Source organism: Camelus ferus, chromosome 7 (assembly GCF_009834535.1).
Source record: "Camelus ferus isolate YT-003-E chromosome 7, BCGSAC_Cfer_1.0, whole genome shotgun sequence".
Taxonomy (NCBI): Eukaryota; Metazoa; Chordata; class Mammalia; order Artiodactyla; family Camelidae; genus Camelus; species Camelus ferus.
In genome coordinates this window covers 72,179,177-72,251,265 of record NC_045702.1, presented here as the reverse complement: position 1 = coordinate 72,251,265, position 72,089 = coordinate 72,179,177, and the positions used below count along the sequence as shown (strand labels likewise).

The 72,089-nt window shown below is 33.9% G+C and overlaps 1 long non-coding RNA gene across 1 annotated transcript; it reads left to right on the top strand.

Moving 5' to 3' along the window:
• Nucleotides 1–15,300: 15,300 nt before the first annotated feature.
• On the top strand, nucleotides 15,301–48,356 carry LOC116665020. The gene is made up of 3 exons (XR_004321601.1): nucleotides 15,301–15,622; nucleotides 17,730–17,875; nucleotides 47,886–48,356. It is a non-coding gene; the product is annotated as an uncharacterized LOC116665020 (long non-coding RNA).
• The last annotated feature ends 23,733 nt before the right edge of the window (nucleotides 48,357–72,089 follow it).

Below are 72,089 nucleotides of genomic sequence, written 5' to 3'. Positions count from 1 at the left end.
ATATTAAGTTTTATAGTCATAATTCCTAGTACATAGTTTTCATGTTCAATTCTTAGCATATACTTTCATATATTTGCTAAGAAAATTAATTTAATATAATAGCTTTATTCTATGACTGAAATCTAAAATAAAAGCAATAGATGTTAAAAGTCATCATCTATCATTAATAAATTTGAAATCCAGAATGGTTTTAAATTAAGAGATTATAAGACCACAGCAGAAAAAAAAAAACAAAACTACTTCAAAGGCACTTTTAGAGAATGGGAGGTGATAAGAGAAAGAAGGGAATTAAATGTATCAGGTATTCTCTTTGTAGTAGGAACTGTTTTGAGAAATTTCTATTTTGACTTTGTGTGTGTGTGTGAGACAGATAACAGCCTGGTACATGGTCAGTATTCCTTCACCTACTGCATATTAATGTAGACACTGAATCTCAAAGTTACAAAGTGTAAGAGCTGAAATTTAGCTTAGGTTGTTTTAATTAAATAGTACCTTATTTTCACTCTGCTATACCTCTCTCTTGACTGTGAAGTAATCAAGACTCTAAAGAGAACATTTTTCTGTCAAAAGTTAAATATTGAGCACATCATTGCAGAAGACTTTGTGTAAAGCATGCTTATCTTCTGGCAAGTAAATACTTGATTAACTCATGGGATAAAGCTCTTTAAACTCACAATTAAAATTTGGAAATAATTTGTGAGGAAGAAATATTGCTCTGGCAAACAAAAGTCCAAAACTTATAACCAAATTTAGGAAGTATAAATATATTAAAGTGTATTTTGAAAGACCTAGAAAAACACGGAAACTTGGATAAAGAAAATTAATTGAAAAGCCAGAAGATACTCTTTGATGACCTAGATATCTGGATATCATAAAGAATATCTAGACTTGTGAACAATCCTAAATCAACAGATTGACATGAGTAAAACACAACTAAATTTGACATTTTATTTCATGAAGCCACAGAAGAAGTTGTGTTTATTAGTCAGTTATTTTTGTGATTTTCATTTGTTTTGAAACTGTATTCAATTGGATCAGTTATGTTTATAGAAAAACATATGATTTTATGAACTAGTTCGATATAGAGCTAATCATTTAATCACAAATGCATTCCCAGATATTTGACAAGCATTTTCTAGATTGCCTGGCCCTCTTCCAGGCTCTAGACACATATTTTAAACAAAATAGACACCCAGATCTCATGGATAGTACATGCTAGTGATGGCAAAGTTATAGGGAGGTAAAATATTGCAGAAATAAACAGAATACTGCATTGTTAGTAAGTTTCATAAAGAAAATAAAGCAACATAAGGGACTAGAGGTGGTCAGAAAATTCCTCTCTTGAAAGGTGGCATTTTAGCAGGGACATGAATTAAATGAGGGAGCAAAACACACTAATATTCTGGGAGTAAGTACTAGAGACTAAGAAAACAGAATGTGCAAAGGCCATCCTCAAAATCTTGACACTTCAAGTCCCTTTTCTTGCTCTAACACTGATATATAATTTAGGAATAAAGGGAGCTAAATATGAAAATGTTAAATAGGTCAGAAATATCTTTTGTTCCCGGTACAGATTCTGGCTCTTCGAAAAAGTTTTGTTTTCTTAATTCAATTTGTGTGTATTTAAGATCTTATTTATATTGAGAAAACAGTCACACTGATAATTAAAATTTCCTCAGAAATTGTTTAATCACTCAACTGTTAGCGCAAATTGAATCAATTTTAAACTAATGGACTGTAGAATTAACAGTAAAATTGTATGATGTTACAGATGACTAAAATCTAGTCTGAATTAATTTACACTGAAAGCTTTACTTAGTTAAAACACAAGCTTTAAATAAGTATCATTTTTTTGTTTATAAGTCTCATTCAAAACAAGTAATGGTCTCTAAATACAATAGAATAAGACATTCTTACAGTCTCATGAGAAATTATATGAATGATTGTTTTCAAATGGTTTCTATCCTCAAAATTCTTTACATTTGTGTCCTTACGTAAAAGTCATATTAATTTCAACTGCTTTGTAATAAATTTATACCACCAAAATCATGTTCTTAGATTATATTCTATGAACATAAACATCACTCTTGCCTTATTAGCCAATTACTTGCAGCTTTTTAGTAATCAATCATATATTTGCCTTTTATTTGTTTCATGGTTAATTGGAGATAACTAATAGATGTGTTTATCTCTCTCCATGTAAATCTTTCTAAGGCATCCATCATGAAGTACATGAAAAATTGTATGTTTTACTTTTGGGATTGTTAATATTCAGTTCAGAAAACTAATACTCGAAAATGTGAATTTGTTAATATTGTATTTTTTGGAATTATTAAAAATAATCAGAATAATAACAGGCAAATTATAATTAATTTACTTTTTTTCTAAATCTGTTATACAAATAATGAATCCTGTCAGCACGATAAGATTTACTATAAAAAGTTTCCATGTTTTATCACATTTATCAGGATATACTTGACAAAAAAAGAAGACACACAAAAATTTTATTTGGTCATTTATTACATTTTAGATTCTATTTTCATTAGCTTTATCAACATTACCTTATCCTACTGAAAGGGAAGAAGAATTAATTTCAAAAAACTGAAAAAGTGGTTTAAAGTTTTTAAATTGTTGAGAATGAGACCAACTTTAGTAACAGATTTTTTTTATGATTCCTTATTTTGTATTAGTTATTTTCTGTTAAAATTAATTTTGAATAAAGAAATGGATGTTTTTTTCAGTACAGCTAATGGGATTTAATATGCCTGTGGAAGAATATTACCTAATGGATAAGGAAAAATTACTACATGCACATACTTCCAATGTGTCACTTAGCGGACTGCATGGTAATGGGTTATCTTCTTATTTATCTTCTTCCCTAAACTTTCGTGGATCTTCCTGAGGTTAGAACAAATGCCTTTTCCTTCCCTGTGCCTCCAAACCCTAGAATAACGCCTAAGACAAAAACACTTTTGAGTCTAATACAGAGTCTAACATTGAGTAAATGCCAGTAACACAGTGATTTTTCTGGGCTGTGTTTGAGTGTCACCTGACTGAATTCTTATCTGACCACACCATTTAAAACAGGAATTCCTCCATAATTCAACCTAGTCATTCCCTTCCCCACACTTTTTTTTTTTACTTTAATGCTTATTACATATTATTTTTGTTTTATATCCAGTATCCTCAGTATAATAATGACTGACACTTATAAGTTCTCAGTAAAGAGTTGTGGAATTAATGAAGAGATAAATGAGGAAGCAGAAGAAAATTCTAGTAGTTTATGAACCATTATTATCGTGTGAGGGATTTTTTTTTAGTGGCTTCTTATTATATTTCTGATATTCTTTTTTTCCCTTGGATCCCAATGTTTCTAACTTTGTAGTTCTACAAGTACTTCTACCCAGAGAGTTCCGGTACTGTTAGTAAAAGGGACTAAAATAGAAAAGTTATTATTTCCAATATAAGATCATCATATTGGACAAGCACAGCTTTATTATTCTCACATATCTCACATCTTCTTAATCCAATCATCTGTTGATGGGCACTTGAATTGCTTCCATGTCTTGCCTATTGTAAATGGTGCTGCTATGGACATTGTGGTGCATTTATCTTTTCAAATTAGTGTTTTTGTTCTTTCCAGGTATATATCCAGGAGTGGAATTGCTGGATCATATGGTAGCTCTATTTTTAGCTTTTTAAGAAACTTCCATACTGCTTCCCATAGTGGTTGCACCAATTTACATTCCCACCAACAGTGTACAAGTGTTCTTTTCCCTGGGCAAGAGGGAAGGAATGAGAGAGAACTCTACTGCTGTTTTTGAACTAACCCTAGATGAACCTTTCACAAAAACTAGGAAATGTGTGTTGATGGGTAAGAGGAGAGGTGAGGAATGAGCTCTGTCACTGCAGAGCTATGAAGGAAGTACACAGGTAACCACCAGGAAATTCTGCCAAAGAGCCTCCAAGTTAGTCAAAAAAAGAGGTAGTTTTGATCACATTCAAATAATGTATGCTGTTCATTTATTTTAATTTAACCAATTAATTTACATTGAAGGCCTACCATGTACTAGAAACTAAGTACTTTATTGCGATAGCATTTCTATTTACAACTAATCTGCTACATGAATTCACTGCATCAAGCTTGTTTGCTAATACAAGCTTAAGCAATTATTCACATTGTTATCTATAACATTATTGTTTCAATCTGATACTTAATATTTTATTCAATTTCTTACATTTAAAAATCTGTCTTCTCAACTGTTATAAAATTTAAGAACAAAATTCATGTATTATCCTTCTTTGTATTCCTCATGGTACTTTGACACAGTAAGCATTCATTAAACCGTTGTCATACTGTGGAGTTATTTTACAATTTCACTAGCTGCTTCCAGTTCTTGTTTTGAACTCCATAGTGGCAGAGTCAGTGGTGGACTCAAGATTCGTAAAGAGTGGGACATAGTAAGAGACACAAGACAAAGAACATTTAAAATATCAGAGAGCTCATTTCAACTGAGGTCTCGGTTTCATCATTTTTAATGCTTTTGTTATTTTTCTTCAAGTTAGAAAATATGTCAGTATTCATATGCAATAAATGCACCTTTTTTCCTTTGACAAAGAGGTACTTTGTTAACCTGAAAAAGATAACTCTTACAAGTGAGATCATGTGTTTATCTCTCTGAGTATCAATGTCCTTTTTATTAAAAAAAATCACTTCCTGGTAATGGCCCAAAAATTATATACCAGTAAGGGCAAGAGTCCTGATGGAAACAAAATCTTTAAGGGAGTCAAAGTTGAAAGACAATTCTCTATGGGTCTCTACCATTTCTGCCCAGTCTTGCAATAAGAGGCTCTGACTACGTTATCAGAGTTGTTTGTATGGCAAACAGTCTTGGGAGAAAGAGGTTGTGTCTGTCTGGGGCGAGTTCAGGCAGGTTTATTGCCTACCATAAAATATTTGAGTTCTTTGAGTCCAGGATTCCTACTGCACGCGTAGCATCCACCTTGGCTACTCCTTATCATCATTTGACTTGAGGGACAAGTTGAATTGACCTAAAAAATGGAGCTTTTGCTTCCTGCTCTGCTGTGAATAATATATTCCTTTTATTCTGACCTACAGTCCCATGTCTTCTACTAGCATCCATGAAAGGGTAAAAGTCTATCTTCTTAGCTTGCAAGTAGGGTAAAATCTTAGATTCTTCATGGTTATTGATAGTCAATACAACCTAATTTAGAGACAGTAAATGTTACAGAATGTGTGTATTATAAGGATAGCTACTTCTCCAGGGTGGGGTTCCTGGTCCATATACTACTAAGCATCGGAGCTACACTGTAGCACCAATTCTCAAGAAGAGGCATTCTCACCCTCCACCAACCATGGAAAGTTTATTAAATTCATTCTCTATCGACTCTTTAAGTCAAAAAATTTGCCCTGTAGACTTTAACATCCACAATATTATCTCTATAAAGTAAAGTTTTAGCATGCTATCTAATGTTAAATACATGAGTACAAAATCCTACTCCAAAAAAAAAAAAACCTCAAAGCGCTCCCACCCATAAATATATAACATTCAATAAATATTCTTTATAACATAATATTCCAAATGGTTCATGTTAGCCAATCTCCCACCATCTGCATTCAAAATTGTACTATAAAACTTGCAGAATGTATGGAGACACACTAAGTATGCATATCCAAAGTTAGAAAACCCTTAAATACATCTGTATGTATATATCTTTATCTATCTAGTCTTTTAAGCATAGTGAACATGTGGACTCATATCCCATTGACTGAGCACTAATGGTAAGAATAATAAAAATCCTAGTTAAAAAACTTTATAAAACAAGTAAATTTGCACCGGAGATATTAAGAGAAAAAGTGACCTTGTGTGATATTCTTGTTGCAGCAGGTGTTGTCTTTGATAAATGATACTTGTAAATCAGGGCTAATGTGGTAGGGTCCCAGTTGACACATAAAATATAAGTGCTTCTGACGAACTTTATAAATGCCAAATATCAGATGCATGCATTGGTTATTAATAACATTCATGGATTGTCTTATTAAAAAGAAAGGTGAAAAGTACATATAATGTAATTGCTAGCCACACAGTGAACTTTCACAAAAAATGTGTCCAAAATGTATCAGCCTTTCAGAATTAAATGGGAAAAATAGTCTTAAAACTTTACATGTAAACTAAAGACATATGGTTCTGTCTATAAAAGCTATTGTGGAAGTTTCCAGACATCTTAAAAAATTTTTTTTTACTGTGACCTATATGACAAGACAAAAATGCCTGTGAAAATGCCATGTTTCTAAGTACCTGAAAAATAATATGTGACATCAAGGTAATAGCTGAGGGTATGTGTTTACCCAATGAGTTCATTAAGCAAACATTGAAAATACATATTGCCTCCTTTTATATCTAATTTTGCCAAAATGTTCTTTTAAAAACCAAGAACAATATTTGATTTCTGATGCAGGCTAACAAATTAATCAGGAATTCAAAAATCTTTCAGAAAGTGGGACTATAGCTTTCTTTCATTTTTACAATAATATATATACCTTAAATATATTATTATGTAAACATAAATTAAACAAATGGTTATTGAGTGACAAGGATTATGTTGGGCACTTGGAATAAATCAGTGAATAAAACAAATAAGCCTACCTTCTTGGGGCTTACAATATAAAATTGGCAAAAAAGATGTTAAGCTTTATTTATAATAGAGAAGACTCATTCTCAACTGTAGTCCAAACATGCTCAAGAAATTACAGCTTTATAAAATGACTTACGTATAAATAAAAAGAATCCTTATACTTAAGTGGTAAATAGTAGTGATTATTTTTCTGGTACACTGAGGATTAATAAATTTACTAAGTGGCCCACTCCCTTATAGATACTTGCCTAGCTGTGTCATAGGCACACATTCAAATGAAGTTGTAGTATTAAAGTTAAAAAAGTGAATAGAAATAGAATTGTCTAGGTCACCTTTAGGCATATGGAATGACCAGTTTGACAGACAGAGTTAACAAGTTCTAGGCTTCTCTCTTTTTCTGGATTTGGAAAGCTTACTTTACTTTAAGTGCTTAGATCTTCATGACCATATTAAAATGCTGACTCTCAATTAGTTTGCTACTTAGGACTAAAAAAAAGTTGTAATTCTTTCTTCCAACAAGATTTTTTTTTAATGGGTGTTTGGAGTTGAAATGTTATGCTTCAAGTAAATTATCTGAAAATTAACAATTTAATAACAGCTTACAGATTCAAGGTGAGTATATTTTATTTAATATAAATATTCTGTGGTGGTGTCTGCTACTTTTAAGCTAAAAAAATAACTTGCAGTTTGGCATGAATGTTCCATGCAAAGGCACTGTACAACCCAAAGAAAGTTGTATGTAAAAAACAATTAGCATATTTTCAATTAAATTACTTAAAATGTTTTATCTCTGAGCTAGATTTTATAGAGCATATTATATAGATAACGTAGTAGATAATACCTGCCGTACACTATTTATTTAAGTATTACTCAGAAATATTCACAGAAGTTAATATAATTCACTACATTATAGAGTCTATAGTGTGAAACATTTAATGAAGGAAACATTATATTGTAAATTATAATACCACCTGTTAACGACTATAATTTTATACTTTTATTAATATTTGCAGTAATAGTCAAATTATAAGCTTTTACCTTTGAATTTTGACTTGAAATTTGAGGCTTCAAAATTCTTCCTTTTTCCATTATATCCAAAAATTGAAAATAGACTTTTCATACAATCTATTTTTATATTGAAACTATAACACTAAAATTATATAATTATATGAATATTATAAGTAAATACTCCAAATTCCTTAAAAGTGTAAACTCCATATGCATTTAAAATTTAATTACAATGTTTACCTATAAATTAAGATCTAAAATTATTAATTAATATTCCTACAGCATAAATTTGCAGCATTGCCCCACCCAAAGTATAGTGGTACCTGTTATTGAAAAGACTGCTACTTTAGAATATTGAAAGAAAGGTATTTGCATTCACCCCCTGTTTCAAATAAATATCAGCATTACTAAAATAATATATTCTGAAATAGAAGCATGTCACCCTAACTGAATAGCTGTCTTACATAAAGTGTCAGGGAAAATTGCTTTACTTTAATACTTATCAGAAGTGCACACACCCCCTATCTTTGACTGGAATTATTAGGAGCAAAATAACTTTGAAATAGCTTGGTTTCTTGTCTTTTGCTAGCTTTTTCTTAGAAGTATAGTGCATTCTATAATGGTTATAAAGAAATAACAATAATTAAAATATTAATGGATGGATGATAATACCTATTTTGCATTATTGTTTTTACATTAGTTTTTATCAAATTGCCTTTATTACATTATGATGAGGACATGAATAAGAGAACAAATACAATAAAATCTCTTTTACAACTTTGTTCAATAAATAAATGTAAGAATAAGGAATCTCTATGTGTCTACGGTTTAGATTAATTTTATTAGATTAATCTAGATTAACTATACAGTAAATACCCATTATACTAGTTTCTATATTTTTGTTTTTAAAGGAAAATTTACGTTCTCTAAAAAAGTAAAAGTTAAAAAAAAATGAGGAGAATGGAGTGGGGAAGGGGGCAGAGATTAGAATGTGCAATAAACAAATAATAAATGAATATTGAATATATGGCTATAATAAGATCATTCTAAAGCTATCAAGGGAATAATACTAGAAAGGAAATATTTACAAATAAAAATGAAGGCTGTTTTTAAAAATAGAAAGTATGAAAGTTAATTACTAATGGTTCAGTGTAAGAAATTAGACAAACCTCAGAAAATAACCCTAAAGAAATTAGAAATATTAAAAGACAAAAGCAGGAATTGTTAACATGGGAAAGAAAGAAATACAAGAGATGATTAGCAAAACTAAAAAGCAAGGTTTTGGAGAAAAATAATAAAACAGACAAGCATCTAGCATGATAGATTTTAAGATAAAAGAGAGACAGAAAATTTTGTATAACTACCTGGGAAAGTAAAGGAGGGGTTTAACTACACATAAAACACAGATTTAAAAAATTTAATATGAACATAATTTAATTTATACCGATAAATTACAGACACACTTAATACTAAAATAGATGAAAATTAAAATTTTATAGAAACATAAAAGTTACCTAAAAAAAGTCTCAAGGAAAAAATATAAATTAGAATATCCCAAAAACCCTGCAGAAATAGCACAACTTAAGTTTCTCTTATCTCCCCAGTGCCTGCAAAAAAAAGGGGGGGGAGACAGAAGTCTGAAGTACAAAAAGCTTCACTAGCCATTCTTCTTATAAATTCAAGGACAAAATTCTCTATTTAATTCAATTTTTCTAGTGAGTAGAGAGGAAAAGTTGCCCAAATCCTTTTATGAGGCTGATAGAACCTTGATTTCAAAACTGGCCAAGGGCATTTTAAGACATTTTCCAATTTGTTCTATTATGAAACACTTAAAAAAAATTGGTTTAAGTGATTCTCCACTATGCTAAAGTCATCAACATATTATGATATATTTCCTTTTACTTTAATAATTTTAGAAGATTTATATTTTTATTTTTTACATTTTGATCTTTAATCTGGAATTTATTTTGGAGGATGATAGGAGGTAAGGATTTATCTTTAAAGTTCTATTTTTTAGCAAATTGATGGGTAATTGTAGCAACATACTCATGTGAAAGACTTGTGAGATTTCATTGATCACAAAAATATGATCCCACAGTAGTGAACCAACACAGGCATACATGTAGCATGTTATACTTGATTGTAAACCTGAATAGAAGGTAAATGTGAAACCTCATCATATGATTTAAGGCACACACACAAAGTCTTTAGCTGCAGGCTTGAGAAAACTAATGGGAGATATAATGGCTTTAATTCAATAATTATTAAGGGTTCTCATGATGAAGAATGAAATGGATGAAGAGTGCAATGCTCAGAAAGGCATGGGCAACTCCAGCTCTCACCCATACCCCTGAAGTCCTGATTGCCCATTGCCAGTCCTGCTGCAGGAGGCTTGAAGGTTAGACTATGCGATCTCACTAACCTCTCTTAATTGGCTGAGTCTTTCATTCTCTGTGAGAATATACTTTCCTTACAGTATAAGTATTCAAATCAATAAAAATTGTCAATAAATTAATTTTCTTAAATATCTTTGTAGATTAAATCATGATTTTTCAAAAAGATTTCTAGTACATTTAATAATACATGAAAATTTTAACTCTGGAAAACTAGAATGCATAGCTGTAAGGAAAAATACATGTGCTTTAAAATTATTTCAGAACACATAAGAACAAACTGTAAGATACAGCACTAGTAATTCTAGTAGACAAATGGTTGTTGAAGCCAAACTGTCACTTAACATGTACAGTTTTCAACATTTAAACCTGGGTAATCAAGTGTTTAAAAAAAATAACAGCATGGGACTATATCCAAAGAGATTCTGTGCATAGTTATAGATAAACTAGAAAGCAGAATAAATAAACTAGTTAAATGCCTTGTTTAATTTAATTTGATGTGCATTCCTGCCCTTCTCCCTTACATAGAATAGTCTTGAAGCTGGCATCTACCCACAGTCAGGATACAGAAGGAGGGATTCTCACTGACAATACTATCTAGACGCCATGTGCTCTACTAATTGTGCTATCAAACTGACATAAAAGAGGAAGACAGTTTGTCCCTCTAGGTTCCATACTTTAGTAGCGTCCTGATTTAATTTTTTCTTGTCAATAAAGGACATCTACTTCCCAATCTTCATATTAAAACTAAGGATGATGGTAAAGCAGCAATGAAACTTCTGTTTATTTGTTTTGATTTTTACTTTTCTAAAATTTGGAAATGTAAAACAAAGTACCTTTTACTTTATGGATAAAAAGTCAATGATTACCTAGTTACAAATATAACAAATACCTAATTGCACTTTTCTGAAATACTTGTTTAACATATAACCTGTTGAGAGTTGAAATAAATCTTTATTATCTATAAAATTTTTGGCAGCTAAAATTAAAAAAGGAAAATAGGTAATGAAAATGAGATAAATGTCACAAAATTATGTTTTATTAAGCATTTTTTAACAGCAGGTAATAAAAATTATTGAATATAATATATATCCCATGTTTATTCTTGAGAGATATAATTCTTCATAGGGAAGTAGTTGCATGATAGAAAAAAAAATAGATGAATAAAATAAAACTATTTAAAAGTCTTAAAATTATTTCATTGGTACATATATAAATGAAAACTAATTTTAAAAGAAGTCAAAATACGCATTTTTCAAAAATAAGAAAAATCTGAACATTTTCTTTGTAATGAAGTAAAGTTTCAGTTTAACATATTCATCAGATGAATATATAATACCAAAGGTATTATGGTTATATGCTGATTTTGCAGTGAATATGCATGAATAGGTACATGCATGTTAAGCAGTCAAAGATGACAAATCACCCAACAGAGCACTGGGCAGGGACACTTGAGAATTCCTTTGTCTATCCACAGTCTTTGGAGTCATTTGCTGTTACACAACACACGAACATTACTAGGGCAATAGACATGAGGTAGTTAGATCCACTCCCTTGAAAACATTATTCCAATATTTTCTCTGAAGGCCTTTTGTCAATCATGGAATATTTTGTGACTGCTTAATCAATTAACTTAAGTATTAGCATAAAAATTATGCTTATGGCATAGTATTGATTACAAACCAAGCAGTTACCCTGTTTTCCCTCTTGAAATATTGTCTCTCCCATTCAATAGGTATATATGTTCTAGGAACTGTGATGGCCTCTTGCCTAATGATAATCTAATTAGGTAAAGATAAATGAATACATCTGTCAAAAGGAAATTATTCTTAAAATGATGAAAAATATCAAATCCACAAAAGACTAAATGTGAATACATAAATATATACATCATTGTATTTATACATAAATACAAACATATGTCACTGAAATGTATAATTTTCCATCTTTTTGTAACTGGAGGCATCAAATTCATGTTTATGTAATAGTACTTTAAAATATTTGTGTCTGTATAAATTATACTCCTAGTGAGCCATTACTGATTATCTTTCTCTATCAATAAATGCCTAAAATTATCATTTCTATTTCTATTGCAAAATTATGAAAATGCACATGCATTTTCAAAAGCAGAAAATAGCAGTGTAAGCGATTCTATGGAAAAGTAAATTTGATCAGAACATTTCAGTGAACATTTTTTTCTTTCAATAAGAAAATTGCTAAAACTTTTAGATATAGCTTCAAATATTTCACTTAAGTAAAATATATCAGCAATCAATTGTCCTTTCTTGACATTTAAAATTTTGGAACATAACATAGGATGTCTTTAATTAATTTTCATTTCTACTTTCAATTAATGATTTTCCATTATAAAATTCAATTTTCCAAAATTTAAGATGTCATTCATTCCACCAGGTTGCCTTTTGGTTGACCCCCAAAAGGAGTTCTAGTGACATTTTAACAGCACTATCTCATTTACCCAATATTGTTTATAATGTAAGAAAGGCTTGCCAGACATAATCATCCCATTTCCAGATTACAAGAAGGTGGAAAGGATATAAACAAGACTGAATTGAAATTAGAGTTTAAAAATACATTAAAAGACATGAATAATAGGTTAAATACAGTACAATTTCCTAGATATCAATGGAGTTTTAAAGAATAAGTTCATATATTGATTAATAACTACACATACGGAAAACTGAAGTTAAGTTCAACATGTCAGCAATGGAATGTGGCTTTCAGAAATGCTAATACTTACTTTTCTTTTTCTACGTAATTTCAACTGGGAAAAGCTATACTGTAGTTGGATGAGAAATGTGTACATGGTTGCCTTTATATTCTTTAAGAATTAGGAAGTGATATAAACTGGTAGTGGAACATGTTGGGTTTGGCTCTATGCCTCCGAAATCTTTTTACAGATTGGAATAGAGAGTGAGGGGAAGTAGAAAGGATACTTACTGAAGAACTGGAGGATCATAAGACAACCTGAGTACCCAGCTGATATTTGAAATTGTGGTATCATAGTGCCCACCAGTATCATTGATGGATGCCGTCTTGTACCCAGTAGTATTTGGCAGCTTGACCCCAGAAAGTTGGTCAACAATTAGATAGATCTGATTAGTGGTGGAGAGTGTTAACCTGGTTAGGGTGAAAGAACAAAGGGACAAGAGTGTCGAGGATGCAGGCAAGAGAACTGCTGAACTAATGGATGGAATATAGGCTGAATTTGATGGTAAAACCAGAAAAGGATATTAGAGTGAGATCTTGAATTATTTGTCTTATTCTAGTTCCTACAATTTTAAAAGGAACATCAGCAAACTCAAGCATATCCAGAAGAGAGAGATGAGAAAAGTGAAGTTGGGGGACAACATAACATAAGAGAAATTGTTCAAAAGACTTAAGTCTATTTAAACAGAAGAGGAGACGTAGGTCATTGTGTTCAATACTAAAGTACTCTAACAATTTTTACAGGAAAAAATATTCACTCTCTCCACTCAGCTTCAGAGGAAACTAATGAGAGCTATTTGATGAAACTACAAATTAGATTTTGGCTTAATATATGTAAGACTTTGCTTACCTACAGAAATATCTACAATTGACATGGAAAGATGGTTTTATGTAAGGCTATCACTAGTGATTTTCAAATAGATGTTCAATGATATTAATATGAATATAATGAAGGAATCTATTCTTCAGACCTAGGGCTAGAGCAAATAATTTTAAAGTCTGACTCTTCAATTCCAAAATCTGTTAACATATGTAAATTCTGGAATATATCTTTCTAATTAATAAAAATTATACTACTACATAAATCTCATTAATTAAAAAATAGTTTAATATATTTATGCAAACACACATATAAAGTTTATCAGAATGTAACGGTATCATTTTCTCTACCTGTGTACGTAAGCTTAGATCTATTGAATAATGTTTACCTCTTGTTCTAGAGCTACACTGTCCAGTGTGGAGCCACTAACCACATGTGTCTATTGAACACCTGAAATGTGACTAGTCTAAACTGAGATATTTGCAGGTGTGAAAACAGAGAAGATGAACTATAGACATACTAGGTTAAAAATATGGTTATATGTCTTATAATTAATTCCATCTTTTTTCTTTTTATCTTTTCAAATGTTAGTAGACGATGACAAACTGTGTGTTTCAGATTGAATTTCTATTGACTGTGCTGCTCTTGAGGAAGGAATAACAGGGTTCAACAATGCAGTTCTTTTTTGCAGGAAAATGATTGTATTACAGACATCGTCCTTTGCATTCCCTTACAGTGATTCCCTTTTCTTCTGCAATGTGCCGAACATTATTCTCAGGACCAGTAAAAAAACAATGATAAAGGCAGAAAAAAAAAATTGCTACCCCAAACAATTTACCTTCTACTGTAAGGGAAAAAAATAAATATATTAATAAGTAAAATACATAATATGTCAGATGATAATGATTGCTACAGGAAAATAAGGCACTAAATCAGGATTGGGGTTGCTGGTGGGGAAAAAGCAAGATAGATCGTGCATTTGGAATTGCAGTTTTCATAAATGGTTTGGGAGGGGCTTCACTGAAAAGGTAATACACATGTAAAGAGAGTAGGAAGTGAATTGTGTCAGGAGGGAGAGTGTGAGGAGAAAAGGAAAGAACAAGGGCAAACTTCCTGATGCCCAACTTGGGTGGAGTATTCAAATAATAGCAACTACTGGGAGGCAGTGTGGCTGGAGCAGAGGGAGGGAGGGAAAAAGTGGTAAAAGACATGGAAGGGTAGGTCATTGTAGGCACCTTCCACTTCCCTGCTCTGCTCTGGGTGAGAAAAGATACAATTCAAGAGTTTTAGTAGAGAAGGAACTTACTTTTTCTTACATTGCAATGTAAAAAGCGACATTTAAAAATGAAATACACAGATTAGAACCTGTCTGTCCTAAACAGTAGAATAAAAATTTAAATTTTAAATGATAATGTAATAAAACCCTTCAAGGCATTAGATGATTGATTTTTTTTCTTCAGCAGTTTACCTAAAATATCAAAAATAACTGATATGTTATATAATAAGTTGTTCAACAGAATTATTCTTATTGGAATTCAGTTACCAGTATTTGAACCATGTATTACTTAACTCAAAAAGAGCTTTCCAAAAACAAAGTGCAGAGCTCAATATCAAGTCATTTTACACTACAAGTTTACTCAGTTTCAACCCTGTTGACATTTGGAGCCAAATAATTCTTTGTTGTGGGATGTTTGCCCCATCCAGTTGTGACAACCAAATGCTTCCTGACCATTAGAACCTTTCCTTAAACTTGAAATTAACCTTCTATTAATTAGGTAATTAAAGCAGTAGCTGACATTTATAGAAACATATTGTACTAGGCATCCTATTATGTGTGTTACAGGCATAGTTGCCTTTATTCACCATAGCCATATAATGAGGGGGTTACTGTCATTCTCTCATGCTACAGATGAAACTGAAGCTCAAAATGGAACTCACTTCCCCAAAGTCTCAAAGCAAGAGATTGGAGGAAAGGGAATGATTTGGAAGTCTGGGTCCTTCTTCACATTTTTTTCAGGTGAGACTTTGCAAACCTAGATTCATTCATAAGATTGTCTCATAATTTTAAGCTATTCAGTGGATTTAATTAAAGTATCATAGATTGCCACTTAATATTGTTTATCAGAAAGAAAATGGTTTGGTTTAATAAGCATTTCCATTTTTAACTTTTTGAAACTTTTCAATTTATATACCTGCAAATATATAATTTGGAAAGTGTACTATTGCCTAATCAAATTGTAACACTGTTAATATTCTTTAATGTTTACATCTAACCAAAAACTACATAATAGCAACTTTGTAAATAATTAGGTTTAATTTTTTTAGAGAGAGGCCATTTTCAATGTGGTATTTAAGCTGGATTTCATTAAAATATGTTTCTTCAGCTGTGTGAAGGGCTGTAAGGAGTGGGAGAAGGAGTGGAGTGTGACAGAACTATGACAAAGGAGTTAGGAAAAACATTTCAGGAACAAAGAGAACTAATTAACTCAAACATATGGTTCATCTCACTCTGGGAAGAGCTAATTGCCTTTTATGCACTCCAACTGTTAAAAGTACTATGATGCGGCTACTCATGTGAATATAAATAGAAAAACTATTAGAAAGCATTGAAATTCATAATGCATACTATATTTTACATCCCTTCCTTCCTAACACAGTGTTCCAGTATATTAAATTTTCTAGTTAACTTGAAATATTTTTTAAATCTTCCTAAGGTAGATTAGTCTTTATGTCACCTTAATAAATATACTATGGTAAATATAATATATGCCAAAGATGAGTAGATTTTATTATTTCAGAAATATCAGGGGTTGAAAAAATTACTGTGTAATTCTATAAACGTTGATGTAAAACGTGCAGAAAAATTATAATGAATCTTTACTGTTCCCTGAATAGCTCTATAAGGGTATTATTTTGTATATTTTGGAAAATTCTTTTGTAAACTCTTTCTCTTACGTGAATATTTTAGAGCATAAAGAAGAAAGAATAGTTAACTGAGTTTTGAATGAGATCCACACTCCTATATAATTTATATTTAACATAGAATACTTCAAATCTGAAATAGTTCTTTCAAAGTAAAAGTTTCAAAAGCAAAAACACTTAAATTTTTAAAATTTATTTTTATTTTTTCCCCAAACTAAATACTACATTTTCTACTTATATTTATTGGAGAGTGTCATTGCTGATAATTCTAAACACATCTGTCCCTGGATATTGTCCTAAATGATAGTGACAGTAGTGAATAAAGGAAATGTATTCTCTAAAAAGATGATTTTTCTGCCTTAAGTAATTGCCAGAGGATCTCTAATCCATGGTCTTCTCAAAAATGTGACTCAAACCTCATCTACTAATCAGTCATTCTCAGACTTGAGTGTACATCAGAGTCCCCTGGGGACTGGTTCAAACACAGAGTGCTGGGCTCCACCCACAGACCTTCTGACTCAGTGGATTTCAGGTGGGACATGATATTAACATTTCTAAGTCAAAGATAATACTGATGTTGCTGGCCCAGAAGCTACACTCTGAGAACGTCTTGTTTTTGAGGAAACTTTCCTTGAAGAACTAAACTCTTGATTGGTAGCATATCCTAAGATCTCACAGCATTAACCATCTAAGTGTAGTGCACATGTTTTAGCATTTAATGATACACTTTTAGATTATTATTAAGTCATTTAATTTGTAAACTCAGAAAGAATAAGAATACTCCAGAGCATCAGGTACATTTTCCCTCATAAATATTCCGCTTAACTAGTGGGCAGGTGCGGTAGACATATGACAAATATACAAAAGTATTTTTAATCCATTATGTACTTATTTGCACACTGTTATTGGATGATTTATTTTCATGTCAAATTTTTATATTCTGAAAATAAATGACAAGTAAAATAAAACAGAATTAATTCAGGAAAGTCACCTTGGAGTAGAAAGCTCAGGATTTCCAATCTAATCCTGCTTCTACCCATAGCTGGCTTTATAATTTGGGACAAATAATTTTTTTTCCCTCTGGATCCCAGTTTCTTCTTCTGTAAACTGAGGGTATTGGATCAAATGAGGTCTTATCCTGGAAGTAGATTTTAAATTGTATGATAATAACTTATTTAAAAATCCACATTGTTATCTTGCAGATTGATGATACTCATGTTATCCTAGAACACAAAAAGAGAGTGAAGATCTCAAGCCTTCTCTTTAACGACAGGTCACCTGATATGCCATCTCAAAACAAGAGACAGCATGGGAGAAAACGGAGGATGTCACACCTTCGAGGAAGAAGGTATGTAATGTGCCTAAGCCAGTAGCTGAGAAAGGCAAATATTCCTCAGGCATAGTGCCGCGTGCCATCTAACTGTAACTAGTTTCACATGGGTTTTCCATGCGCTTGATGCAGAATTTTTTTTTAAAGTACCAAACCCTCAACTTTAAAAATATCAAATATCATTAGAATAAGTTATAGTTTAAAATAAACCTTTCATGTAGGGCAAGAACAATTTTTTATCCTTAAATTAGACTTTAATATAAACCTCAATGTGTCATTTGTTCCATAGAATTAATGAATATACACTACTGCTTATTTTCCATTTGTTTTATTGATTTAATAAATAAGGATTCTAAATTGTACTTTGAAGAGCTATTTCTTTTCTCTCCTTCAACAAAAGGGTTTCATTTCAGTACTTTTTATTTCCCTTAATAATGTTAGTGCCCATGGCATTTAATAAATCTTATAAATTAGTATAAAATGTATCAGCCCATACTCTTGTTTTCTTATGCATCTGACCTGCCTGTCGAATATGCTGGAAGAAAAATATATTGGTATCACAATTCTTTTAGAACAGTTCAGAATAATTTTTGTTTATTTTAACAGAGTTGGAGTAAGGTAGGACCTAAATCTGTCTCAGGATTAAGCTTTTTATTGATGCTTATAATCTCTCTGGCCATAAATTCACTTTTTTTGATCAATAATCATTAAAAACAACAGAAGCAGCATACACAAACAAATAAAGGAGCAAAAAGCTCAGCTTCTCCCTGTTATGCTCCACTTTGTCCTCTTAGCACATTGGCTACATTCTCCAAATAATGAAGAGGAGCCAGTGTGTTAATTACAAGACCACAAGGAATGTACAAGTAAGAAGTTTTTCAGTACTCCTCCACTGCTTTGATCTAATTCGACTTGAGACTGTAGGGATCTTTTGTTTCTCAAAGACACTGCTGAGTGTTCAACAGAAAAATGTATGTGCAGGTTTTGCAGAATGGGTTGGCACAGGGAATCTGCTCTTTACTGATTGTGTGCACTTGAGAAAGTTTCTTAATTTCGCTGTGTCTCAATTGTTTTCATCTGCAAAATGTAGATTTTTTGAAGTACTTTGTGAGAAGTCCTTGTTTTCATTTTAAGACTTTAATTTTTTCAGCTTTATTAAAGAATAATTGACAAACAAAATTATATACATTTAATGTATACAATGTGATGGGGTTTTTTTTTTTTTTTTTTTTTTAATTTTTTAGGGGGGCTAGGTTGTTAGGTTTACTTATTTATCTTTAGAGGAGGTACTGGGGATTGAACCCAGGACCTTGTGTGTGCTAAGCATGCGCTCTAGCTACCCTCCCGCTTACAATGTGATGTTTTGATATATTTATACATTGTGAAGTGACCACCACAATCAAGCTAATTACATTATACATCACCTTACATAGCTACCCTTTTATTGTTGTTGTTGCTTTGGTGGTGACAATACAAGATTATTAACTCTAGTCATCCTGCTATATACTAGATCTCGAGAATTTATTCATCCTGCATAACTAAAACTTCGTACCCTTTGACCAGTATCTCCCCTTTTCCCTCACCCCCTAGCCTATACGTGGAATCTAAAAGTCAGACTCATGAAAGCAGTGAGTAGAATGGTGGTTGTAAGACAATACTTACATATTGTAAGTATGCATACTTCTTGACCCTACTTCTCCCTTGAGGCAGCCTCTGCCACCCCAATATTTTGCCACCTAGTACTCTTGAGCAAGGCATTCCTTTAGCTCCTACCAAACTGTATTGTAAAGATGTGCTTCCTGACCACTAGCCTCTAAAAGCAAACCAGCAAACAAAATAACTTTAAAACTTTAAGGGTAAGGTCAGTGTTTAATTCCTCTTCATAACTCTAATACCCAGCTCCCAGCACTTAAAAAGTGCTGACCCACAGTATGTATTAAATATTTACTTAATAAACCAAATAATTCTTGTTGATAAAATTAATAATTTTTACTAATTTGTGGTAGATGTAGCTTTGATATTTAGGATCTTATAAAGCACTAATGAAGAGTGCATTGGCTTGGTCAGTGTGGTGTTACAGCTGAGTAAGGAACAGCTGAATGTTAAGAGAATGAGCATCCCATGTGAGTAAAACAATCTTGAATTAATGTGTGCAATAAACCAGGCATGACATGACTTCTGAGCCCCCGGAAACACCATGATAATACTGAGTGTAATCTCCTTTTTGTACTTAGTGGCATCGTTGTGTAACGGCCTGGAAGAATTTAATTTTAGAATGTCTAAAGTATGCTAAAAGGGAAAATTCTGCAGGAATTGACATTGCCAACTAAGCTTTTATTCTGTGATTTAAATTGTTATAGGGAAACATTTATTTTTGTTTCCAGAAAGTGAAAGTAGTCCGAATGGTAAATTAGCCACAATTAATGAACAGAACAGAATCAAAAGATTTTACAATCTTTTATATAAAGAAAACCTATACTAGGAGAAATTTTTCTATCAATGACATGTTTAATGAACAAGGCTTTAAATAAATGCCTCATCTGCATGTAAAGAGGCATCTTTATTTGCAGTGATTATTTCCAATTGGAATAAGATGTAGAAGTAGAATTGTTCTTTCCCTGTGATGATGCCAAGTACATATTGGTGTTGAAAAAACTGCATTTTGCTTAATGAATTGAAATGATCAAGGCATTTTAACATTATTATGCATTCTTTGTTAGCTTATGTTCAAACTTGGATCCATCTACCATTTCAGTAGATTAGAAATAAAAACCAGGTTTTGACTTACAAATTAATTTCATGTCAGCTATTATTTTAATCCAAAATAAATATATTTCATTAGCTAAAAGGCAGAGCCTCTTAAGGAAAATGATGATAGTAGCTAACACCTATGTATTTACATAAATACAAAGCTCCTTAATGTCACTTTATAAGTGACACAGCTGGCTTCAATCTCAAGATTATGAAATCCTTGCCCTCTGCACTCTACAATATTGCTTTTACCTATAAACTTAGCTCTTTGTGTCCCTAAACATCTTTTATGTGTATGTGTGTGTTTGTTTTTTGATTTTGTTTCTGCTTCCCTCCAAATAGTCATTCTAGATGTACAGGCAAATATTGTGATATCCAGCCAGCTCTCTGAAAATGCTGGCTTCAAATATTACCTGGTCTCTGCCCCATTCCTTCGCTTTTTCTGGTCCTTGGAAATGTCACAGTGAGCCGAATGGACAATCTGGTAAACTAACCACTATTAAAGAGCTAACACTTTCTGTAGAAATTGATTCAGAGAAATAAATTATGTTTCTGTTAAGATTTTTATTAGTAGTATTGTAGGCTTTTTTGGTCACCACAAGCTTAGCAATTATTAAATTTCTCTACATATATAAGGTCTTCCTTTTCAGAACTGTTTGAGTCAATAAGTCTGTCCTGAAATCTTAGAATTTTCCTATTCTCACTCTTAGTCATCATTCTCAGAGGGCACTCAGTCATCCTCATTTTGCATTTTTTAACTGGCCAAGGTACTTCATGGGCAATGTACCATCAAACCAAAATACACTTCAATGCAGCAAAAGTGGAAATAAAGACTATTAACTATTGAGCACAGATGAAAATTTACAGCTCAGACTCACAGCATCATTGCCAACAATGCAACAAAATCTGAAATTTCTAATTCCTAGTATATCGTGGTGGAACCAATTTGATTAAAAAATTAATCATGGTAATAATTTTTGAACATTAAAGGAAATACAGACTGGACTATGATTCTAATAAATATCTTGGCAAAGTTTTTCATCACCTAAAAAATAAAGCAGAAATGAACAGAACCCAAATAAATAGCATTTGTTTATGCCATGATAAATAATTTTTGAAATTATTTTGAAGTAATCAAGTAATTCAATACAAAATAATATGCACATTTTTAACATCAGAACAATCCTCTCCCTGTGGATTTCGTTTATATCTGAGATTCGTGTGTTTGTCCCTGGTATTCTGCAAAGTGATGAAATGACAGCAAATATTAGTGTGTCCAGATTTTTATTCCCACATGCAAATGTTTTCCCCAGTTTTAAGACAAATAAATGGCTAAGAAGATGAGACAGTTTATAAAGGAACAGGTTCCAGACATAAGACACCTACGGTTATAGGGAGAGGAGCAGATGGTGTACTTCAGGATTCTCCACATAATAAGGAACGTGCCATCTTCTGTGGATCCCTAAAACCTGTTCTTAAAACCCTTAACAAGCTGAATGCTCTTGCTCATGGCTCTTCTGTCTTTAGAGTGTAAAACAATTAGGCTTCCTTAATAAGGGAAAGGTGACTTCTTAACCTATGTTGGTAGTTTCTGACGAAATCCTGAGCTGAGTTCCAAGTTAGAAGTGGAAAGTAAAGTCGATAAAAATATAATAAAGGGCTGCAAGCCAAAAATAGTCATCAGCGTTTGTTTGTTGCCTCCAGGACTCTTTGGCCTTCCTCTCCTGCTTTCCCTTAATGCTCTGTTGCTGCTCCATCTGCTCCATCTGTTTAGGTCCACTTAACGCTGTAGTGCTTGTTGGTTTAAGAAAAAGCATGCCAAACTAAAGGCTTCCAATAAATGGTTTTCCTGCTTAACATGTAAGGATTGTGTAGAGCTATCAAAATCCAAGTGTTTCTAACTCTTACATGTGTGTGTGTACATATACTATTGGGCAATCCTGCAAGAGAAATTGTGTAGGTTGTGAAAGAGTCAGTGATGCTTCTTAAAAAATTGTTAAGAAAACATTAAAAAAAAGATTGGAAGACAAGTTAACAACTTAATAACTAACTTCTTTTTAGGTTCACTTTAATCATGCTCACTTTGCTCACAGAAGTAAACAAGCTACTATGAAAAGATATCGATCTCAGTTGCAATTTGGGTAGAAAAATAAGTTGTTCTGTACACTGCCTGTATTGATTTTCTGAAATAATATATGAGGGATTTTTTTTTCAGACTACTTAATTGCCTTGTTTTCAATTTAGGGAGGAATACAGAAGAATGCATTCCTAAAACCGAAGAAATAAATCTTACTATTACTAAGAGTAGAAATTTTGGATATTGGAAAGAATACTGAACTAGGAATCAGGACTTCTGAGCTCTAATCCAAACTCCATCATTACCAAAGTTACTTTCCCTTCCAGCAAATATCAGTTTTCTGGGTGTCACTTTCCTAACCTGTGAAATGAGGGCTTTGGACTTAATCTCTAAAGTACTATGCAATTCTAAAATTAACTTTACCTACTTTAATGCTATTAAGTGTGTTCCTCAAGTATGCTTCCATTACCTCCCTCAAGACTAGCTTCTTTCTTGAATTTCCCAAAGACAGTTTACAGAGTTTAAACTGACACAGGGGCAAAGGAACCTAAGAAACTTATTTTAGGTAAATGCAGATTAGAATTCAGAAATTCCATCATGAATTATCACCTCTAATTTCATTAAGTTCTCAGCCTCCTTGCCTATTAAAAATTCAAATGTTTTGTAAATCCATGTATTAAGTGAGAGATAATTTACTGAATGTACAAGCAATGAGCAGATTCCTGTGTCGGTCCAATATGCATTTTGATAGTAGACTCAAAGAATTTTAGAGTTGACAGGTATATGTAGAAAGAATTAAGAGAAGGGGAATGACTTCTGTCTATGCTGTTGCAGTTCTATTGAGGTAAAATTTACATACAATAAACTGCTAATTTATAGAGTAGTTTTATTTTTTGACATATGTATAAAATGTGAATGCCTTACCAAATCAAGATAATCATAATATTCTTCACCCCCAAAAGCTTCTCTGTGCCTCTTTGTAACCCCTCCCTACCCTCCTTCTTCATCCCAGGCAACAATTCACTTGCTTTCTGGTTCTGTATATTAGTTTGCTTTTTCTGTAATTTCATACAAATGTAAAGATACAGTATGTATCTTTTGTTTGGTCTGGCCTCGTTCACTCAGCATATGTATTTTGAGATTCTTCTGTATGATTACTATTGAGAAACAATCCTTCATGAGTCTCCCACGTTTTCTGCATATCTTGTGAGCAGAGTTACTTACAGCCTGTGCTCCCAATTATCTTTTCAGGTTGTTTGTATAGAGAAGAGACTTGAAAGATGTGCAGGTCACTGGTGCAGCTTCTTGCCTGGGCAAGGCCGCTGGCTGTGTTTAGCAATGGGGCAGAGTATAGGCTGGGTTTCTCTGCTGGACGGGTTTGTAGACTGTAGCTCAGTGGATACCATGGAGCTGTATTCTGAGGCTGCCCAGGTTCGCCATTCAGCCTCCCTGCTACACGAGGCCAGAAACTACACTAACAGTTGGGCAGAGCCTCAGGCCTGCCTCTCAGACCAGTCAGCACTGGTAACTGTGCTCTGCGGCTGCGCACGTTCTCGGGCCGGGGTTCCCGGATGGGCGGGAACGGAGACTGCGCATTTGCTTCCTGATTGAAGTGTGGGTGGTAGAATGAGTTGGTTGGGTTCCTTGACTAGAGCTCCAAACCAGGCAGAATTGCCAGCCTGTGCTGTTCCCTGGCCAGACAGGACCACCAGCAGAGCGACTGGCTGACATCTGTGCTCCGGCGCCAGGTAAGTAGGGGCGCGTCTGCCGAGGTCTCAGTGCTACTTGCTGCAAGCCCCCGTTCTCCGTCTCTGATTCCCAGCAGTGGAGCCGTGCAGATTCCGCCAGTGGTATCTCTGAGGCAAGAACCAAGTGGGCCTCCCAAGACCCCCCTCAATGCTGGGAAAGCTGAAAGTCCACTTTGGGTTCTCGTTTTCCCACAAGAAACTGTCGGGTGTCAGGGGTGGCGTGCTCTGGAGGCATTTTTGGGCCGGGGGGGGGGGGGGAGGGGCACGTCCTTCTCAGTCTCTGTGGTTCCGGGGCGAGTGCTTCAGCCTCACCCCTACGTTCTGGGATTTTCTCAGTGGTGTCCTGTCTGTGAACAGATGCTAGTTGATCCTGTGAGGCGGACTGAAGTCGGGAAGGAGGTATGGCGCTGTCCTGACGACTTTACCTCCTAGGGGATGTGGTGTAGGCCCAGCGCGAGCACTGGCGACAAGAGCTTGGTGGCCAGGGAAGGTTAGATTGGTGATGGCAGGATGTGTCAAGGCCAAAAAGAAAACAGGCTGTTGATACACAGAACACCATGTGTGGGTTTCAACAATGTGCTAAGGGAAAGAGGTCAAACACAAAAGGCTATGTCCTGTATGATTCTATTACCAGGAAAAGGGGAATAAAAGTTACCTAGGTTCTTCACCCGGAAAAAAATGAATTTTTAATGAGAGACAGAAATCGTGATACAAATAAGATTTTATTGGTAAAGTGAAAAGGCAGTAAGATATAGTACACTGCAGAGCATTGAGACCAGGCCAATCCAAGAGAGGAAAAAATGGCGCCGCTTCTTTGTTTTTTTCTGTTGTGTCCTGCCTTAGGGGGCATTTGTGATTGATTGACTCACAGCTCAGGTTCTTTTGAGTGTTCAGGCTGATTGACAGCTCCTGTTCCTTGTGCTCGGGTACGCCCATCTCTTTTACCCATGTTTTTACTCGTGATGCACACAGGGGAACCTACTGGAGGGGGCTCAAACTGTAATGTTAATTATATTATAATGAGCATTGGGTCAAGTTAAGCCGAGTCCTTCTCTCTACTGCGCAGCCGCATTGTTGGATACTAGCTGACTTTGCTGCTCTTCATTTAGAGAGAAAAGTTTTTTGTAGCCGCTTATCCTGAGTGCAAGCACTGTTATTTTCTGGGTTGCTCCCTCCCCCTTCCTCTCCCCTTGCCTGGTGCTCATTTCTATCTAACTGACTAATAATTCCATTCCTATGAAAAGGCAAAGCTATCATGACAAAGAGCAAATCCGTGTTGTCTGAGTCTGGCAGTTGCGGAAAGGAATTCATTTTAAAAGGGACTAAGGAAATTTTTTGAGATAATGCAGATATTTTGTAATTTATTGTGATCATGTTCACAAAACTGCACAATTACCCAACGTTAATGAACTGTATACTTAAAATATGTGAGTAAGGTATGTAATATATACCTTTGTAAATTTGAGGGAGACAGAGACAGAAACAGAGAGGCTGAGAGAGAGGAAGATAGGGGTAACCACGGCAGGAAAAAAAAAACGCACTTTTCCACCTTTTTGGTTTGCCAGAGGAAAACAGCCAAAAAGAACAGTAAAAAGGCCTCTGCTGAAGAAATTCCATGTGAATTGGCAGGACCCATTTGGCATCCAGAAAATGTAGCTGCTCTAGAATCTAGTAAACATAGATTTTTAGTTCAATATCCTCTAAGTTACAAAAAGAAACAAAAATAGAGACAAGAATGGAGGTTGAAATGAGCCAAAAAATAGCATCTACCAAATATTGCTTGGTTTTTGTTATTGATTTGTAGAGGTTCTTTATCTATCTTGGTGATAATTTTTATCATATGCAATATCTTGTAGCATTTATATCTATACTTTCTTTGTCTTTTGATAAATGGAAGCTTATAAGTTGGTTGTGTTTCTTAGTGTTCTTTTTATTATTTGTTCTTCTGATGTATAATATGAGCAGTCTTTTACTATCCAATGTTTGTAATTTTTATTCTCTGTTGTCCTCTAAACTTTTATATTTTTGACATTTTTGACCTAGAACTTACTTATTTGCATATGATTTGAGGTGAGAACTCAATTGCATGGAAAAGCAATTATCCCATCACTGTTGAAACTCCATCTTTCCGCATTATTCTCAAAGACACTTTTTTTTTAACATTTTTTATTGATTTATAATCACTTTACAATGTTGTGTCAAATTCCAGTGTTCAGCACAATTTTTCAGTCATTCATGGACATATACACACTCATTGTCACATTTTTTTCTCTGTGAGTTATCATAACATTTTGTGTATATTTCCCTGTGCTATACAGTGTAGTCTATTCTACAATTTTGAAATCCCAGTCTATCCCTTCCACCCTCCACCCCCCTGGCAACCACAAGTCTGTATTCTCTGTCAAAGACACTTCTGTCATGTGAACATGACTTGTTTCTTGGCATTTTATACTGTCCCCCTAACTCATACTTTCTCAGAAATATCTTAACTCTACTTGGCCCTTTGTCACTTTACATAAGCTTGAGAATTGGACAATTTAGCTTCTCAAAATCCAAACCAAACAAACAAAATCTTGTAAGTTTTAATGGTATTAAATCCGTAATTTTGGGACAGTTGGCATCCTTAAAATATTTGCATCTTCCAAACTATGAACATGACTTATCTCTCTGTCTTTCAGTGTATTTGAACATTTAATTTTTTTCATAGAGGTCTTAAAAACTTGTTATATTTATTTCTAAATGTTTTGTATTTGTGAAACTTTTGTAAATATTAGTTTTTAAACTATATTTTGTAAAAAATGCAATTGCTGTTTTAATAATTCAACAGTAATGGTAAATTCTCTCAATAGTTCTGGTAATTAATCTATACTTTCTCTTATGTTTCTTAGATGAAAAATCATATCTGAGTATAATGAATGATGTCCCTTTCCTTTTCTAACATATACTTTGCTTGATACAGTGTACGAGGGCTCTTTTTCTGCCACATTCTCACAACATTTATTATTTCTTGTCTTTCTGATAATAGCCATGCTAACAAGTATGAAGGGTAATTAGTGATGTATAGCATCTTTTCATGTACCTTTAGTCAGATAGACATTGGAAAAAATGTCTATGTAAGTCTTCTGCCCATATTTTAATCAGTTTTTTTTTCCTTTTGAGTTCTGTGATTTCTTTGTATGTTTTGGACATTGATAGATGATTTGCAAATATTTTCTCTTATTCAGTAGGTTGCTTTTCATTTTGTTCATGGTTTCCTTTACTCTGCAGAAGCTTCTTAGTTTGATGTAGTCTCACTTGTTCAGTTTCTCTTTTGTTGCCTTTGCTTTTGGTGTCAAATCCAAAATATCATCACCAAGGCTGATGTTGAGGAGCTTACCACCTGTGTTTTCTTCTAGGAGTTTTACAGTTTCAGGTTTTACATTTTTACACTCAACTCTTTGATCTGTTTTTGTTAATTTTTGTGTATGGTATAAGACAGTGATCCAGTTTCATTGTTTTAAATGTGGCTGTACAGTTTTCCCAACACCATTTAGTTCCTTTTCCTGTTGTATATTCTTGACTCCTTTGTTGTAAATTAACCATATATAGATTTTTTTTTTTCTATTGGTTGTCTAGTCTGTTCCTTAGATCTATCTGTCTGATTTTATGCAATACCATAGTATTGATTACATTACTTTTGTGTACTTTTACTTTCAAAATCAGGAAACATGTTACCCACAGCTTTGTTCTCTTTCAAGATTGCTGTGGCTATTTAAGGTCTTTTGTGGTTACAAACAAATTTTAGAATTATTTGTTCTAGTTTGGTAAAAAATGCCATTGGAATTTTGATAAGGACTGCATTGAATCTATAAATTGCTTTGGGTAGTATGGACATTTTAACAATATTAATTCTTCCATTTCATGAGCATGGACTATTTTTCCATTTATTTGTGTCTTCAATTTCTTTCATTAATGTCTTATAATTTTCAGTGTATAGGTCTTTAGCCTCCTTGGTTAAATTTATTCCTAGGTATTTTATTTTTAATGCAGTCATAAATGGGATTTTTTTTCATAGTTCATTATTAGTATATAGAAACAATATTTTCATATAATTGATTTTGTCATTTTACATTTTTACTCTACCCCCCCAAATTTTATGTTTTTGATGTCACATTTTACATTTTTATCTTGTATATCCCTTTCCTAATTATTGTATTTACAGTTTGTTTTTTCATACTAGCTTTGTAAGTAACTAATCCACTGCCTTTACTATTTATTTACCTTAACTAGTGAGATTTTATTCTTTAAAATGTTTTTATTGTTACTAATTAGCTGTTTTTCTGTTAACATTGCTCGTAAGGCTGGTTTAGTGATGAACTCCTAGTTTTTACTTATGTGGGAACTTCATCTCTCCTTCAATTCTGAATGATGACTTTGCTTTATTCTTGGTTGGAAGGTTTTTCTTTCAGTACTTTTAATGTATCTTGCCCCTCCCTTTCAGTTGTCTGCAAATTTTCTGCTGAAAAATCTGCAAATAGTGTTATAGTGGTTTCCTAATATATAACAAGTTGTTTTTCTCTTGCTACTTGTAAGATTCTCTCCTTATCTTTAAATTTTGACATCTTAATTATAATATGTCTTCTATGTGGTTCTGTTTGGTTCACCTTGTTTCGGACTGTGGGCTACCTGAATATCTGTTTTCTTCCCCAGGTTAGGGAAGTTTTCATCCATTATTTCTTCAAATAAGTTTTCTGCCCCTTTTGCTCCCCCTTCTCCTTCTGAGATCCCTATGATGGGAATGTTAGTCCACTTATGTTGTCCCTTAAGTCACTTAAGCTATCTTCTCTTTTTTCCCTTCTTTTTTCTTTTTTTCTTCTCTGACCGGGTGAATTCTACTCCTTTGTCTTTGAGTTCACTGATATTTGCCCTGCTTTATTGTATTTTTTCAGTTCAATTATTGTATTCTCCAACTTTGTGACTTCCACTTAGTACTTTCTTACAGTTTCTGTCTCTTTGTGTGAAGTCCTCATTGTGTTCATCCATTCTTCTCCCAAGTCAGTGAGTGTCTGTATGACCATCACTTTTAATTCTTTATCAGGTAAATTACTTATCTATATTTCATTAAGGTTTTTTCCTGAGGTTTTATCTTGTTTTTTTTCATTTGAAACATATTCCTTTCTTTCTTCATTTTGCTTGACTCTGTGTTGATGTCTGTGTATTACGTGAAACAACCACCACTCCCAGTCTTGAAAAAGTGGCCTCATGTCAGAGGTGAAACTTACTGTTCAATCCTGCCCTAGCTCTTGCTTGTCTCTGAAGCCCTTGTGATTGTACAAACAGGCTATTTTATCATTCATAACTCCTGGTAGTTAAGACTGTGCCAAGACCTGTCCATGTTCAAAAGGGAAGGATTTCAGTCAGCACCTAGATTCAGCCTGACTGGAAGCCAGACCTTCAGGCAGCAGGCTTTAAAGTATGGAAATGTACACAATCCTGTGGAACCACAAATGGGAGTCTTGCTGGTTAACAGAGCCAGGTAATCATGAGGTGTCACCTGGGTGATCGTTGCAGTAGTTGTGCCTCTAGATGACTGTATAAGCTGTTTCCTGAGAGATAGCAGTGAGTGGTAGCAAGGCAGAGGGAGAGCACAAAAAATATATCCACAAGTCTACATTCCCTGAGAGTAATTCTGTAAGCCCTACAGTGTGTTCTAAATCTGAGGCTGGCCCCTTAGGTTGAAGCCCCAGGGCAAGCAAATAGGCTTTTTCACAGAAATACTGGGTATGTGTTTTAGTCCACTGTCTGTGCAATACCCTGGGGATAAAAGCTGCCAAAAACTGTCTTTCCGATTGTTACAATGCCATGGGATCCAGAAATGCAAGACCCATGGTCACCAGAACCAGGAGATCAAGGGGCATCCCCTGGGCAGCAGCTGCAAAAGCGGGCACTAGATGTAAAAACCAGAGCACTAGATGCACATCAGAGTTCCCATCTAGGAGACGCTGGCAGTCTGGAGCATAGCAGAGTGAAAGCACAAAGATAACACCCACCCTATGAGGTCCCTGGAAAGGCTAACAGCCTTTAGGTGTTTAAGTAGAAGCCTGCCCCTCAATCTGTAGCTATAATGATAAGCTGATAGGCCTCTTTCACAGAAGGGCTGAGCTCCTTGGTCTCTTGCCTCTTGCTGAGCCCTGGGGGTGGAAGCTGTTTAAGAACTCTTCCTCTGTTGGTTATAGTTCTTTGTTACCCATGAGTGTAAGCCCCACTGGTCACCAGAGCCACGTATAAAGATGTTCCCTGCCAGCAGCCACAAACATTGGCACTCCAGAAAAGGGCATAAGCTCCTTTCTGGAAGATACTGGCATGGTGGAGAAAGGCAGAGGGTGAGCGCAAAGATTGTGTCCATTGTCTCCATTCCCTGATAGCAGCTCTGTACACCCCTAGATGTGTGCCAGATCAGAAGCCTGCCCCTCAGGCCAAAGCTTCTGGACAAGAAACTGGAACTCTATCACAGAAAGACTGGGGTGTGTTTCAGTCTGCTGTCTATGCAATGCTCCAGAGGACCAATATCTCCTGGAAGGAAACTTTTACACAGGTCTGGTGTCCAGTTTTTGTCAGTGAGTGAGAGAGAGAACGTGCAAAGATAGCGCCTGCCAGTGTGTGTCCTGGAGAATGTTCCAGCAGGCTCCTAGTTGCGCACGTTAAATTAGATTCCTGTCCCTCAGGCTGGTGCTTTATGATGGCAATAGGCTGCTTCTGCCATGAGTCCTGGGGTGGAGGAGCCAGAGTATAGGAGCCCTTTAAGAGCCATTTCTCAGCTTGCTACTGCCTTGTGGGTCTCTTGGACACAAGCCCCACTGGTTTTCAAAGCTAGATGTTTTCAGGGCTCATTTCTCAGGTGGAGGTCTTACAAGTTGGCCCGATGGGGGGTTCAAACCCATCACTTCTCAGGGAGAAGGTCCACATTTTGAGTTCCCTCCCAGTTGTGGGTCACTGCACTGGGGATGGGGTATATGATGAGATTGTGTCCTAATCTCTTATACTGCTTTGATGTGGGTTTTTTTCTCATTCATGCAACATGTTCTTGTTACAGCGCCAAACTTCAGGTATTTTTCAGAGGAAATTGTTTCGTATGTAGCTGTAGAGAGAGCGTGAGAAGAGGTGAGTTCAGGATCTTCCCACATCCCCATCTTGAACCAGAATCCAGAAGTGCTTCATCTTTACATGACTGTCCAAATTCTGTACTTGAGAAGTTTAGGAAAAAATTGTAAGTTTTTAAATATTGCTTAAAAGGTTAAGATGATTTTGAAGAGTTGGGAATTCTTATATATTGCTTAAAAGGTTAAGATGATTTTGAAGAGTTGGGAATTCTTATAACTGCGAACAGATTTTAAAATTATTTGCTTCTAAGTCTAAGGAAGATAATCATACCTAATTCAAAAATAAATATATTTCTACTTTATGTAAAATTGTCATCTCTTTATACTTGGCAACACAAATGTAGAAGGCAAAAAAGTACCAAAATTTCTTAAGAAATACAGATGAAAAATTAATATTTTTAGCATTAGGAAGCATTTTCTGTCATGACCTGAATCAATGAGTATGAACCTAGTTGTGCTCTAATTTTTCCTTCTCTAGAAAAATCATCCAGATTCTAAAGTGGTGTAAAAAAAAAAAAAAAAGGAAAAAATTATAAAACATTTCTTAGAATATCTCTGTTGCTTCCATCTACATTTCTGTATTTTCTAATGACTGTAATAATGAATGTTTAATCTCTGTACAAACTCTGAACTCTAATCTCATACAACTTAATAGAAAGTCAGTTTTTTAGCACAGCCTTTGGGTTTTGATGTGCATAGTCTCTCTTTCCCAAGGTTTTGCCTTGCACTTTTGCCCAGGGTACCAATGATGAGGCTAAGGATCCATCTGTGTTTTGTCTCTTATGTAGATAATGAACTCTAAAAACAAAGGGACATACCACGGATTTCTAATTGATACTTGTTTCTAAATCTACTTTAAATGTGTGGGTTTCATAGAAATGTAGTTCAATTGGATCTCAACAGAAAATGTAGAAAGTCTAGTTGATCAAACTACCACATTGAGCTCCAGAATGGTCCAGGTGTTCCTTCCATGGGGACATGCCATCTTTATATTGATCTAATTTTAAAACTCATACCAAAGATCCATTTCAATACCAGTGCTTCTTTATCGATTTACCATTCGATTTTATGACCTTCAGTACAAATTTTAGGGGAAGATATTGGTGGAAAATATTGCTTAATTGAGTATAATGTATGAATCGAGTTCCTTGCAAGAGAACAAAGAATGAAAAATGGACCAAAAATGAAAACTCAGATTAGAGTTTAGGAACGAAACCTTCATTTTATATATCATTCCAGGGAGAAGAAGCATAAGTTGAGAAAACTGAAACAAACCATATGTAAGCTGCCTGATAGATTTTCTATAGTCTCAAGGAGAGTGACAGCACAACCTCACTTATCAAATAAGTAGCTTTGATAAGTCTCAGAGCTTTTTAAGAAATTATTTAAAGAAGCGTATCTAGTGCCCTATTGCCACATTCTTGGTGGGGCTAGGTAAAATCTGTCTGTGAATATTTACTCCAGTACAACCTCAAGTCAAATTACCAAAATAAAAATGATAATAATTCTGCCCAAAACTCCTTTGCATAAATGCATATTGTAATATATGAAAGTTAACAGTATCACTCTTCACAGAGAACTTTTTGTTGTTGTTATTAACTGGATTTGATTGAAATTCATAGGGGCACAGATTACTGAAAATTAAATTGTATCCATGTGCTTTTTTTTTTTTTTCACGTGCTTTTCTAGAAGCAAACTCATCTGTGGAGCTGATGGAAAATATAGTCAAGTGTTACATTTAAATGTGTTCTAAGGGAGTATGGCAGAAATTATGACCCTGCTGGGGATGAAAGCCCATTATCTTATATCATGATAGTGTCAAATATAGTAAGTGATAAATTCATTATTATTCCTGGATTTTAAACCAAAGTAATATCTAATATTGCATAGTAAAACCATGCAAAAGAAATCAATCATGGTAGCTCTGAAAATACTTTTCTAATGAAATACTTTGAATTGCATACCAATCATAACGTAAACTGTACTTAAAAGGTTAGTGTCAATGGCTCCTCTGAGGACAACAGTGACGTATTACCACTGTTTCCCACTTAAGAAGGGAAAATAAATGGAAGATCATGAACCAAATTTCTTCCCAGTTTTCAGTAAAATGGATATAGAATTTAATATATGACAAAAGCAGAGTAATAGTTCCACTATCACTCTGAAGTGGGAAGTGTTTTCTGTATTCCACATTCTACCAAACTATAACCTCTTAGAAGTTAAAAGTAAGTAATCATGTAGCTCTGTCTGGCTACCTTCAAGCAGGTGACTATCTGTACATCTGTACTGGTAGTGCGTCTGTTCTCTTCTTTATAATCTTTAGGTAGGAAGGTTTTGGAGGACCAGGTTTCAGATTTTCGTTTGTCATCTATTGCTGTGTAACAAGATACCTCAAAATGTAGTGGCTTGAGACAACAATGATTTTATTTATTTGCTCACAACTGTAACTTGGCCAGGGCTCAATGGGGCTTTTCTTCTCATGGCATCTGTTGAGCTGATTTGATTGACGCCAGGCTCAACTCCTAGATGGCCTCACTTACACGTGGCTGTGTTGGTACGGTCTGTTGGTTGGACGCTCATCTGAAGCTGTTAAAGGAGGTCTTAGCTCTCCTCCATGAGATCTGTCCATGTGGCCAGGCTAAGCTTTTCACAGCATCTTGGTCTCAGGGTAGTTGAATTTTATGCATGATGGCACACTGTACTCAAAGTGTGGAAGCAGATGTTGACAATGCTTCTGAAAGTTTAAGCCCAGAACTCCCAGAACTAGCAAAGTGCCACATTCTATTGCTTAGGTAACAGGTTCAAATTCAAGAGGGGTAAACTACATAAGGAATCAGGAGCCTTGTTATAAATTACCATGTATCTTAGCACACAGATGGTACTAACTGAATAGTTCTTATATGAATGAATTACAGATCATCTAAATCATCTGATTTCATAGTTTTATTACGTTGATTGTTAAGCTTTTCCTGGTGGTTAGCTAAAATTTCTCTTTATTTAATTCAAGCATAATTTTTCCATGTTGAAATTACTATGGGTTATGTTAATAAATTGTCAACAACATCTTCACAAAGCGTATTTTTGCTTAAAGTCAACTGTTAAGCTAGGAAGTCATTTCCTTTCTATCTTCAGACAAACTCATTTTGCTGCCATATGGGAAATAGGAAAGACAGTTAAATACTTGGCAAAGAGTGTTAATGACTTGTCCTTAGTAGAAGAGTTTCTCTGAATCAAACACAAGAGGTACTGAGTGTTTCCTGGGAGCTGTGGAGGAAGAGCCACGGCACAGCTTCATCCCTTGGTGTTATGAATGGGCCCTGAGTTGTAAGTTAGAATTCCTAATTTAAGTCCTAGCTCTGCCACAATCAAGTAGTGTATCTTGTAAAATGAGAGGGCTGTACTGAAAATTTCTTTAAAAACCTTCAGCTGCAAAATTGTATTCACAGAACACAAAACCTTTTAATTAAAGAGTCTTGATTTCTTTCTATTTACATAGCCTTTTAGGTTCACAGTATGCCAAGAAACCACATCCCATGTTGCCAAACCTGTGCATTGTTGAAAAATATTTTACCTCATATTTGGAATTGTACTGGTGAAGTGTTGTCCTCCTCTAGGTTTGAGATTTATTTCTCCAGAAAGAAAAAAAAAAAAGATATTTGTATTTTGTAAATATGCTTCCTTATAGATTGATTCTTTGTTGCTGTCATTTGAAAACTGTTTTCATTTATATACAAAAGATTCAAATAAGTGGAATTTTTAAATTATAAATGCATATTATGGCTTTGCAATATCAGAACATCCTCTGATTTCTTCACTTCTGTTTATCTCACCTCAGACCTAGTGAAAGATCCCCAAACTTTATGTATTATCAATAATAAATAATACATACAACATTTATCAAGGTGGTAGATGAGTAAAATTCTTAACAGATAGTCCACTGTTATAATGAAGATGGAATGCATCAGCTTGTGAAAACTGATTATATCCATTTCCTCCCAATCTTCATTCAATGAAGTCATGCTGGTGGATAAAATTAGCCATCATGGGAAATGTTTCCACCATGGAAGTCGGCAGATACTATAAATCAGAGCCCTTCCTTCCTTCCTTCCTTCCTTCCTTCCTTCCTTCCTTCCTTCCTTCCTTCCCTCCCTCCCTCCCTCCCTCCTTCCTTCCTTCCCTCCCTCCTTCCTTCTTTCCATCCCTCCCTCCTTCCTTCCTTCCTTCCTTCCCTCCCTCCATCCCTCCGTCCCTCCTATCCTTTTTCTTTCTTTCTTTCCTTCTTCCTTAAGCTAGTTGTTAAACATTTATGTTCACACCTCTGAGAAGAGACAGGAAGTCAGATTAAAGGAATAGAATAATGATGAACAATTAGAGTCAGCATTTGGATGGGAGCCTAAATGACAAGTCAGAGTCAGCTGTCTAATCTAATAGAAAGTACTTCCGATAGACCATTAAGATGCGAAAAAACCATAAGCCAGGAACAGTCCTGGCGTGTCTGAAGAACAGTAAAGAGGACAGTAGGGGTAGAATATACTTAGCAAGGGGATGGTTTTTTTTTTTTTTAACAAGTGAAAAAATTTTTATTGATTGGATATAATTATAAGGCTATATTTTTAAGAACTCAGGAAAGTATAAACAAATCCTTCATTTGAAATGGTAAACATTAGGAATCTGACTTATCGTGAAGAAAGGCATATAGCATCTTCAGATTTTTCATACCATATGATTTGAATTGTTGAACTTCGAGTGCTCATCTCCTTCAGGCTTGACCCAAATAGTAACTGTTGAGAATGTGTCCTTTTTTAAGAGGTCTCTGGAGGATATTGTAGATGTTTTGAAAGCATTATGTTTCCAGCTCATCTTTGTATATATTAGTTATCTATTGCTATGTAACATTGTACCCTCAAATTTAGCAGCTTGAAACAACAAATTTATTATATCAGGAATCTAGGCATGGCTTAGCTAGATGCCTCTGGTTCAAGGTCTCTCATCAGATTGTTGGTCTGCTGGGGCTGTACTTGAAGGCTCATTCACACTGTTGTTGGTGGAATTCAGTTCCTTAGGCTGTTGGTCTGAATGTCTAGATTCCTTGCTGGCTGTTGACCTCCCTCAGTTACATGCCACATGAGTCTATCTATAGGGCGGCTCAGAACATGGCGTTTGGCTTCCCCTCAGAGAGAATAAGTGAGAGAGAACACCCAAAATGGAACCAGTGTTTTGTAACCTGATCTTGGAAGAGACTTTCTGTCACTTTTGCCATATTCTGTTTATGTTTTTGTTTTTGTTTTTGTTTTTGTTTTTGTTTTTTTTAGAAGTATGTCAATAAATCCAGCCCAGATTTAAGGGGAAGAGGTTGTACAAGGGCATGAGCACGAGGAGGCAGGAATTACTGGGGAATCCATCTCAGTGACTGCCTAGCACAGCATAAGGACAATAGTTTATGAATAATTAATTCATTCATTAGACCTTATCCAAGGGTTATTTTTAAGAACCCTGAAGTCTAATACAAAATAATTTCAGCTGTTAGGTGACCACCTAGACAGTGCTATGGAGTGGTCCCAAAGTATACTGAAAAGCCATATTCTAATACTATAAGTGAGAAATTCTTAGCATAAATTCTTAACTGGTTTTCATCAAAAATTAAAGTTTATCTGACATGCAACATACCTCTTTCATATACTGATTATATAGTGCTTCTGATGATTCTAGATAAGCTTGTGCAGTTTCAATTTCTTTTCTTTCAGACCATAAGAAACCCCAGGTTGTTCTTCAAAATAAAGAAAAGAAATATATAGCGACAATGTAGATCTTCCAATTAAAGCAGTTTTCATAGTTTCAAAGTCAATAGTTACCTATCAAACAGTGCAAGAGGATAGAAGTTCTACTAGAAGAGATTGGAAATGCAGGCAGGAGTCAAATCACATAGGGATTTATAAGGCATGGTAAGGATTTTGAATTTTAAGAATAAATCCAAAAGAAGAGCTGTAGAGAGTTTTAGGCTGAGACATGACATGATCATACTTATTTATAGAGAATAATCTGGATTCTCTGTCTCAAATGAATTGGGGTTAAGGGTGTGCAGGACAAAGTGGAAGAAGACATACCAGTCATGAAAATATTATGATGAATCAAGTGAGGAATAAAGGTACCTTAGACCAGACTGATGGTATAGATGTGGAGAAATCTAGAAAGGTTTGGTTATGGTTTTGAAGGTTTTTTATATAGGATTTGATGATGAATTTGATGTGTGGATTAAAGAAAAACTCTCAGGCATGTAGCTTAAGTTTTTTATTGAATCATGATAGCATTTACTATAATGACAAAGAGTAGGAAAGGAAAAAGCTAGAGATAAAGACAGATGAATCTGTTTTAAATGTTCTATATTTGAGATACCTATTACATGTATAAGGAGAAATGTCCAGTAGGCAGTTGAATATGTAAGTGCTGTGACACAGTACAGTATGGGATTCCTTTGAAAATTATGTTGCTGAAATGGTCTGCAAACAATCTGTCCCATCTCTGGCCTTGGCAGTTATGTTTCAGATGGCTGCTTTTGTTTCAGCTTTTGTCCTATATTGTTCTTCTAATTGTTGGTCTGTTCTTAGCTACTCTTCTGGCATTTGACCTCATGGATTAATTTCCCTGACTTTTATTTAATAATTCCAGCTAGCTGAAGTCAGGGGATCCACCAGCTGTTAATTTTGGTAATATGCATCCCCTGAGACAGACCTAGAAAAACGCTCCACCAGTGCACTGCCACCACCAACAATAACAAATACTTGAGCTCAGACTCATATTGGGCACACTTTTCTCACTGTCTAGCCCTGGGTGGGCTGATTGTCTGTGGAGGACTTAAGAACTCCTGAAATTTATTAGAGGAAGTCACCCACCCAACCTACATGACTGGAAACTCTAATTTCAAAGTCACTAGTCTCAAAATGGCACTCAGCATGCTCCAGCAGTCTTTATAGACCTCTGTAAGTTTCTCACCCTCACCAATAGTTAATACTTTCTCCCCAATCTCTCCTATTTCATTTCTCATTTATAATTTAATTGAGAAAATAGATGTAGCTGACACTAACTTCTTCATTCTCTATCTACCTACCTATCTCTCTGTCTTCTCTCCTATACTCGTAGAAGAATATCCCTATGCCAATCAAAGGCTAAAACCTCTGCTTGTTCTCTGAATCCTATCCCCCTTTCCTTTTCTAGGACTTTGCTCTTTCATTTACGTATCCTCTTTTATCATCATTTCCCTCTCTTTTCCCATTCCCATTATTATACAAATAGGATCCAGTGTTCGATTGGAAATTTGTGTCTAGAGGGGCTGCCTATTCATCCAACTTTGTGAGACCTTACAAATTGTTTTTAACTTCACAGAATAAATTATTGTTATTTATAAAATAGGATAGTCTATTCTGCATGTCATACTGTGGATTATAATTGACCCTTCAACAACTCGGGGATTTAGGGGCATGGAACCTCCTTGTGGTTGAAAATGTCATATAACTTATAGTCAGTCCTCTGCGTCTGAGGTTCCTCTGTATCTGAGGTATCATATCCATGGATTCAACCAACCTTGGATCATGTACTACTATAGTATTTACTATTGAAAAAAATCCTCATATAAGTGGATCCAACACAGTTCAAACCCATGTTCAAGGTTCAACCATGTATACAAAAAGGCTAAAATATTTTAATACCACTATTTTTAATATAGCACAAATCAAAAAAAACCTATCTCCTTAAATTGTTATTTTTCACATTTAGTAATAAAACATTCTTCTAATGTTATAATATTTTATGTATGAATTAAGTGTTTTCCTCCACTTTTGTCAAAGGCTTATAGATGTATAATCTACCTGGAATTAATTGTATGGTGTGAAGTAGGAATGCTACTCTAAATGTAATTTCCCCAAAATTTTTATTTAAATGCCCACATTTATAGTACTAGTTTCTGGATATTCTGTTTCACTTCATTTTTCAATTCTTATGTGAGCTCTAAACTACCCGTATTTTTGCAGTTTTGTGGAATGTGATTTTTTTGTCTGTCAGATCAAGATATCATAGCTCTGTCTTCCAAAGTGCTCATTTTTTATTTCACATGAACAACATATCATCTAGACTAATTATATTTAAACATTATATACTTATATTGATAGGAATTATATAACATTTATAGATAAGTTTGAGTCTTCACTCCAAAAACATGGCATATGTCTCAATTAGTTAGATATTATTTTATTCTTCAGTAAATTGTGGGTATTTTTTTTTTAAACCCAGCCCCATCAGTCTTTGAACATTTTCTTATTTTCTAGAACAGCAAGGTATTCCAGCTCACTCTCCTCTTTACCTGCCAAAGATATATAATCAGGCATTTCACTAAAAACCCTGGTTCATTTAAGTGGAGCACCGTATTTAAAACCAATAACTGAGCACCAGATGCTCTCCCAGTGAGCTTCCTGTGGGTCTGCTGGTGGAGGGAGGAAAGCTACATGGTAGAGACACGGATTACTCAGGCTGCGGGTTCTTGGTTAAGCCCACTTCTCTCTGAGACTGAACCTGTGCATATTAATTTAATCCTCTTTAAATTGTATCTTTGCTATCATTTCACATATTTTTTAACTGCTACATTTTTTTTGATCTGGTTATGTATTTTAATCAAAAGTTTTTTTCAGAATCTGTAGAAGACTCCATTTTTGTCATAGTTCTGGAACACTTAAATATTAAACATGTCTTCATTTATCAAGGGTAGTGCTAATTAAAATACAACCTTTCAAATCTTTTAGGCAAAGATATCATTTCCTTTTAGACACAAGAATATTTTTTATAGCATTATCAATAAGGGCGCCTACTTATCCTCTACTTTTGATGTACTTGTACAACATATGTTTTGGAGTTTCTTTTGATATCCTTAAACTCTTGTTTTGTCTAGTTTCTAATAGATAACTGACTTGCCACACTTTTAAGATTTCCTGTACATTCACTCCTCATATCTTTCCATATTATGCTAAGAATGCCTTTACTTTGATGTAATATTTTCCCTTGAACATTTTAATATTAACAAAAAGTTAAAAGTGTCATTAGTAGTTCAGGGATGTAAGAATATCCTCTCTTTGAACTTAATATTTGAAAAATAGCATTTACTGGAGCCACATTTTGGGATTATAGCTAGTTTAGAATACCCCACCTCATACTGCAGATGGTAAGGAAGGTTTTCATAATAATCAATTTTTATGATTAAACCAGTAAAGCTTAAGAAAGAACAGAGAAGGGATGGATGAAAGGAAGATGGGGCAAGCCTAAATGTTCCCATGCTTTAGTTATACCATATACTTTAAACTGAATATCTCTCTGTGTCCCCACCTTCCAAAAATACAGATGTAAGAAAGGAAAATACAAAGAACAGTAAGTTACTTCATTTGTGAAAGAAAACTAATTTGACTTCCATAATGAGTAAATACCAGCTGTTAGTAAGCTTTCAAAAGTTTTTAAAATTAAAAAAACTCAGACTGCTTAATTTTAATATTTTAGGTCTTCAAATATGTATGCTAAAAATATAGCTATTTTGAAGCAAAATTTGGCTAAAAAATTTCTAATTTTCATGTTATCTATATTAGCATTGTTCAGTGTTCTAACATTTTTAAGCGTAGAATATAAAAATAATATTCATCAGAAGTATAAAGGTTGTGAAAGAGAGATCTCAAAATATATTAAAAGAATGTTATCCCTGCATTTCTGAGACCAACCTCTTAGGTGATTCAGTAGCTCTATCAAAAAAGAATGAAGTAAGAAGTGGTTTTTAAGGAAAAAGTGTAAGGAGAAATAGTAGATGAGATTCAGTGACTGACATGAAAAATGGAATAATGCAGCAGGACAAAAAGTATGATTCTGGCTATTTTCTTGGAAATTGAAGTTTCATGATCTTGATGGGTATTTTTAAATATCAAAAAGGATGATAATGAGACAACAGGAACTTGATATAAAATGATAGCTGTCAAAGATAGAGAATGAAACCGAACAAATATTAAAGATTATAATCCATGGAAAGTTCCATTAAAAATTTGAAACTAAATATTGAAAGATACATTGTGTACTTTGGAAAATAGACCCAAAATAGCCAAGAGAGTAACATGCTATGATAAATCTCTTATATTTCAAAGTAAGTAAATAAATAAACTCTTTGGGCACTGAAGCAAAAAGACCAAGTCATGTATAATGGTAAATCAAATATGACTATCAGCTACACATTATACCAAAAAATAAAAAAATGTATTTTTAAGAAATTCACAAAAAGATAAAAAAATGTTAACCAAGAAATGTATATCCAGCCAAACATAACCTCAAGAATAAAGTTTGCAGACTAATAGGAAGAAGCAAGAACTCAGAGAAAATAGTTCTATGAACCCTTCTTTAGGAACTTACTAGAGAACATGACTCAACAACCACCATGACCAGTGATAAGTACTGGTATTAAGCAAAAAATTATATTTACCTAACAATGTAAGATTAAATTTTATAAGGGAGGCAGTATAGCATGTAAGGGCTGTATGCCATTGTTACCGAGTCCAAACAATCTGCTTGCCCCACGCATGAGAAGCCAATAAATTGGGAGACGAGGTGTTGGGGCAAGGAATAATGACTTTATTCAGAAAGCTGGCAGACTGAGAGGATGGCAGACTGATGTCCTGGAGAACCATCTTCCCCTCAGTTAGAATTTAGGCTCCTTTTATACTAAAAAAGGGAGGATGTGTGCTTGTTGCAGACTTCTTGGTGTTGGAATCCTTTGTTGTTGCAGCTGTCCACATGGGTCAGGTCATGATGTCCTGTAAACCTCCAGCAGAACAAATGCTATTTTCTATTCTGCAACTTTTTGTCTTTATACGAATGCAAAAGTGTTAAGATCCTTAAAGATCAGAGCCTTGAGAAAAAGCTCTCCTGTATATTTCAGGCTACAGGCAACATTCTTTTATAAAAAGTGCAGAACCAGTCCAGGAAACAGAGCATAAGGTTAAAGCCAAAGGAGCAGATCTAATATGGAGTCAGATTTGTTCTTTTCTATTACACCATAACAGTGTAGATGTAGTATATTAAAATTAGCTTGTCAATTGCCATGTAGATATTAACAAAGAAAAGCAGATCGTGTGCCTCCTTCTGGAATGCCATGGCACGACTTGAACCAAACATACCTCAGATCAAGGCTCTAGGTCTCAATGCAAATTTATTAAAAAGAGACAAGGTAAGAGGAAAATTTTTAAGTGACATGATGGGGCATACAATCAGCAAACTCCAAACTCTGGGAAAGTCTACAGAACAAATTACCTAGTTTTGTCAACAACAACAAGAAAAAGCAAGAAATAAATATGAGGGTTTAAAAGAGATTTTACACAGAAAATTATCTTCAATGTCTTATAATAACCTATAATGGAAAAGAATCTGAAAAAATATATGTGTATGTGTAACTGAAAAAAGACTTTAGAAACACATCACCCAATTACAATTTAGGAACTTACTTGGATCCCAGTGAAAACAACCAACTGTGAAACAAATAAACATATGTTAGTTAATAGGGGAACTGTGCCACTGACTGAATATTTGATAATATTAAGGAATTATTGGTAATTTTAAAGAGTGACAGTGATATGATTACTTTTTTAATGGTCATTAATATTTATGGATATATTCTGAATGATTTATGGATGAAGCTATATAGTGTCTGGACAGACTTTGACATAACTGAAGAAAGAGATGAAATAAGATTAGCCATTACATGATAATTATTAAATTATTGAAGATTGGTGATGAAGGACTTAATTATACTCATCTCTATACTTCTGTATATGTTTGAAATGTTCTGCAGTAATAGTTTTGAAATTTAATGATGGCCTGTATGTTGAGGAGGAGGTGGTGGGAAGAGAAAAAAAAGTGAAAGCCGTGGGTAGAAGTTGGAAATTTTAGTAGACAGTAGGCAGTGGTGATCTGGAGCTAGATGGGGAAGGGTGTAGAGGGGAGAGGAGATGACTTCTAATGAGCCAGAGGGCGTCCGGGCAGCCCCAGCACTTGTGTAAGCATAAAATGCAATGGATTTATTCAGGGTATAGATTTTTTCTGGGAAATTGGGATGAGAAGACAATGGGATAAGTGAATTAAGGAAACTGCCGAGAAATTAGCTGAAGTGATAGATCATGACTGGACAGAAGGAAGGTGAAGCCAGGAGGGGTCTGAGATGTAGGGTGAAAGGAGAGAGTGCCGTTAACAAGCTATTTAATGTGTTTTGTTCGGTTTCCAGATCTGAAAAGTGATAGTGGACTTAATAGTCATTTCCAGTCAAAATAGTATGTTTCCCTTCACATATCTATTTTTTTTTTTTGCCAGTTAATACTCATTGTGTAATAAAAAGAACTGTTTGAATTTATATGTTGGTTTGATTTACACCAATGCACTACATATCTTAAATATCTATTTCCCAACATGACCTCAATTGTAAGGGAAGCATGAGGCAAACTGAATTTGGTTTCTGAGTGCTTGTTTTGCACACTGTTTTGTTAAGGGACTTTCTGCCAAGGTTAAAATTTCTAGCTAATAATCTCTGCAGCTCTAGCATTGACCATGGTAAACATTACCATAGTAACCCTAATCTGGAGCTGTTTGCAAAGCTGTTTATAACCTTGCTTTAAATTGAGAAGTGTTTCTTTATGAACATCGAGAATAGTGTTATAATGCTTTTATCAAAAATTCTGTTTAATAAAATTTATATTACTCCTCTTCAGCTTTGGAGAGGTGAAATATCCCAGAGTTAATCTTTTCTTTGCCTTAATTCTCAGTGATAGTTCAAACCCCAAACACAACTGCATGTGCCTGGCTTATGTGAAAACTTACTATGTCCCCAAAAAGGGTACATGTTAATCCTTTGTCCCTTTATTTTTCCATAGAGGGCTGAAGACATTTGCTCCATTACTTACAATGAAGTAGAGTCATCCTCTGGTTGTTTCTTCTGGCTCATTCATTCATTAACTTTTCTTATAAGAAAAGAAACTTGCTTGCTTGATGAGATGATGACAAACTGAGTCATTAGGTCATTTTTAAAGGTTATTCTTCATATATAACTCAGGCCTCATCAAGCTAATTTCAATCACAGTATTACTTTTTTCAATTAAAATGAACAGTTTGTAAAGTTAAACATTGATTGTCACTTTGGTGGGACAATGAATGGTTCTGTCCTAGAGTTCATTCATTGGGCATCCAGCATATGCCAATCACTGTTCTAGGTGCTGGAGAAAAGGCAGTGACAAAAAGTCTTAAAAGAAGATGCAAGGAAATTTACACTGGCTCCAAAATACCATAAAGATTAAAAGCGAGAGAGGTTAACTTAAAACATGAATAATTTACACTTACAGCATAGCCAGGGAACAGAGAATATTATAAATTCCAGTTTATGAGTAAAAGGGGAAATAAACTGAGATGAGAGTTGATACCAGAGCCCACAGTTGCATGTCATTCTGGAGGGAGCTGCACAGAAGCATGGAGAGGTGGGTAACAGTGCTGAAATCTAGGCAACATTATCAAGGTTCACGTCCATAAACAGAGGACCCCACCTTGAGTGGAAACTACAGAGCGCAGTTCTTTGGTTTGTAAGATCACAGCACAGGCAACAGGAACAAGAGAAGGGACTTAGAAAGGCAGTTTCAGAAAAGTGTCTTGAAAGAGAGTTGTTTAAGGATAGGGCTGACTTGCCGCTTGTCTCCTAGGGACGCCTAGGAGTCTAGTATTAACCTTTGGCCAAGGAGAGATGAAACAGACTTAGCTATTGAGTTATAATGTGGTGTGTAAAGTCTGAAATTCCCCAGGGAGACATGCTGTGCTAGCTTGATATCTGCACTGGCTAGTGAAAATGTATAGATTGATAGTTACACTTGGTTTAATGAGTTATAAAGCCTAGTTTTAGCTACGTGACCGGCAGGTATAAAAGACTCCTCAGTGAACTTGTGTCTTGGCTCCGATGAAACCACGGTATCTTGTAGGTATAAACCAAATATGAGGTGTGTCCTCTGTGCCTGAGGTGGGACCCCAGAGCGCTGCACCTATGCTTCTAGGGCCTCTCCCTTTATTGCCTGCATGTTCTCCCTCCTGCTGAATGTGTCCTTTACCTGTATAATAGCTTTATATGACTATACTCTGTGGAGTTCCATGAGGTCTTTTCAATTGTCTGATATTGTGTGATTTCTGCATCAGTGATTTCATTTAGAGTCAGCAGCTGGTTTTAAGGAAAGGAAAAGCATCTGATGACTGAGTATCTTACTGTAACAAAATAGAATATGAAAATACAGGCAAACTACCCATCACCAGATAACACTTAATATATTAAAATTGTCATTCCTGATTGCAATAAAAGCAGAGCCTTTGATATGAGAGCTTGAAAAGGCCACTTGCCACCCCTGCCTCACAAAATGGAATATCCTCCCATTCACTACTCCAGGAAAATAAAACATGGAAAGAGAAGAATAAAACCATGGCATCCATTCTATAGAAAACAAAAAATAAGAATCAAAACAGTTTCATAGATGAAAGCACATAAAACAAACAAAACCAAAACCTTTCTATAAGTAGGATTCATGCCAGAATTTAAAACATCAAAATAAGAAATTGTAGTTGTGAAAGAACATTTAAAACTAGACATCACAAACTTTTTAAGAGACCAGGAATGAAAGACAGGTAATAGATGATGTTAAATGTAAAATGACCAAATTTGAACGTAATTCAAAAGTAACTTATAAATTAAGATTAAATTACCAGTTATCCAAAATAAAATATAAACTACCTAAAGTATACTAAATAATATAGAGAAGATAACAATGAGAAAAAAAATAAGCAGGTAATAGATTTAGGAGAAAGACATAGAAGCCAGGAAGAATAAGAAGATCAAATTAAAAACCAGAAATGAAAATCCAATGTACACATAACAGGGATTCCGAAATAAAAAACTACAGAAGAAAACATAACAATAGCAACAACAAAAAAGCAGAATATATATATATTATATATTATATATTTAATTAGAACATAAGAAGCCCTCATTTTAAAAATACCTGAATCTGCATATAGAAACTGTACATAGTGTACCTAGGAAAATTGACCTAGGATGCTAAGCATTAATGCTTACTTTATAAGATTATAAGATTTTGAAGATAAAAGATAAAAACCGTAAGTTTCTAACCAAACATACATAAATGCAATGACAAAGTAAAGGAAATCATACTGGAATCAGACTACTTAAGAGGAACATTAAATGCAGGAAGAGAATGGCATAATATCTACCAGATGCACAAGGGGAAAAAATGTGAGCCAGTAATTTTTTATCCAGCCAAGTTTTCTTTCAGATATCAATATTACAAGAAAACAGTGGTAAACATGCAGTATTTCAAGTTTATGAGTCCTTCCTGAGCCATCTTCTAGAAGATGAGTTTATACAACAAGAGCTGATTGAGAAATTCTGTGTAAAATTTTGGTATTGAACATTTAATGTATAAAACTATATATGTGTGTAACCCTAAAGCAAAAGCAATTTCAGACTTTACACACCACATTATAAGTTAGTAGATCAGCCTATTTCATTCTTTCCTTGGCCAAAAGGTTAATGCTAGGCTTCTAAGCGTCCCTGGAGACAAGCTTGGAGCTGCCTAGACAAGCTGCAAGTCATCCCTATCTTTTTTTTTTTTTGATGGTTCTGTAACTTTGACAATCAGCAGTTAGTTCTCATTCACATTAAGTTTCTGTAGATTTTTGAAAGTGGTGACAAGTACATAGATAACCAGTGTATAGAGCTGCTTTGGTGAATCTTCATTGTGTTTCCTGGACAACCGCACACATACAGTAGGGGTCATTCCTTACCTCCTTGGCCATGCAGCTTTGTTGGGCCTGGTGTTAATGCACGCATCTGGAGTTCCCATCTCCTTCATGGAGGATTTCTGGCTTTCTTTGAGTGCCCGTGGGGCACACTGCTTGAAACCCACTCCAGACATGCTTGTGAATGCTGAGAGTAAATAGTTTGCATATACTATATGCTTTTAAAAAGGAAAGAGGAAAAATAGAGGTGGAACAGGGAGAGAAAAGGAAAAATAGAATATGACAAACTATTGCCTTATAGGTAGTGGTTGAGAGTCAAAGGATAATGTTTGAATGTAGGAAGCTTCAGTGTAGTATTAGGGTTCTCTAGGGAAACAGAACCAATAGTATATATATATAGGAAGAGATTTATTATAAGGAATTGGCTCACACAATTATACAGACTGAGAAGTCTCATGATCTGCCAACAGCAAACTGGAGACTCAGGAAAGCCTGTGGTATAATTCAGTCTGAGACCAAAGGCCTGAGAAACGGGGGAGAAGATGATGTAGATTCCAGTCCACGTCTGAAGGCCTGAGAACCAGGAACACCTACGCAGGAAAAGGTGGGTGTCTCAGCTCAGCAATCATGCAGGAGGAGCCAAATTCTTCCTTCCTCCACCTTTTTGTTCTATTCAGGCCCTCAGTGGATTGGATGATGCCCCCCCACACTGGGGATGCAAACTAATTTACTTAAGCCCACAAATTTAAATGCTAATTCCATCCAGAAACACCCTCACAGACACAGCCAGAAATAATGCTTAGCCAAATATCTGTGATCCAGTCAAGTTGATGCATAAAATTATTCATCACAAATATATTTAAGAGTGAGAATATAAACCTTAAGAAAGATAAGATGATTGACTAAAATTAGATGGTGGAGGAGAAGGAAAGAAAAAGAAGGAAGAGTCAGCAGGTGAATATTCAGTTTGTTCATAATAGGGACCCATAGATACTCCCAAGGAAAATGGAGAATGAGATATTCACATAAAAGTAAACATTGGAAATACAAATACAAGTTTTTCTAATACTGAAAGAGACATTAAAGAAACAGCAGATGACATAGTGAATGTCTAATTACTAAATATAAAGACTTAACTCACCTACTGAAAGAAAAAAATTCAGATAGACTGACACAACAAAATGCAATTTTTATTGTATACAAGAGGACCACCTTAAAAAATGTTTCACAGAGGCTAAAAATCAAAGGATTGGAAAAATAATAGCAAAAACCAAAAAGAAAGCAGGGATAACAACTTGGTATTGAAGTATAATTCAAGCTAAAAACTGTTAGATGGGAAAAAGATATGTTACAATGTGATATCTTCACAGTAAAGATGAAAGAGTCATGAATCTCTATAAATACCATGTAATAAAGCAGCAACTTTCATAAAGCAAAACTTACAGAAGATGCATTACAAACACACTAATAATGGGAGATTGTATTCAATAAAACTACCTAAGTCCAAGACAGATCAAAGGCAAAAGTATTATGTGAAGATCTAGACAGATCTTATTTATATTTATATAATTTATTGAGACATATCCCAATATTAAAGAATATAACATCTTAGCAATTGTACATGAAACAGTCTTGAATAATTTAGGCTGTAAAGAATGCCTCAACAAATTATAAAAAGCTGAAAAACAAGCAATATTCTCTGACCACAATGCAATGAATCATAATATAACAACAAAATTAAAATCAAATTAGAATTTTTTTTTTACTTGAATTAAATGGCCTTAATGAAATAACTAATGGAATAATGTAAAGGACAAATTAGAATAGAATAAATAATAATAATGAAAGTAATATATATTAGAATTTATAGGATTATAGTTAAAATAGTACTAAGACGAAAATTCATACCCCCAAAATTCGGATTACTAATGTTGAAAGAATGAGAATAATATTTTACCAAAGTGTCAGCAGCGGGGAAAAGAGAAACCGGAAGAAAGGAGAAGAAAGAAATTCCCAAAGATGAAGGCAGGAAATAATGAGTTTTAAAAAATGATAAATTATCTAATTCTCTGAAAACCAACCAAAGGGACATTTCACTGCACAACCATATTAGGAAAAATAAGAGAACAAAGAGCAAAGTATATAAAATAATGAAACAGAAAGTAACAAAACCATCAAATCAATATTTTTTTTTAGTTTTTAGAGAAGTGTAGCTTTCCTCATCAATAAATTTTTAAATCTACATGAAATGGGTAATTTTCCAGGAAAAAAATAATTTATTTAAACTGACCTCATTAGTGATAAAGGAAATCTTTTTTGTAAAAAAGATAAAATGGTCAAATATCTATTTGCACAAGAATCAACAGGTTATGATTAATTCATAGTGGAATCTCCCAAACCTTTAAAGACCAGATAATCCCAATATTATTGGAAATTGTCTCAGACCACCACCATCACTGTGAACAGTGATGTAAAAAGAAATTCTGAATAAATATTCCAAACATAATTAATACAGAGCATTAAAATAAGAGTGTAAGCACGCTTCAGTATTGTATTCTTCATTAATGTAGTTACTCATGTTAGTCAGTCTAAGAAAAGATGTCTTGAAAGTATCTCCACAGATGCTGAAGATGCGTTTGACACATGAAAATGATTTTCTATTCTTGATGAAAAACCATCAGTAAATTAGGCATTGGGACACGCACCCTGAATGTGATAAAATAACTCAGTCTGCAGGTCAGCACCTTACATAACATCACTGGAGGCAGTTTAATCAGAAACAAGACATAAATGCCTTCTGTCATCATCATCATTAAAAGTTGGATTGATAGGATTATCGTATCGATTGCTGAAATAAGAGAAAGCTAGTAGAGGCATAAAAATATGAAAAGAAGAGTTAAAACTATTTGTAGGTGATGTGATCTTTTGGTTTTCTTTCTTTTTTTTTCTCTCTCATGTAAAAACCCAAGAAAACCAAAAGAAATATTACAAAACAGTAAAACTGTTTGGAAAGCTAGCATGTAAAACTGACATACCAAAATAATTACCTTCTAATATGTGAATGATAACCAGTTAGAAGATATAATGGGAGAGAATAACCTATTTAAAACATATTTTTTAAAAAAATTATGATGAATGGTAACAAAATATAAAAATCTAAATGGGGATAAGGAAACATTTCTGAAAAACACAAAAGTAGGCTTGAACAAGCTGAGAGAGACCATGTTCTTGGGGAAGAATACTCAACATCATGAATGTTCAGTTTTCCCTTAATGATTTATGAATTTAACACGATCTTAATAAAAATGCCACCAGTTTTAGTATAGCAAATACCATTTTTATCTACCCCCTCTCATACCCAAACTTAATTTCTCCCTTTCTCTTATACTCTAATTCAGTTAATCGGGTCCTAAAATTTTAATTCCAAAATATATCTCAATGCCATCTCTGCTTTTCTTCTCTAATGCCAGCATACAAATCTTAAGTCATCTTCTTGTGTTTGGACTTCTGTGATAGCCTCCTCCATGGCTCTCCTGTGCCTTTTCCTGCTTCCCCTAATCCCTTCTTCACAAAGTAGCAAGAGCAGGTTTTTTTTTTTTTTTTTTTTTTTTTTTCAGAAATATAAATCACATTTTCTTCCACTTTACTCCTTCAAAGGGCTCATCCTTGCAGTTATAACCATATATCTGACTCTTCCCTAGCTCTTCATCTTCATCTCATAATGTCTCCTTTTAAAATATATATTGTTCCTTGTCTATGCCAAGCCCGTACCCATTTCATGGTTCATTTTCCTTCCTTGTCTCTGCTGAAACTTCCTTGTCTCTGCTGAAACTTCCTCTTCCTTTGCCTAGTACGTAGCTGCTCTCTTCCCCTCAAAGATGCCTAGATTCTGACTATCCCATCTCAAACTTTCCGCCTCCACTTACACGGCTGTCCCACTACCCTGTTTATTCTTCTCATAGCACTTAACAAGAATCTGAGTTTATTGGACTTATCTGTTCATTCATTGTTTATTTCAGTATACACATGTATGTGTATATATATATATATATATATATATATATATATATATATATATATATATATATATATAAATTAGAATATATTATTGTTAATGGCATTGAATATTTGTCTTGTTCATACCTCTTCAGTTTTAAAGCGATGTCTATTCTGTAGTAGATATTGACTAAAATATTTATTGAAATGAAAAATTCTTTCCTGTCTTCAACTAGTTCTTAGACTTGTGGGAAGTCTAAACTTGCACTGAATAGCTGTTGAACCCAGGTTTTCTTTTTTTAATTTATTTAATTTTTTACTGAAGTATATAGTCAATTTAAAATGCTGTGTTAATTTCTGATGTACAGCATAATCACTCATTTATACACACACACACACACACACACACATATATATATATATATATATATATATATATATTCCTTTTCATATTCTCTTCATTATAGGCCATTACAAGGTATTGAATATAGTTCCCTGTGCTATACAGTAGGACCTTATTTTTTATCTATTTTATATATTGTAGTTAGTATCTGCAAATCCTGGACTCCCAATTTATCCCTCTCCACTCCGTTTCCCCACTGGTAACCATAAGTTTGTTTCCTGTATCTGTGAGTTTGTCTCTGTTTTGTATATAAGTTCATTTGAGTCCTTTTTTTTTTTTTAATTTCCACATATAAGTGATATCCTATAGTATCTTTATTTCTCTTTCTGGCTTATTTCACTTAGTATGAAGATCTCCAGTTTCATCCATATTGCTGCAAATGGTATTCTTTTATTCTTTTCTATGGCTGAGTAGTATTCTACGGTACACTGTGTGTGTGTGTGTGTGTGTGTAACATATAACACTATGTGTATATATATATATAACACTGTATGTGTGTGTGTGTTTGTATGTATGTATGTATGTATGTATGTATATGTATATATGCCACAACTTCTTTATCCAGTCATCTGTCAATGGACATTTAGGTTGCTTCCATGTCTTGGCTATTGTAAATAGTGCTGCTGTGAACACTGGGTTGTGTGTATCTTTTGAATTAGAGTTTCCTTTGAATATATGCTCAGGAATAGGATTGCTGGATCATAGGGTAAGTCTGTTTTCAGTTTTTTAAGGAATCTCCATACTGTTTTCCATAATGGCTGCACCAAACTACATTCCCACCAATAGTGTAGGAGGTGAACCCAGGTTTTCTGAAGCTATTTGGTGTAAATATCAGGAATGTTGTATTAAAGAGGAAAAACTCCAAATACTTCAAGATGATGTAGGTCCCTGGGTCATGATTCCTATATAAAGATATCACTGGTCATAAGATAGAAAAAAGAAAACAATATAAATATCACAACCACATAACTAAACAAATCAAATGTTTCTTTGTCTAATGACATTAATACACAAAGAATCATGATACTGTGAAAAAAGGTCTTGAAAAGAGAGATTGTTTAAGGAAAAGTATAATTATTGGCTAAAATAAAAGGAGGATAATTTGTGGATTTTAATTAAAAATGATAGTCCTCACACCCCTCTGAAATGTTTTGTAATGTGAAGAACTAAATGTAAGTAGTAAATAAAACATCCTCACTTTCAAAGGAAATCCCTGTTTCTTTGAAGCATCAGAAAATTCTGATTTAAATCATCATATCAATAAGGAACTGTCTCCCCTCACCTGTGTGCATGTGCAGATCTAAGAAATAGCTAAATCACCACTTCTGAGTTTGCCAGCCTCATTTGTTGAGTTCAGAGCCTCAAGTGTATACACAATATGGAGAGGACAAGGAAGGAAGAATTTACCTTTTCTGATCATTCTCATTTAAGAGAAAGGAAATCCTTTCTCAGAATCCTCTCCCAACTATTTTCTTATATCTTCTTGACCCAGATTGGGTCACATGTCCTCAGAGAATGCCATGTATTCTTCCACTTAGCCTAGTTTCCCTGGCCAGTCATGGTCTTGGATAAGAGGATGATTGGGGCTTCCCCTTAAACTAATGGAGTCCCTTCTGAGAGCCCAGGATAGAGACAGTTTCACCTGATACACAAGAGCTTCATGGATGAAGGATGAGGGATTAAACATTCTGGGAAGAAAAATGGATGCTAATTTGGGAACCAACACTTTTCTGTGAAGTCTGTATTAATAAAATCCAACTTCTGATTTTCAACATCATAATCTCTTTCCACACATCCCACTGCTAGTCCATTTAAGTTCATGTTTGTTTGATATTTAATACTGTCTCATCAATTCTACTGAGCCTTCCTGTTAAAATATTCCCATGTTCTATGAAAATTCATGCAAGACTGACTCCTAACAAAGTCATCGAAATGAAAGCTTTGAAACTCAGTAACCTATTGCATTTTCATAGGGATGGATGATCAGAAACTATTTGAAGAGTAAGCATTCAGTCACAGTGGCTGAAAGAATAAAGATTATAAAGCAGGGATGGCAATTGCCCAGAGATTATTCCAGCCCCTGTTGTTTCCTGAATATTGTGCCATATCTGTTTGCAGAGCAATAATTGTCATTGTTCAGAGGTGGCAAATCATTTGCCTTCCTCTTGGCAGCTTTAAAATGATCAAATTTCCTACAAGATCTTAGTTTTCTCTGAGTTTATTTCTTTTTGAAACTAAATGTCTACTCATATTTTTTTAAGTTATGATAAGTCTTAAAACAATGCCCAAACACTGACTTCTGAAATATTATCTATAAAACTCAACCAAGTTTTTCCAAATACTTGAAGTTATTCAGTGATGTTTACCTCCAGATGATAATTGTATCTTCAGTTTTCTAGCATGTTATAATAGCTTTTAAGGCCATAATGAAGAGTACTTCTGTGTACATAATTGACCCTACTTGGAATCTAGCCAGTTGAATATGGCAAGGCTTAGTTTTTTTCCAAACTTTGGAATATCCACTGTATTAAAACTAAAAACAAACAACAGACTCATTTAGGATACTATTTCACACTTACTGAGCATCTATTATCTGTTAGGCATAGTAAAAAAAAAATTTACAGAGTATAAATATAGAAGATTATTCATTTATACCCTTATGTCACAACATATTGGATAAAATAAGTGTTTCAATGAAAGGACTCAGTGAAGTTTGTTTTCTTTCTGTCTTTGTTGGTGGGAAAGTGGTTTTACATTGAGACAGTTCCTATATATGGGACTTATCCTACAAAACAGCATCAGTAAGGAGGGAACTCTGATTAATTTTTTTTTGAGTGGTGTTGAGTTTTTTAAAAAGTAAACTGCATACTTTTTACAACTAAAATAAATGAAATATGAAAATTTAGAAATTTATAACAAATGTGATGAGTAACAAATTAATGCTGTGGAGATATGGAAAATTAACTGCTAATATTTTTGGTTGCTAAGCATAAGAGGCAATATTTTAGCTGGATTTTGCAGGATGAATAGGAATTTTCCAAGCATAAAGGAGAAATTTGGGGTTGGGGAGAATTACATGCATGTTGGTTATTGATCTAACTGAAAATCTCTTGTATGTAAGAAAATATATAGGGTTAATTAATTGAATATGTGAAGCCAGTGGATTCAAGGGAACATACCTCCAGGACACTAAAGAAAAGCAGATAAGAAGACACCTAACTCAATTTGTCACGATGGAGAAAAGGGTATAAGTGAGGCCAGCCAATTGCACCTCAGGGAAGCTCAAGGGAGGCATTTGGAAGGAGAGAGTAGATCATTAGAGGGATGGATTGGGGGCTTAGATGGAATGTAATATTGTGCCTCAGTACTCAGAAACACTTAGAGTTCTGGAGGCCTATTGTTAAGAAAGAAAACACAAGGTTCCAAAATGACTGTTTAGAGAGAAGATGAAAAACTAGAGAACAAACATGTTTTGATACTATCCACAAAATAACGCTATAGAAAAATTATTTGGAGTCTAGGTTGAATTTTCCTTTGAAAACCTTTCCTTTTTGTACTCCAGAGGACAAATGAGTTTCTGCCTTTTTTTAAAAATAAATTTTGTTTCCATAAAACTCAACTACAGAGGATGATCAATAGTAGACTTGAGTGTTCATTTATTTATCAGTAGATTTAGCAGTTATTTTAGAAAATAAGAATATAATTCTTATTTGTGAGAAACCTGTTATAGTAGGACACCCCCAAATCACAAAATTATAATTTTTTCAAGTTTATAGTTTTGTGATAGGCTTATGGCACATAATTTGTTTCTATTCATTTTCCCTTCAAATGCAGTGTGCCTGAATTTATGCCTACAAATTCTTTTCATAAAATTACGAACAAAATATTACTTTAAAAATCTAGGGAAGTGTGAATAACTTGTCGACATGCTGCAGTTAGAAGTGTACCTCACTGCTTATACCCTTGGTGTTAAACTGGTCATTACTTAGCCTTTATAGATAAAGTAGTTGTGCCTGCAGTAGAAGTTCCCTGAAGAAGCTTCAGTTAATTACTGAAACATATCTGATTAAATAGGAAAATGTAGCTTATACCAAATTGTAGAATAAATGTGCCACCTTGAGTTTTTGGCAATATTTATTATTTTGCATTTACTAAGAAACTTGGTATTTCACTAAATTCAGAGTTTTTCAACAACCACTTAGTCATTAGCTATTGTCCAGGCATTTATGACATGTTGATCCAAATCATCTAGCCAGCATATAATGTTCAATAATACATCTTTGCCTGATACATGCCTCTCTAGAAAAAATATGAGTTCAAATGGATGAATCTACTAAAGATAAAATTAAAACGGAATGACATGGTGGTGATCTGCATTGTTAACTGCTTAAACCCCTTCAATTGTGTATTCATACTCAGATGCCTGACAACCATTGCAGAAGTAAACATTTAAGTGAAATAATATTTTTCTTTAGAAAAATTAATCCAAACATTATAAACTTATTCTACCTTTATATGGACAATTCTTCCAATACATTTATAACTATCATTTGTAAGATATTTTATATAAGAATATTTTTGCATAAAGTTATAAAGACACTTTTTTACTCTCCTCAGAGCTCACTCCAAATTAGTTCATTTCACTTTGGAAAATCCCTTGAATTCTGACATACACATTTTTCTTTCTTAAATTTTAATTATAGTGTTAAATATATTTTAATGAGCTGTCTCAGGATCTTGAGTTTGGAAGAAATGAATATACAGCAACTCACAGAAAATATCCTTAATAGTTTCTGCAATTTGGGGATCTTAAATAAAATGGAAAGAGTTTGGAAGCATAGTCACCTATGTGCACAGTTCTTCATTCAGCTGGTAGATTCTAATGCATGGTTTTAGATGGCTTAGTCCAATTTGGATATATTAGTTTGCCATTAAAGGAAATGTGGGGAACCATAATTTAGTTAAGATACTTCCATAATTTAAATTTGACTTAATATTCAGTACTGAGTTTCCTAGAAACTAATACAGCCACTGAAAAATTTGGAAAATTTGAATTTAGTAGTCCTATACTTTGAATCTGTATTTTGAATTTTGAAACCAGCACTCACTTACCCCAAAGTGACATAGTGTTAGATCACATTTGTGGTTACAGTGAACCTAAAACTAAGAAAATAAAAAATAGAAACAAATGGCATAATAAATAAAAATAATTTTATGTGTATTAGAACTTGTGGCATATAGTTAAAAAGCACTCAAAAGAAAATGTATAGACCCAGTGGCTGCATTGCTAACAAAGAATATAAAAGTAATTGATTTGAATATTCAATAGAAATAGAAAATAACTGTACGGAACAGTATCAGAAGGAAGTGACAAACAGGAATTAAGAATTAGAAAATAGAAAAAGGGTAGAACTAAAAATAAAATAAAATATAGTTTATTAAATAAACTTATGAAATCAATTAATCTCTAGCTAACCTAATTATAAAAAAGAAGAAATCATATATAGAGATACCTATAAATAATAAGGAAATAACCATATGTGAAATATTTAAAATAATAAGAGGCTACTTTAGTCATTGTACAAAAACTATATAAAACAACTGAAAAACTGGATGAAATTGACAATTTTTCAGGAAAATACAAATGACCAAAATTCAACTCTAAGATGTTAGAAACTTTAAATAGACTGAGGGTTATTGAATCAGTCACACGTTTGAAAGTTAACTCCTCCTAAAGGGACTAGCTAGGTAAATTATATGGATCCTTTAGGAAATATATTTTTTACAATGCTATTTAAATTGTCCCAAAGAGTAAAGAAGAAATGTTAATTTTCAAATTTATCTTTACCTAGCCATCATGATATTAATACCAAAACCAAGATTACCCTCAAAACCCAGTTCTGGATCAACTTCAACACATAACTGATCGGGACCACAAAGATTAGTGTCTACATCCTGGCATCCGTGATTTCAGCCTGGAAAGGTTCTAAAGTAGAATTTACTAATTTCCACCAAAGCATAGAAAATTTCAGTATGTTATAAATTTTAATCAGATCATCTTTGTGAACCCAAGATGATAAATTAGTTATGTTAACTTTAACTAAGTGGATGAGAAGATTCATTGAATACATGTTACTTTTTTTATCAGTTATAAAATATGATCATAAAGCAGGAAATATTTGTTAGGAGATGGATAAATCTTTAGTCTGGAATATCCTTAATTTAAAAATTTGCTCCAAAGCTGAAAGAAGTAGAACAAGTAGCAAATGTGATTTTTTTAACTGAAAAATTATTATGTACTCTTATAAAGGACAAAGACTTTTTATATTGGTGTAAAAAAATATCAACGTGTAAGGCAATGATCTAAAATAAAGTGACTAAAGTAGGAAATGAAATTACTATACAGGAATAATTTAACAGTAAAAATAATATTTTTTTCTGAAATAAGTTATATAATGTTGAATTAATTATTTCTAAAAATTTTGGTAGAATTTATCTGTAAAGGATTTTGTTTTCATTTCAATTTCTTAATTTTATTAATTTAATCACCTTTTATATTTCTTCTTGGAATATGTTTGGCATTTTTTTCCTTTTCTAGTCTTGCCATTTCATTCAGTTTTTCAGATGTTTTACGTGGCTCATAATCCTTTTTAATTTTTTAAAATGTCTTAACAATTATATAATAACATGTCTTAAGTGAGGATTTCTTTCACAGTAAGATATTACCTTTGAGGCTACTGCTTCCAGCAAATTATTAAAATATTTCCCCCAAATTGCCATAAAATGCTAAAAATAAACCCTTTTTAAAGTATTTCTGAGCTGATAATGAAATAAGAAAGTGCAAATCCACGAGGATAAAGATATTGACTAAAGCAAGCCTTTGCAAAGTTAATTTCATGCTAAAATTTGTAAGGTAACCTCTGAAAGAACAGATTACATAGCTTCCAAAGTATTAGAAAAAGCAAATGAAGGGAAAAATGGTCAATTCGAAAGAAAACAATAGAAAAAGAAGACAAAAAAAGTGGGAAAAAGCAGAAATACAAACTAATGTATTAGATCTGAGTTTAATAAAATGAGTAGTCATTATCGGTATAAATGGACAAAACTCTTCAGTTCATAGTTAAACATTGTATTCAAGACTTTAAGGAAAATATCCATGTATTTGCATTAGATTAAAACAATAGGAAGGAAAAATGTCGAATCCAAAATTCTGTGAAAAAGAGAGTCCTGCCCTATCATTCCTGAATTTCTGATATACAGACTGTGACATAATAAATTTGTATTGTTTTAAGCTCTGATCTAGGCTTACCTTCAGGCAAAGTGACGGAAATATTAAAAAACAAATCTCCAAGCTTGGATTCTCCTTCCCAGTCTGCCTGATTGCGTCTATTTTTCAGAGTCCTCAGGTAGTTGCTTTTTGTATTTTATATAGTTTTTCTTTATAATCAGTGGGAAATACAGGCACTAGTAGGCTTAGTCCATCGTGGTCAGAACTGTATATCTTTCCATCTTTCTGTCTATTCTTATTAAATGCCTGTTGGGTCTTCTTATTCAATTCTTTATGTATCTTAATTTTTCTTCAATACCTCCCATATCTTTATTTCTCTAAATTGCAAATTCTGTTTAATTTATTCATATATATCTTCATGTCATAAATTTCCTCTTTGGCTGAATTAAATACACTTTATAACCCATTCTTTAGATTTAAAATACCACCAATAATGTTTTGCATTTCTGAGAGATTTCCTTATTATTTTTTAACTGCCTGATCATACCTTAGTTTCTTCTAATCTCTGAGATTCCATCTTTTGTTTATTTAAACACTTCTTATTTGTTCTATATTCTGTTGCTGTTGATTCCAATATATGTGGTATGTGAGTGTTTAAATCTGTTAGTTATTATTTTGCTTCTGACTCACATTTGTGGTGGCTTTCCTCTTCATGTGGTTGGCGATTTTTGATGATGAGTTTATTGGCTGATCTGGTCTATAAGAAATCTTGATCTTAATTAAATTGAAAGGCTTTGGTTTCTGGCAGGAACCAGGGAATGCCACCAACCTGGGATGACTGTACAGCTCCCCAAAGGATCCACCTCAATATAAGAGGGAAATACTTAGTCAACCACTTTTCCATTGCCCCAGGCCCAGTATCTAGTTCAGAATATCAATACCGGATTCCAACCTCATGGAATCCTAGCTTTTCTGATCTACTTACTGTTCTCAGCCCCAGATCACAGATTTTTCTTTTTTTTTTTTTTTAATTTACTGTTTCTATTTTTGCTTGTTTGTTTTACCAAGACAGGAGAATAGTTCGTAAAGAAATTCAGCAGTCCATGAAAAATGACTTTATCCTATCAAGGACCTAGTTGTTCTGTTATAAAAAGGTCCCTCTGAGCAATTTTTCTGTCATACTGCCGAATGTTTGGATTTACCCAGCTCTTCTCTATCTTGCAGAATTTTCATCTGTGATTTTTTTTGTCTTTTGAATTTATACCTTTTGTTTCCTTTACTTTCATTAAAAAATTGCTGTAGTGAGGTAGTGATAAATGAAGAAATCACTCTGCCATTTTGAGCCAGGAGGTTTTTTCCCACATAATTATACTTTAGAAATTGTACCAGTAAACATGCACACACATACACACAGATCACTGTATTGTCTTTTCAAAGTTAACCTTAACTCATGAGTGTTCTCTGTTATTAAAATTATTTGAAAATGTAATACTAATGTGCAAGATCCATTTGAGAGTGCCATAAGTCTTACTGTTGGATACTTTAGGGTTTTTCCCTCAGTAAGTAGTATATTCCATAACAAATACTATGAATATCTTTGAACAGTAATCTTTGTACTTATCATTTATTAATTTTTATTATATAATTTGCAATTACTTTCAAAAATGGTTGGAAAAAAATCTGTATTTGTACCAACAGAGTATAGTAATACCTTTCACTATATTCTCCCTAGCATTTGTTTTTATTGTTAAAAAAAATTACCAGTGTGATAGGTTTTTATATACATATATATGTACACATACATACATGTGTGATTTGCATTTATGTGTACATTCATTGTTTTATATTTAATTGCTTATGTTTCAAAAATATTCTGGACTTTGGTGATTTTTATGTAAATTATTCACATGCTTAGGGAGTTTCCCAATTTCAATTTTTCACCTTATATATAGATATAGTGCATATAGAAATATATATATTATTGCACACAATGAGTTTTTAAAAGTAAAAATCTTTGTGGAAATATTAATCAATCATTAAATTGAAAAATTTCATTTGACATCTGCTTTGTGCCGTAGAAACCTACATGTAAAATATATTCTTCCTGCTTTTGAGTCTTGTGACAGGAATGAGTGACTAAACGTAACAAAGTTATATGTCCAAATCATTATGGAACATTGAGAAATGAGTGCTAAACTCAGACATGGAGTTTAAGAAAAGCTTTGAGCAAAATAGAACATTTATTTATTCTGAGTTTATGGAATTTATTTTAGACTATTGAGTATTAAAAAACTAATTCAAGAGCAAACTTATTTTGAGAAGCAAACATAAAACCAGCTGTATATGGCCTTCTTACCTTCAGCTCATATGTGTTCACCATGCCATGCAATCAAAAATGGGGATAAAATTTCAAGTCAAAATAAACATACTTCAGTTTTTTAACCTAATATGTTACCTATTGTTGCTCAAAACCCATTCATTTCTGTGATCACAAAAAGCACTCCGTTTCAGCTACACACAAGATAAAAGAATGACTCATCCTAAAAAACAATCATTCTTATAAAACTTATAGCCCAATCACAGAATATCACAATGGTGAATACTTAAGAAGATTGATTTCTAGACATAACTCAGCTATTTAGTGGGTTTGTTTGCTCATATACATATACACACTCATACATGTGCTTTACCATAAATCTCTTCTGATAACTAAATTGTGTTTCTGAGCATCTGCTTTCTCCAGGGGAACAATTTCCAAGAGTTGTGCTGACTGAGTTGATTTGAATTTCCCTGTTTCTTTCTGGAAAAGCTACAATTCTGGTCTCTCTATTGTTTACGATGTCAGTAGAGCCACAGAGCAGCACTGAAGAGCTGCGGCTGTGAATGCACATCCCATGTGATCTTGAGTATATAGTTAAAGCCTTATTATTGTAGAACAGCAGATTCAACCCATTCCTTGCCCACTTGCATTCAGTGAGGATAATTTTATGAAATACACTCTTAATAGAACTTGGTTAGACAATTTTTAAAGAGCACTAAAAGCAGAAGGCACTCTAGAAAAAGGCATTTCTTGCCTTACACTGACTTCTGATTTTAAAAAATCAAGGAACTACCAAAAACGTTCTGAATTAATGTTTGTATCCTCTTGGTTTGAGTCCATTTAGGTCACACATATCAATGCAGAATTTACCTGCACAGAGCCAGAAATGGATTTCTGAAAGGAGTATTCATTCAGCCAGTAAATATTTTGAGCATCTTCAATGTGTTGGGCAGCATGGTAGGTGAGAGAGATACACTATTCAAATAGGCTGACATAGTCCCAAACCTCACAAGTCAAGTTTGTGAGGAAGACAGGCAGCAAACAGATAAAACATACAGAAAGGGAATAATTATAAATCATGATACATGATATAAAGAAAATGAACAGTTTTCTATGATGGTAAGTTAGGGAGAACTAGTTTGGATATAACTGATAGAGACAGCCACTTAGGCTGATGTAAAACTTCTAGTGATACAGGGAAAAGGGGATTGGGGAAGAGTGATCTAAGTAAAAACATGTGCAAAGGCCCTGGGGGTGAGTATAGGAAGTAAAAGAACAATATGGCTGACACATGGTGATTACGGGGAAATGGGAAAAGAAATGAGAAATGAGATTGGAGAAATAACTTATACCCTGTCAGAAGTGGGAACAGGGTATACTCTGTAGGCATCAATAGGAGTGTATAATGTATTCTAAATGCAAAGGAGAGCCATTGAAAGATTTAAGGCAGATAAATAAAATGATCTAATTTATGTCTTAAAAATCAGTGTGATCACTATGATCACAGTGTGATCATTATGTGGGAGTTGATTGAATTGATCAGAAGATGGCAATTGGGAAAATGGGTCATAAATGATGGCTTACACTAGAATGCAGTAATAGATAAGAAGAGAAGTGGACAGATTCAAAATATATCTTGAAAGTATCAATTAACAGGCATCATGGATTTGGATTGACGGATGAGCATTGGATGGTGTGGAAATAATTGAGAATGAATCCCAAGCTTTCAGCTTGAAAAACTCTGGAAATGGTATTCTCATTCTTGGAAAGAAATAGACTTGGGAGAAAAATGTTTGACAAAGGAATTGCAGGTAGAAGTAAAGTTTTGTTTCTGGATATCTTATATTTAAGATATTTGTAAAACATCTAAATAGAACTATTTGGCTAATCAGAGGACATATGGATATTGAATCCAAAATAAAGTGTTAGACTACAGGTTTGAAGTAGTAGTTGAAGCTATGGAAATGAGTGTGATCACTAAGGTAGAATTTAAATTAAATAAAAACCTAGATCTTTGGATAGAAAATTTGCCTACTATGTCAAAAGCTGTTGACAAGTTTCCATTGGATTTGGTATGAGGGAGATCACTGATGATCTTGAGAACAGCAGCTTTAGAAGACAAAAGATGGCAGAAGCCAGTTGAGTTGTGAGTTGAAGAGTGAGTGGAAAGGCAACAAATGGATTCACTCTGTAGACAACTCCTGAGTATGTTCTGTGAATGGTGATCTGAGAAGAGGGACAATAGTGGAGGCAAGACAGGGTTTTATTTTTAAAATGGGAGATACTAAAGTACACTTACAGGCTATTTGTAAAACTCTGGTATATTTACTGGCATCAGTGTTGCAGGAAAGAGAATGGATGATTGAAGGAGCAAGTGCTTTAAAAGTGAGAGGGGATAGGAATCAGCAAAAATGGAAAGATGGATCCTTTTCAGTAGAGGGGAATACTTTTGTCATTGGGGGGGGGATGTATAAAACAGTATCTAAAAAGAGAGGCAAATCAAATATGGTACACTTTGAGAAATTTTGAAAGAAACATTGACAAAATGTATTGGCCACTGTTAAAAAAAAAATGTCACTGGAGAAGATGAGCAAACAAAAGTTGATTTTATTCTGATACTGTTGCCAGTGATGGGAGAAGGAGCACAGACTGAGTTTGGACACTGGCCTCCTCTGAGGCAAAGTGAAGAAGACTTTTTAGGGTGTGAGATGGAGGTACTATAGGGCACTTGTATTTCCTAACTAGATTTACCCAAAGGAAAAATTAACTATCTCCTCCCTTCATGACAGGAATTAGTGTTTTTTAACTTGGAGCAAGTTGCCCACAGAAGTTAAGCTCCGACGGAAGACTTATATGTTTGCATTAGCAAAAGTGTATTATAATTGTATTTATATGTCTGTTCCCTTCACTTCAGGATAACTCCTGGTACTTTAACATATTCTGCATTGTTTCACTAATGCTGAGAAGGGTACTTGGTACAGAGTAGCCAATTTTAAAGTAACCATCATTTTGTGGAGCGCATTAATCCAAGCACTCACTTGCCACGCCTGCCCAAATCTTTTGCTTGCTTCTGAGTGAATTCCCAAAACTGAGAGGCCACACGCTTTCAACTCTGTTATCAGACTTTATCACCAGTTCTCCTTTGGTCCTAAGCTGAGCTCCATTTTGCCTTCTTGACTGTGCCATTCTAGTTGATATGCCCAAGGAAAAGTATTTACAGCTACGGCTGAGGAGGTGATCTCTTTCTGACACACCACCCATGCCCACAATGAATACAATCACTGTGTTGTCACTGAAGTTTTACATACATAATCTCCAGGTCAGAAGAAGGGAGGGATAAGCAAGCAACACCAGCTGGCAGCCAGAATTCACCAGTTCCTAATTGCTCATCAAAGACCATCAATTCCACTTGCAAAATATACTGATTTCTTTTATGTCCAATTTTATTGTCTTAGCTGAAGACATTCTCTCTTAATCTGGAACAGCCACTTTACAAGTCCTTAATTTTCATAAAAAAATTAAGAAGTTGGGGTTGTTCTAATCTTTATTTTATAGATGAGGGTGTTGAATCACAGATTAAGTAACTTGCCCACTGTCATTTTCAGTAAGTGATAATGTGAGGATTCAAACAAGCAGTTTGGCACTAAAGCCTGTCTTAACCACTGCCCTACATTGCATTTCCATAAGAAATGTAATAGTTTAAGAAATCTAAAGAAAACTATGATGTGTGATTTAACAAGTTGTTAAATATTTACTTTCTAAATGCCAGTAAATCTCTAAGTACTGGGAAAACAGAACAAAACACTGACTATTCAGCCACTAACATTATTTTTTAACATAAGCTAGGGATCATCTCTCAATGTCAGTTCTTATAAATAATAGTCAATTTAATATTCTTTATTTTTAATATTATTTTTATATGTTTATGTAGATCATTAGAAAATTAACATAATCTCTCTTATCAAAATTTATATGTTCCCAGACTTTGCATTAGCAAGTAGGAAACAGTCACTAATGATAAAATCTTTATTTAACTTTAAGAAGGACACATAGGAGCTTATGATAGGCTAAAAAACAAACATACTGCTTTTTACCAAACACCAGCTTTTCCAATATCTAAATTGTATTTGTTTAAATAGGCCTCCTTTTTCTTTTAAGCTTCTAGCCAGACTTTGCAACTGGCTGTTGAAAGCCTGTGGCCACTAGATCAGAGTGAAATACCAAGCATTAAGGGAAGCCAGAGTCATTCTTCAATCAGGAACAAATGGATTCTGGACAAGGTGGTTGGCAAAATCTTCATTTTCCTTTCCTTTCGTTGACCTCCTGGAAATGAAAAGCCCTCCTGAAAACAGGTGGTCCTGAAAATCTGTACATAATTTAGCAAAATGAGGCTTGTTGACAGCTTGGCATGAAATGTGAATCTTTAATTACATTTTAATGACAACTCTTATTATTTTACATAACTATGTTAGGTGGTAACATGAGGTTAGGGACTTCTAATGCAGATTTTGAATTGTTTTCTCTACACTTACAATACTCTAAGTAATAAAACACATTTAATGATTAAATGGCTTACAGAGGTTTCTTTCATATATGTAGAGGGTCTATTTATCATTTTTGTCTTTCATAGCATTCCTGTGATTATTAAAAATATTATTCTGTTGTTTCAAGGATAGATAAAGCATGTGCTCTGGCTAAAATCATGCCTAAAATCAGTTCAGTTAGAATCCTCATTAACATTGGGCATTTTGAGCAAAACACAAATTCCAAAGACTTTTAAAAGTCTCTTTATAGGCTTTATTTGACTTCATTGGTTACAGGGTTTTAATTCTGTGGTAACTTAAACAAAACTATAATTATTGTTTGTATTTGTTTATAGGTTTAAATGATTTAAACTGGTAGTAAACTTATTTCTTTTGAATTCCATTTAAATTATTCTAAGCAACTTATATAGATGAACTTCGATCCAAGCTTTTCCCTAAGTGATTTCAACCACCTGTGAAAATATTGTACCATATATCCTTCATTTATCCTAATTAAGTCTTTTGTAATAAATCATCTCCTTGTCCAGTAAAAGTTCTGTGATTTTTTTCAAAGGCACACATTCCAAGATACTGAAATGAATATAATTTGTTACATTTTAAATATGTACTATATCTTTAAACATGAAGAGACAATAGAAATCTATGTTCCCTGCCCCTTTTTTGTTTTAGTAAATTGTAAGTGAGGATATACTATTTGGTGTTTTAGTTCAAGGGAAGAGTAAATTTGGAAAACACAAATTTATCTAGTCCTTAGCAACAGCTCAGGTAGCCACCAACAGGATAATGGATAAACTGCCATAAATTTATACAATGGAATACTGCTCAATAACTTAAAAAGAACTACTGAAGACTCAGCATATCTGAATCTCAAAAATATGGTGCTAACTGAAAGACGCCTTACACAGAACGTATTCTTTGATTCTATTTATCTGAAATTCTAGAATAGGCAAAACTAATCTATGGTTTAATCTATGGTTAAAAAAAGAAAAAGAAATCATAACATTAGTGGCCAATGGGAAGGGGAGGGGAAAATAGGAATTGACTGTAAGGAAACATACAGAGATTTCCTAGGGTGATGGAAATGTTCTACATCTTTTTAAACTGAGATATATTTGACATATTATATTAGTTTCAGGTATACAATTTAATGATTTTATATATATATAGTGACATGGTCACTGCAATAAGTCTTGCTGATATCCATTACCTAATATAGTTACAATTTTTTTCTTGTGATCAGAACTTTTTGTTTCTGTTCATAAATGTTCAGAAAATATTTGTGAGAGCAAAAAAATGGAGAGGACCCCAGATGTTCATTAATAGGTGAATAAACAGATTGTGGCACATCCATACTTTAGAATACCACTCAGTAGTAAAAAGAAATGAAATATGGATACATGCCACAACTTGGATGAATCTCAGGGACATTATGATGAGTTTTTTTTAAAAAGCCAATCTCAAAAGATGCATTTTGTAATTCCATTTATATAACATTTTGGAAAGAACAAAATCAGAGATGGAGAAGACATTAGTGGTTGCCAGGGAAGGGAGGAAGGTAGATGTGACTATAAAGGAGTTGCATAATTGATCCATCTTATTGAACTGTTCTGTATCTTGACAGTAGTGATCATACAACTCTACAGATGTGATAAAATCACAGAGAACACACAAAACAGTGCATGTAGAACTGGTGAAATCTGAACAAAGCTGGTAGATTGTGTCAATCCCAGTTACAGGGGTGTGATATTGGACCACAGTTACATAAAACTACTAGAAGAAATTGGTTGAACGAGGAATCTTTCTCCATTATTTCTTGCAACTGTATGTGATCTAAAAATATCTCAATATAAAAAGTTTAAAAACATTAAACTAGTGAATAAAGTTGATTAGAACTTTTAAGATAATTTTGATAGGCGTCCAGAGCTGCACCAGTTAGGTTTATGCATTTGCAATGTTCATAGAAAGGTTATGACATGTACACTTCACTGTACTGTGTACATTTTACCTTAAAAATACAAACAACCTTAAATCTTGCATTCTGATCAATCATATGTATGTTGAAGTGCTTATTGGTGAAAATGTACTGATGTCTGTAGAAACTTTGAAATGCATTAAGAAATCAGATTGAATTGTTGTGTATCTTCATTGTGGGGGTCACTTGACAGTATACTTTGTTAAAACTCATATAGTTGGCTACTAAAAAGGATAAAAATTTCCATTTGTCAACTATATCATAATTTTTTAAATGCTTCAAAAGGTAATTGAATGTATGGCTAAATGAATGGCTAGAAGAAAGGGCAGAAGCAAATATAGCAGAATATTTACAATTGTAGAATCAAGGTAGTGGATATTTGGGAGGTTTCTGCACAATCATTTTAATTTTTCTAAATATTTGAAAAATTTCCATAATAAAATGTGGGGGTAAATACGTAACTATGGCAAGATTGCTTTTTCCCTATGCTTAAAAGCTTAGTTTTTTTCTTTCCCCAAGCTTAGTTTTCCATTGCTTTTTTGGATTCACTAGAATTAGTAACAAGATATAAAGGTTCCACATGCTTGGATCACTCTCTGAAACTTAAGTCTCATAGAATGACATTTATCTTTGTATACCATTATTTCTAATCATACTTTTCTATGTCTGTTTTTACAAAGTAATAGACCCTTCTTCCCAGAGACTTTGTAATTAATAATGATAGAAATAATTGTGTGATTATCTGACGACTCCAGTAGTTCTTAAAAACCATTTGACCATGATCCAGAAATTTATCTCTAGTCCATCCCTCCACACTCAGCACTTGGCCTGAAGTAAGTACCCAATAAATACATATCAAAGTACATATGAAAACTGACTGAAGAAATAGTCCCCTGATTCATTTCAAAGTGAGACATGAATTATTTGTGTGGTGTAACTATTGATTTTTTAATATCCTCTCATTTCTTGAAAGGGTAGTAGTTTTACATAGTGAAAATGGAGGCATGCTAAATGAGACTTAAGAAAAAATACTGTTGAAACTTTTCAGTTGGCAAAATATCCCAGGTTTTCCACCTTATTGTGGCAAAGCAAATAATTCTTACAAGCATTTCAGCTGAATATAAATTTTTGTTTTAATATGTTTTTGAAGACTCATATAAATAGGTCTTTACCTTAGGTAATTCTAATTACCTAATTACAATTAAACATTAATTTTCATTCCACTTAAATTTTGTTGCTTATAATATGGCATAAGAAAACAGCAAATTTACATTTTGACATGAAATAAAACATGTTACCTTTCCAGAGATCAGGTTGGGGTGTACGGGGAGGTTAAGAGGATCCCTGCCTATTGGAAGAGTTATAAAGCTTTTCTTATTATAGTATTAGAGCAATTTGCAGGATAATAGTTAATTTAAATTGCTCTATAGACAAATCTCAGTGTTACTGGTACTGATTGATACTCTGGTGATATTTACTAATTCATCCAGAAGAAGTAAGGAGAATAGTCTCCATTGCCTAATTTTCAGATGTGTACATTAGGAAATTAAGAGGCAGAAATTTCTTTAAAAAATAATAATAACCAGAAACCATAATAAAAGTATTGACAGAAGAGAGACAAAGTATGTTTAAAAGAACTGTGGAGTAGTGTTTCAGTTGGAATGTGTGAGAAGATAAAGATGATTTTGAGATTATATAGTTATATGTGAGGAGATTTTACTAATTCCTATACAATATGAAGTGTTTTTTGTAATATGAATTAAAAATCTTTTAATTTTATAATATCTCAGATGTTGGAGTAGAGGGAGAAAAAAGGCAGAAGAAGCCTCCTATCTCACTTAGGAGATCCCTGCGAAAGAACTCACTGTTGAAAGTATTAAAAATTCTACACATTTTAAATCACATTACAGTTGTGTGTGATAACTACATATTTTTCCACCAAGTGAAAATGAGATGCAGGGAGAACTTCCAAATTGAACACTTAGCTATGCAGTTTAGATCTGAACAGATTTCAGTTGGCTTTGCATGAATGAGCCAAGTTTAACCTAGTGATTCTAGATGAGGGACACTGGGAATTGTATTTGCAAGATTTAAGAATAGGCTATAATGTATTTGCCCAATGTAACTTCCTTTTTATTCCTCTATTTTGCCAGAGTTCTGAGAAAAAGCAGTAAAGGAAGACACTAATTCTCGAATGAATAATCCCTTTTGTAGAGCCTGCTAAACATGGAACTAATAGCAAATGGCAGGTACTATATTTACTTTCTTCTTCCCACAGCAAGAAAAATATCTCCATCAGAAACAAGGCTGACGTTCTCTTACAAATCTTTATATTGAATATGTTGCACTTGGAAGAGAAGCAAATAGAAAGGGGTTTTCCTGGGATGTATTTTTTAATGACCTACCAAAAAATCTCTCAGGGTAGCATTCAAAAGTGATTTAATTGCAGTATAGGTTTTGTTGAAACTTCTTTGCCCAAAAAATCAATTGTGTAGTTCCTCAGATGTGATCAGACTCAGGGATGTTAACTTATTCTGAATTAAATTAATGAGAGACTGGAATGTAAACCAGAATACTAATTTTTCATTTGCAGTTAGGGTTACAACTTTATTCTGACTGGAATACACACATTACCACGATCAAGATATGCCTTCTTTATGGCAGAATTACATGAAAACTAAAACAGAAATTTACTTGTTGTCTGAGGAATCAGCACTAGGAATTTGAATAATCCTTAACAGCTTCCCCAAAAGATACTTTGCCTGACAATATTACTCCTGGTCATTTACAAAATATGCTCTCTCCTGTCTAATGTTGTGCACATTGATGCTTTTTTTTTTTTTCTGTTCATTGTTTTCCAGGTTCCTATGACAAAAAAAGAACCTCTTCAAATATGTTTTAAGTTTATTTGACCAGAGTCCAGTCTACATTAGTTGCATTAAATGTGACTTTACATATCTTTGATTTCATCCACTCAATGTTGAATTCTTTAGTCTTATTCAAAATATACCCAACTTTATTTTCAAGTCTTTTAAAAACAGGAATTTGGAATGGCATTTTATATTCCCTGCACCTGTCACCATCTTTAGCTGTATGAAAATCCTTTAGCCCCTATAATCGGATTTTGTTTAGAATACGCCTTGTTGTCAGCTGCTGTTGGCACTGCCATTTCTAATCTTACTCCGTGTAAGCTTCAGGTGTGCCAAAGAGAGTACTTTTATGCCAAAGGGAGGACTTTTATACCAAAGCAGTAGTTGGAGTTGTCGGGAAAATAAAACCAAGTTTATAGCAAGAGAGCAAGATGGAGCTTAGCCATCTGTGAGGCATAGTATTTCTGCAGGGTATCAACAGCTGCCTCTTACTCAGAAGAATCCAAAGTCAGGATCTTGGGAAGCCTGGTTAAAACAAAGCTACATAATTTTGTGGAAGCATGTGTCTGTACCCCTCTAATCAAAAGCAAAATATTATCACACACTGTGTAAGCTATTTGATCATGACATTCTTTTCCTGTTGAACACCCACTAACAGCAAGTGGAATTAAGTTTTTGAAGATAAAGCTAAGATCAGACATTCATTTTCAATTATAAATACAAAAATCAATTCATAGTAATATATAAAAGGCTTTGGATCTTCTTTATCACTGTTCTCTCATTTGGGAAAATTACAGAATGTTGATTGGAGGAGTAGCTGTTAGTAGGTGACTTGTAATGATAACAACAGTAAGAATAAGAGTAAGAAGTGGTGTTGCTATAGGGAGAAGTCATAACACGTATGGCAGTGTTTCTCCGAGTTTGACCTCTAGACTACCTATATCAAAGTCATCTGGGCTTGTTAACAAAGATGTAAATTCCTGAGTCCCTCTGAAGACTTACTGAATCAGAGTCTCCTGGGATGTACTACAGAAATGTGGATTTTAAATGTGGATTAAAGAAGCACCAAGAAATCTTTGTGCACATTTGAGTTTCAGGATTACTGAATTGGGATCTCAATTTAAGCTAGAAAAAGCCAAGACATTTAGGCTTAAAACGTTGTAGGAGATTTGATAAACCAGCTGGTATCCACTATGCCTTGGGATTCAGGTAATATCTATCAAAAAGAGAAAAAAAACTTTTGTAAATATTTTGTAAGTTCCAATATATATTATGTTTTCCAGTATTCCTCCAATTCTGCCATTCATATTATAGCTAAAGAAGACAGGGAAGCCTCTTCAG